The following is a 72,089-nucleotide window of genomic DNA, read 5'->3' as shown; positions in this document are numbered from 1 at the left end:
AATATAACATGGTATAATAAAATAAAACAGCAAATGCAACTAACCTGTAATCTCTAGTAAGTAATCCCATGGTAGTTGACAACTTAATAATTAAAAGGAGTATTTCAAGTCTGGCTGCCTTCTACAGAAGCTAGAGAAACGTCACACTATGAGTTAAGCAAAACCTTAGCTTATGACTCAACGCCGGCAACTATCATCGGTCAGCACGGATTAGGCCAATTTGACTCAGCAAGAACTCCAAGAGTGCTAAACTAATAGACTTTTCCTACAGAAACCAATAATGTTATAGTATAATATAATAACTTAATTAATTTTCACAACTCTTTGAAAGCTCAAATCAAACGCAAATCGTTGCTAAATTTGCATACAGCGCCAATTCTGATAGGTTTGTATATGCAATCACTTTCTGGTTTGTAGTTCTAGAATAATTATATGTGTGTCTTTTGATGTGTGTGTAAAAATTCTAGGTAATGCTGCTGAACGGTGAACAGATGTAACAATGTAGTGGCTAATGGCAATATTCATCAGGATACTGTATGTTGAAGCATATTTTTTTGCCTCACAAGCGTGCAAAGTGCTTATGAACTCACACAAGATCGCATCAGAATTTCAATTAAAACGTTATCCCAAAAAAGTTTTGAGTATACTTTGCAATAAAATTTAATTATAAAAACGCAAAATATAGAAACGTACAGCTTAGAGTAGGAATTTTAAAGATAACACTCCGCTTGCCTTGTAAAGCTCTATTTTCCACTTTCAAACACTGGCAAACACCTGCAAACACACATTTGAAAAGGTTCTTTTAGAAATGGTAAGTAGATTTACTGATAGGCTTAAAACTGAAATGGTGAAAACAATAAACCGCTTACAAGCATTAGCCATTTAGCATACTACAAAATTATTTAAATTAATATCGTGGCTAACCACTATTTTGTTATCAAAGTTGAGGCAGCGACAGAAATTGCAACTAAACTAATAGTTTATTGGTAATTTCAAATCGCAGTAATTAAATTAATTTTTTCTGGATTATTGAACTTTTATTAGCAACTGAGTTAACAAAATTTTTTTGCTTAAATTTAATTAAACATTAAATTACCAAACTTGTTTAAATATTAATAGTTTTAATGCTTAAATTACCCAATTTATATAATCAGAACTAAGCATTAATAAATAAATTGGTCTAAAAATAAAATTAGCTAGAATATTCATATAAAATTTGCATAAAACCTAATTATGCACTAGATTATCAAAAAAGTTTCCAAAAAAAGTACATTTATAATTATGGAAATAATTAATTCGTTTCTGTGAAAACATAATTATGTATCGTACTATCCAATCAGCTTAAAAAATATTTGAATTTGAAATTGAATTAAAAAATTAATTTTTTTTAAAGAAATTGTCGATTGCATGGAAAATATTGGAAAATTAGCATATCTATCCTGATGCGTCTGCTGGCACTAACAACTTCTATGATAACATTCTAGATCATATATCTGCTGAAGAGCCTGAAAGTGGAAATGACTGCTAGTCATAGCAGTCATTTTAGTATTTACTTATACTAAAATTTGCTGTTGCCCTGTTTTCCTATGTTCAACCCTCAATCAGTCTTCTTAATTTCATCAATTAATTTTATCAATTAATTATCAATTAATTTTAATTTTATTTTTGTCTGTAGGTTTTACATTTTTGCAATACTTATGAAATTTAAATTGACTCATAATGATACCCAATCCAGGATTGCTGTAGTCAAGGAACTTATTCAATACATTTTCCAGTTTTTTTGCTCCAACCTTCTGTTAACTCCACAGAATTACAGTCAATAGACTTAATTGAGTTATAAACCTTTCAAACCTTTTTACCCTAAACATGCCTTAATAAAGTCAATCTACATCCTTCAGCTGCTATACTGCTTGCAAGCATATTGATGGCCAGCAGACATTGAATGCACTAACTTCTCTTTGACATTTACTATACAAATTAATTGCTTTGAGATTCAGTCGTTGGGAAAGTAATATACCTTCTATATCTAACTTTAATCTTATTTGGCTCATTTTACAACTCACACCATGTTACAGTGACTTGACAAAACTGAACACTGTTTCATTCAAAGCATTTAAGAACTAATATAATGATATTTAATGCAGATAACATTGCTTGGCACATCTCAAAAAGGGAAGTTAACTTAGAAATCATTTCAAATACAACATTTTTGTATCATTATATACATAAATCAAACAGCTGATGGCTGTGAAAGATTGTTAGCAGTCTATCATGGCAGTGAATAAATGTTTTTCATTATAATGTTTTAGCCAAGCCGATTCAGGATCTGAGGTTGGTTGAAAACTCTAGAAAATATAATAAGTTTTTAAAAGCAAATTTATAAATCAATAGTAAAATATTAAAAACCTATAAATCAAATATAAACCTTTTGACCAACACTAAACATAGACCAATATATTAATCGCTTCCTAATTTCATAGCAATTTTTAAAGACATTCCCCGTAAATGCACTTTCAAGTTTTAAAAAACTGTGAAAACGACAATATAAGCCAGGCTTGTTAATATTTGTGCAAAGATGTCAGTTTGATTGTAAACTAACTAAATAAAGTATGTAAATATTATTGTTTTTGTAAAAAGGTTATGCATTTTAATAAGTTAAAACACTTTTTGTCTGCAGAACTTTGCTGAAAGCACACGTAGAATTTTTGAGATATTTTCATTCCTAAGCAACAAAGAATGTTTATCATTTCTAAAATACATAATTAAAAAATGTAAAGCTTGCAAAAGATGGCTGACTCTAATCCAACAAACACTTCAGCGGCTGCCGGTCAGCTCAGAAGTACACTTAATCCTACAGCACCTTCTTTTATCCCTAGAGTGACTCAACCAGAACCTGCTGTTGATAGCACAGTGTCACAATCATGTCCTCAACTGAGTGAAATCAGAACACTTGGCACCACTCTTCCTCGTATACAAGGGAGCAGGCCTGGAGACCGACAATTTTACCCAGATTTAGAAGACTGGAGAGACATTAGCTGCTTAACCCGTGTGACAAATTATACTATTGATAAAGTGGCCTCGCAGTTTATTCCAAATCGTTTCCTTGCACATATATTTGTTTTGAGAAATGCTGAAAATCATGTGCCGCTGTTCATAATACGTGTTGATTTTCACGGAAATGCTATCATGAGTAACTTGGATGGTTCAGTAAAAGTTTTAACAGCAAATAATTGCATGACTGTGAAAAATCTTAGTGTGGTTACAAAGTTTGGATGCGGTAAAATTGGAAGTGTTGCCTCGCATAAAATATATAATGAATCTGATGAAAGAATTTACAAAATCCGACATCCTGAAAATAATTCACCTAATATTTATTTTCCTTGCACATCAGCAGTCAGACAAAATTTGCGATCAAACATCATCAGTGCTCTTTTTGACTTTAAAAGAATTTTGATACAGTTTGTTGAAGCCAGAGCTGAACATGTAGACAGAGCACTGATTATTGTTGCCGCTTTGAGGTTCTACCATGAACTTTCTCTTCAATACCAACCTCCACATACCATTTCTATGACAGGACATGATGTTCATCGAGCTCTTTATGATATCATCTGCAGAGCTCCTCTGCTAAGAAAAATAGAACTACCGTCTGAAACAGACATACCATCACAGGATTTGGATGAAAACAGACACTCGCTCAAAGCGATGACAGGGGCAACCATTGAACTAGCAGCAACTATTCCAAGAATGTACAAACATTATTACTTCATTAAGGATTCGACAACCAATGAAGTTGTTCTCCTGGGAGAACGAAATAGCCTCCAAGCCAGTCCTGACTTCCGCTTCAAAAACATCTCTTCCAGTTCTACGTTGTTTTTATATGAGAAGCTGACATTCTCGCACGAATCACCTGTTTTATTCTGGAATATGAAGATAGGAACTTTAGTTGATAACACAACAATAGAAAGAGATGTTTTGTACCAAAAGAAACTGGTTGGTGATGTCGCAAAAAATGCAGATGGAGAACTTCAAACAATATTTCGACGGGGATTTGATTATACAAGCGAGGCTTTAGTAACATTTAGTAGGAAAGAGAAGAAAATTTTCATAAACTTTAATGGATATTGGGATATTTACTGGAAAGCCATTATTCTCTCTTTTGCCGCAAAAGCTGGTAATATGCAAATCAAATATGATTGGAGCTTCAAGGCAGTTTCCAATATTCAAGAAGTCCTCGCTCTTGCAAATAAAGCAACTGATTGATGTTTGGGTTATTATTATACAATTTTAATGTATGACAATTTCTAATCGTCGTATGACTTTAAATGAAATTATTCAAAATTTATGTAAGAAGTTTTGAATTACTATTAGTTTATCAAAAAGAAATAGTGATGCAAACACAAAATTTATCTCTTTATGAAACTCTGATGTTGTTATCTTGCTTGAAATCGTCACAGGGAAGAAATAATATACTCAGTAATAAAGTGCAACAAAAAGATTGCTTTTGTGGGTTTTGATCTCTGCACTCTAACAACTGCACTTTCCAAATTTATAGAGTAAACTTTGCTATAATAAAAGTTGTGTTGCGTGACGATGAGATCTTGTGTGAGGGAAAACCTAAAAAAAAGATAAGACCCTTATGAGATCAGGCCAGAGAAAAATCTCTACACTTTATCAACGGTGTAATTAATACTAGCCAAAGACCCAGCAGTGCACGAGTAATAAAATAGTTCTTAATGCATTTTAGTAACTTATTTGGAAAGCTAGTACTTTAAATCTTTACTAAAACAATGGCGGCATTTTCAGCAAACTTTATTAATGTTAAGAAGCTTGCTTTTGTGGGCCTTAATTTCACACTCTAACAACTGAAGAAATAATATACCGTAAAACCTTAAATTGAACGCCACCTCTATTTGACCAAAACTACAGGAAAAATGTTGAAAAACAGAGCTCCACCCTTTCATTGAACTCAACCCACCTCCATTTGATGGATATTTAGCATTCTCTAATTTTTACAAGCCGATAATATCAAGTGATCAGCAGAATTGATACAAAATCTTCTAAATCCTACTAATAATGACTAGGTTTCGTCAATAACAATAAATTCTTTCATTGTTTCTGTTCGTATCAAAGTTTGTTTTCCAACTTGAAAGGTTTTCAACTTTTTGTTAATGCTTTGAAAACAGCACCATTGAAGTAGTTAATAACTGTATTAGGTCAATAGTAGTTTTTAGTTTAACGCGGCTTTGATGTATGTAAAAACGGTTTACATTTACAATGGTGTATGAGCAATAGTTTTAGTCTAAAAGTTGTGCGTAGCGTCCAAGGGGCTAAAAGTTTACCATTTGTGCGAAATGCAATGAATAAAGGTTTTGCTCAGCCACAAAATAGTTTGGAGGCTAGAGGTTCAGCAGAGCAGAAAAAAATTGTGGTTAGAAAACGATGTGGAAATTATTAAACAGCCAGAAGATGTTCGTTCCATCGAAAACAACAATCATAACGCAACTGGCCCAGCAAACGATGCGAATATTTTTGTTTCAAAAACGCTAAGTTTTGTTTCTGCGTGTAACATAAGTATGGTATATTTATGTCATCTTTTCATTAATATATCTTTGTAGCACTTGATAAATTATCATAAAGGACAATTGCTTTCAATAACCACAGTTTTAGTATTTTCTGTGAAAGCTGTTTAGTAATTGGGGTTACCAATGAAATAAGTCTTCAGCAATGTCAGGCTCACTACTAGTATACTAAAAAAAATCCAGTTTTATCCATTTTTATTTAAAAACCTTTTGGCAATAAGATTGCCTTAAACATAAAAAAATTGCACATGATTGAAAAATACCGATGCTTTCTGATACACTCTATAAAAAATGCGTCTAAGTTCATCTTTGGAGTTGAAATGAGTTCAAAGAATTATAGATTAAGATAAAAGATTGCTTGGTATGAGACTAGAACTTGTGACCTTTACACCCACTAATGGAGAACTTCCCAGTGTTTCAGAATAGTTGTTAATTGAGGCAACTTTTCTGATTTCACCGCATCCAAACTTTGTAACGCTATTAAGATGTTGAGCATCCAAACAATTATTTGCAGCTAAATGGCCACTGAACCATCTAAACTATTCATAAAAACAATTCTCTTAACACAACCACATAATTTACTGCAGCACTGTTTTATATACCATGTCAAAACACAAGCTATAGACAAAGAACTGGTGAGCTATGATTAGTGTTTTAAGCATGTAGAAGTCTTTGTTCAATAAATGCTAACGACAGCTCAGCAGTGCAAAGCGAAATATTTTATATAATTCCTTAAAAGATGCAAAATTTTTCAATACTGCCAGCTTGAAGGACTTCAGTTTGCCTAACAATGTCAATTTCATTATCAGTTCTCTGTACAAAAATAGGACAACTCCAATTTGAGTGGTTTGAGACTGATGCATTGTAGACTAGCTGTACAACACATTGCAGATTCTAATAGTTCTTCCCAACATTGTTGACATGTATGACTGCATATTCAAAACAACTTCAGTACACTGCATATTTAAAACCGTTTTACAGCATGAAAAACAACTCTCAATAAACCTTTTTCTGTACGTGAATCTGTTCCGTAGACAGGTAATACTGCTAGTTTGAAAAACTTCAGTTTGCCTAGCAATGTCAATTTCATTATCAGTTCTCTGGACAAAAATAGGACAACTGCAGTTTGAAAGGTTTGATACTGATGCATTTTAGACTAGCTGTAAAACACTGCAGAGTTCCATTGTTATCCCCAAAATTATTGACATGTGTGACTGCATAAGTGTATGCGTAGTCTGATCAGTGCAACAGTTTCAGTAGACTGCATATTTGGAGTTGTTTTACAGTATGAAAGACAATTCTCAATGAACCTGTCTCTGTATGTGAATATGTTCCATTGGACTGGTTATGCAGCTAGTCAAATATAAATCCTTTGTCATTTGCTGGGTTTCAACAAATTCTTTTGACCAACTCTAAACATAGTTCAATAAATGAATTCCTTTTTAATTTCATAACAACTTTTTAAAGACATTTTCTGAAAATGCACTTTCAAGCTTAAAAAAACTTTGTGAAAACAACAATATAAGCCATGCTAGTTCATATTTGTGCAAAAACAACAGTTTGATTGTAAAATAACTAAATACCATATGTAAATATTATCATTTTTGTAAAAAGGTTATGCATTTTAATAAGTTAAAACACTTTTTGTCTGCAGAACTTTGCTGAAAACACATGTAGAATTTTTAAGATATTTTCATTCCTAAACAACAAAGAATTTTTATCATTTCTAAAATACATCATTAAAAATGTAAAGCATGCAAAAGATGTCTGACTCTGATCCAACCAACACTTCAGCGGCTGCCGGTCAGCTCAGAAGTACACTTAATCCTACAGCACCTTCTTTTATCCCTAGAGTAAATCAGCCTGAACCTGCTGCTGACAGAACAGTGTCTCAACCATGTTCTCAACTGACTGGAATCAGAACACTTGGCACCACTCTTCCTCGTATACAAGGAAGCAGGCCTGGAGACCGACAATTTTACCCAGATTTAGAAGACTGGAGAGACATTAGCTGCTTAACCCGTGTGACAAATTATACTATTGATAAAGTGGCCTCGCAGTCTATTTCAAATAGTTTTCTTGCACATATATTTGTTTTGAGAAATGCTGAAAATCATGTGCCGCTGTTCATAATACGTGTTGATTTTCACGGAAATGCTATCATGAGTAACTTGGATGGTTCAGTAAAAGTTTTAACAGCAAATAATTGCATGACTGTGAAAAATCTTAGTGTGGTTAAAAAGTTTGGATGCGGTAAAATTGGAAGTGTTGCCTCGCATAAAATGTATAATGAATCTGATGAAAAAATTTACAAAATTCGACATCCCGAAAATAATCCGCCTAATATTTATTTTCCCTGCACATCGATAGTCAGACAAAATTTGCGATCAAACATCATCAGTGCTCTTTTTGATTTTAAAAGAATTTTGATACAGTTTGTCGAAACTGGATCTGGACATGTAGACAGAGCACTGCTTATTGTTGCCGCTTTGAGGTTCTACCATGACCTTTCTCTTCAATACCAACCTCCAAATACCATTTCTATGACAGGATATAATGTTCATCGAGCTCTTTATGATATCATCTGCAAACCTCCTCTTCTAAGAAAAATAGAACTACCGTCTGAAACAGACATACCATCACAAGACTTGGACGAAGACAGACACGCGCTTAAAGCGATGACAGGGGCAACCATTGAACTAGCAGCAACCATCCCAAGAATGTATAAACATTATTACTTCATTAAGGATTCGACAACCAATGAAGTTGTTCTCTTGGGAGAACGAAGTAGTCTCCAAGCCAGTCCTGACTTCCGCTTCAAAAACATCTCTTCCAGTTCTACGTTGTTTTTATATGAGAAGCTGACATTTTCACACGAATCACCTGTTTTATTCTGGAATATGAAAATAGGAACTTTAGTTGATAAGACAACAATAGAAAGAGATGTTATGTATCAAAAGAAACTGGTTGGTGATGTCACAAAAAATGCAGATGGAGAACTTCAAACATTATTTCGACGAGGATTCGAATATACAAGCGAGGCTTTAGTAACATTTAGTAGGAAAGAAAAGAAAATTCTCATAAACTTTAATGGATATTGGGATATTTACTGGAAAGCCATTATTCTCTCTTTTGCCGCAAAAGCTGGTAATCATCATATCAAATATGATTGGAACTTCAAGGCAGTTTCCAATATTCAAGAAGTCCTCGCTCTTGCAAATAAAGCAACTGATTGATGTTTGGGTTATTATTATACAATTTCGATGTATGACAATTTCTAATCGTAGTATAACTTTAAATGTAATTATTCAAAATTGGTGTAAAAATTTATGAATTACTATTAGTTTATCAAAAAGAAATGGTGACGCAAACACAATAGATATCTACTTATAAAACTTTAATTTTATTATCTTGCACAGAATCGTCACAGTGAAGAAATAATATAATCGGTAATAAAGTGCGACACAAAGATTGCTTTTGTGAGCCTTGATTTTACACTCTAACAACTGAAGAAATAATCTGCCGTAGAACCTTAAATTGAATGCCATCTCTAGTTGACCAAAACTATAGAAAAAATGTTGAAAAACAGAGCTCCACCTTTTCATTGAACTCAACCCACCTCCATTTGATGGCCATTTGGCATTCTTTGATTTTTACCAGCCGATAATATCAAGTGATCAGCAGAATTGATACAAAATCTTCCAAATCCTACTAATAATGACTCGGTTTCATCAATAACAATAAATTCTTTCATTGTTTCTGTTCATATCAAAGTTCGTTTTCCAACTTGAAAGGTTTTCATCTTTTTGTTAACACTTTGAAAACAACACCATTGAAGTAGTTAATAACTGTATTAGGTCAATAGTAGTTTTTAAGTTAACGCGGCTTTGATGTATGTAAAAACGGTTTACATTTACAATGGTGTATGAGCAATAGTTATTGGCTAAAAGTTGCGCGTAGCGTCCAAGGGGCTAAAAGTTTACCATTTGTGCGAAATGCAATGAATAAAGGTTTTGCTCAGCCACAAAATAGTTTGGAGGCTAGAGGTTCAGAAGAGCAGAAAAAAATTGTGGTTAGAAAACGATGTGGAAATTATTAAACAGCCAGAAGATGTTCGTTCCATCGAAAACAACAATCATAACGCAACTGGCCCAGCAAACGATGCGAATATTTTTGTTTCAAAAACGCTCAGTTTTGTTTCTGCATGTAACATAAGTATGGTATATTTATGTCACCTTTTCATATCTTCGTAACATTTAATAAATTAGAAATTCCACTGTCATACAGCCCACGACCAAAGTGATATTGGAAAAAAAGAAAGGGTACTGATGGTTGAAAAATCAATATTAGCAGTCAAATGGCACTGCAGTGCAATAGGATAACTGCAATGGTAGCTGTAATGTACTGGGTGTGGGTGTTATTATATACAACAAATAGCAATAATGAAAGGAAAAGATTATGTTTTTATCTCTACCCCCGCAATAAGAGAAATGCAATATTGGCCAGTATTACAAGTAAAATGCACTGACATTATTAGAGTAACCAATATTATTAATATAGTAATAATATAAAACTAATGCACAATTTTGTTTACATTTCAAAATGTCATAGCTAACAATATCACGAAGTTGTGATATTTATATAGATTTTTATAAAATCTGTACTACGTAGTCATCGTTCTGTAGTCATCCAAACTTATAATTAATTATTGTAATAATCTCATAAAAACCGCTAGAAAAAATATCATCGTCATTTCTTTTACTTACACTGCGTTGGACATCAGTTAGAATTCCAAAGTACTTAAAAGTTTCCAAAATGTCAGTTACTTTGAAATCGGCAAAAATGAAACGATTTCAGTACTCCTACGTTAATTACAGAAACCTCCGGCAATTCGACAATGCTATAGACTGGTGAAATGTGCATGCTATTTCTTTCGTGAAATGCGCACGACTTAATCGTTCTATTCTCTGTCGCTCGGCGTTTTAATTTCCGGTCTTAACTTTAACAAAAGTGAGGATTAGAAAGTTTTAATAACGATTTCTGGCCAAATATATCTGTCTATTTATGTATAATCCGATCAGATGGGTTAGTTTTAGGAATTTGCGGTAACCTTTCAAAGGCTTGGTAACATATTTAAATAGGTTTATATGTGTTTTGTATCATTATTATACTTAAACAACTTTACAGAAAAATAGTTAAATTTGTTGATAAGATTTTGTTACAAGGGTTTGGTGACGGCCGTTAACGGATAATTTTTCGGGAGTTGTGTGCACATGTGCATTTATCATAAATCTCCCAAACCAATCGCTTCGCTCGTGTTTGGTCGTGGGATTAATATATCTTCGTAGCATTTGATAAATTATCACTAAAGACAATTAATATATCTTGGTAACATTTGATAAATTATCACTAAAGACAATTGCCTTCAATGACCATATTTTTAGTATTTTGTGTGAAAGTTGTTCAGTAGTTGGGATTCCCAATGAAATAAATCTTCAGCAGTCGGGTTCACTACTAGTATACTGAAAAGAATCCAGTTTTATTCATTCTTATTTAAAGGAATTTTGACAATAAGATTGCCTCAAACATCAAAAACAATTGCATACGATTGAAAATAATATTGCTTTTTGATACACTCTATGTACTAGAAATACCCCTGTCATACAGCCCACGACCAAAGTGATTATAGAAAAAAAGAAACTGTACTGATGGTTGTTGAAAAAGTAGTTATCAGCAGGAATTGACAGAGTATAGTGTAAATGAGAGTTGTTCGAGATGATATAAAATAAATTTGAGGGAGCACGGCTCCAAAAAGGTGCAACGAACAATTTATTTTGGAGGTAAAGTAGGGTTGAAAACAAGTATATGAGTAACTGGTTAATTGTTGATATTACAGTTGTATTTGGTAGTGTAATATAAATAGATATATAAAGGTGAAAAAGTTTTATTTTAGAAGTGTAAGTGTAAAAAAATGTTAGGAATGTTGTGAATGGAAAGTATATGGAGAATGTAAAGTTGTATATAAAGTAATAGAAATGGAATAGTGGTATATGATATAGAATAATGTTGTAAATAGATTTATATGTAGGCCCTATATATAAGTATATGTAAAGTATTTTGTATACAAACTAATAACAAAGGAAATATATTATAATAGAAATATAAAAAAGAGACATATAAAGTGTTTAGAAAAAGTTCATATAGAAAAAAATAGAAATAGTTTTGTTAGATAAGTGCAGTGTTCTGTTAAAGGTCTTGTAGTCTAGTCTCGTCTCTTTTACTTTGTAGGATTTGGTTATTGATAGCTAATCGAGTGATGCGCTCCCTAGCAAAGTTGTTAACAAGTAAGTCATTAATGTTTCGAACTGGAGAGAGGGAAGAGTATAGTTTATATTGGAAAAAGTTTGTTTCCTGTTACAATGGTAAAATATTGAGAGTTGGATTGTGTGAGTCAATGAATAGTAACTTTAAAATCTTGAAATTGGATTTTACTGAAGGTGCGCACATTTTTCAGTTTCCCTAATAATAGGGAAAAGTATAGTTCAGTAAAATATAATCTCAAGATCTTAAAGTTACTATTCTCAATGTTTTACCGTTGTAATAGGAAATGAACTTTTTCCAATATGAACTATTATATACTCTTCCGAGAGAGAGAGGGAGGGATGGAGGGAGGGAGGGAGGGAGGGAGGGAGGGAGGGAGGGAGGGAGGGAGGGAGGGAGAGAGAGAGAGAGAGAGAGAGAGAGAGAGAGAGAGAGAGAGAGACAGAGAGCAAGAAACGATATTCCAGCGATAATTTCGGCCATAGACTGGTGAAGTGTGCATCCGTCGCACAGCTTTATGGGCGTTTGATTGGCCGGTCTTAATTTTGATTCAAAAGGTTTATCAGGTTTTAATGGCAATTTTAGGCCAAATTAATCATTGTAGTTATGTATAATCCGATCAGATGGGTAAGTTTTAGGATATTGCCGACACTTTTCAAAGACTTGGTAACATATTTAAATAGGTTTATATGTGTTTTGTATCATTATTATGCTTAAACGACTCCACAGAAAAATGGTTGAATTCTTTAATGGAATTTCGGTACAAGGGTTTTGGGTATGGCCATTGATAAATACTTTTCAGGAGTTTTGTGCACATATGCATTTATCATAAAGCTCCCAAACACTCGCTTCGCTCGTGTTTGGCCGTGGGAAAATGTGTGTAAGTCCATTTTAGAAATTGAAATGAACTCCAAGCAATATCGGGCTTACTACTAGTATACTTAAAAATTCATAACTAAAAGTCTCTGATCTTGTTTAAAACCATCTCATTGACAAAACAATATGAGCAGTAAAGTGCTTGTGACTTTCACTTGGTAGACCTACACTTGACCTCCTGTAGGCCTACTAATCAGTCAACTTCCAAAAGTGTAGAATATGTTTTACTATAGAAAAAGCTGCGTTCATCTGAAGCTAAAGTTAGAGATTAAGATAAAAGATTGCTTTGTATGAGAGTAGAACTTGTGACCTTTACACCTGCTAATCGAGGGCTTTTCAGTGTTTCAGAATAGTTGTTCATTGAGGAAACTCTTCTGATTTCACCGCATCCAAACTTTGTAGCGCTATTAAAATGTTGAGCAACCAAGCAATTGTTTTCTGCTAAAATGGCCACTGAACCATCTACATTATTCATAATAGCATTTCCCTTACTATCCATGTGTATTAGTAACAAACGCTCATGATTGTCGGCATTTCTCAAAACAAATATATGTGCCAGAAATTTGTTTGGAATAGACTGCGAGGCCACTTTATCGATAGTATAATTTGTCACACGGGTTAAGCAGCTAATGTTTCTCCAGTCTTCTAAATCTGGGTAAAATTGTTGGTCTCCAGGCCTGCTTCCTTGTATACGAGGAAGAGTGGTGCCAGGTGTTTTGATTTCAGTCAGTTGAGAGCATGGTTGAGACACTGTTCTGTCAGCAGCAGGTTCAGGCTGATTTACTCTAGGAATAAAAGAAGGTGCTGTAGGATTAAGTGTACTTTGGAGCTGACCGGCAGTTGCTGAAGTGTTGGTTGGATCAGAGTAAGCCATCTTTTGCAAGCTTTACATTTTTTAATTATGTATTTTAGAAATGATAAATATTCGTTTTTGTTTAGGTGTTCCAACAAAGTTTTGCAGAAAAAAAAGCTTTCATTTATCGAAACTTATAGTCGTTTTTAAAAAATGATAGTACTTACAGCACATATTCAATTTAGTTATCTTGCAAGCAAGCTGATATATTGGGACAAATATAAACTAGCCTGGCCAATATTGTCATTTGTGCAGTTTTTCAACTTGAAAGTTCATTTACGGAGAGGATTGCAGCCTTTGTAAAAATTGATATAAAATTAAATAAAATGAGAATATTTTATCTACTGACATTCAATGAACTACAGATCCTGAATCGATTTGGCTAAAACATTATAATGAGAAAATTTACTTACTCACATGACAGACTGCTAATCTTTCACAGCCATCATTAGTTTATTTTATGCAATGCTAAAAATCTGTTGTGTTTGAAATGATCTCTGAGTTATCTTCCCTTTTTGAGATTTGCGAAGCAATGCTCTCTGCATTACATAATATATCATTACTAGCTGTACTACCCGGCACTGCCCGAGTAATAAAAAATTTTTTGCGCAAATAATTGATTTTAATTTACCATATATAACAACATTTGTCATTCTAATTTTTAAATTACATATCATGTATCATTAGAAAAGTTTTTTGTGTAGTTGAAATAATTTAAAAAAAAAATAAAAACAACCGTAAAGGTTTTCAAACTTTGTCAAACAACTGTAACTTTTAAACTTCATATCGTAAAGAAAATGTTTTGCGCAGGTCAAATAAATTTAAAAAATAAAACAACGATAAAAGGGTTTAGATATAAATGTGAAATAATTAACAAGTAATAGCTAAATTAAGTCTGTTTTGCTACAATTACAATAAAAGATGATTCTGTAATAATACAATTAATACAAACTGAGAAAACAAAATAACAATCCTAAATACGTTGAATTAATAATAACAAATCTTGCATAGAAGTGTGTGTATAAAAAAGTTACTGTTCCCCAGAATATATTTTTCAGAACTTTGAATCCGGAGACACTCCTACTCTACCGAGACTTTTTCAACGGAAGCAATGTAATTGTTCGCGCGAAAAGAATTGGCCTTGACCCCAGATATAGTTTTGAACCTTACGAAAAATACTTCTTAACAGGAGCATCGTACTTATTTAAGGTACTTTATATTGAGGCAGCTTCACTTGTTTTATGCCATGGGAAATTTTTGCGGACTAGAAACCAGTGTTTATAATCAAAATTGCAAAAACATTGCCCGGAATTTGAGGAACAAAGGCTTGTGCCACTTTTTTTGGGTTTTATTTATTGTATTAGTTCACATCTGTTTGTTATTTTTGGTTTCATATTCAGCTCTTTAAACCTGTCTCTTTACTTCTTATCAGTTTAATGATTAACGCTAAACTCTGGTCTGACAACTTGGTTGCTACAATAAATTTGTTAAAACCTTCATGGAAAGTTTTTTCTCTTTTCAGGAGAATTTTAGTGGACCAGTATTCAACCAGTATTCTGTACTTAATGACATATTTGTGGCCTCCTTCAGCTTCCTCAGCTCAACTGAAACTGGCAGCCACTAACAAACTGAAGATCAGTGAATTGCTTCATTGCAAATGAAAGCAAAGATAACTTTGCTTCAAACATTTTGAACACCAGTAAAAAAATTTAAAGAATTTTCGATGCAATTTTTAAAAGCATATCACTTTACTGTTTAAAATTTTTATCTGCAAAATGAATTTGTAAATAAATATTGGTTAATTTAAATAATAAATAAACATATACTAAAATCTGTTGTAGCGGATCCCCTGGTTCAAAGTTATGCTGTCACATACGGTTGATGAGCCATAGTGTATATTCTGTTCAAATTTATTATTTATGCTTGTCAACACCGTGAAACTACAATAAAACAATAACTTGATTGACATAAATAGTTATTGAAAGCATGTTAATTATACAGTTGGTCATATGTGAAGTCATTGGTAACATATAAAATAAAACACATAAAATAAAAGTTTATTATAAAACATTTACTCTAATAACACATCCAGGAGATAGATAAATAGTATGTAATTCTCCTTCTGTTTAATTTCTGATTATATACATGTATGTATATGACACTGGCGTAATGATGGAACTTAATACAAATGAAAGACAGCGTCAGCTTTGAAAAACAGAGCTGAATAACCTAATGTTGTTGGCTCAGAGGCTGACAAAAAAAATGACTTCATGGACACCTAATCAAATGTATAACACTATGGCAAGTCAGACAGACCACACAAGAACCACAGACCACCATAGATCAACAGATCGACTAGCATTCATTCTGGGCAGGGGCGGTGAATCATACAGGGTGTCTAGATTGTGAAGCGCACTATCGAATTAGGAAATTTAACAGAAACAAGCAAAACCTTACGTTTATTTTTGTATTGCAAATGTTAAATTTCTGAAGCCATTAAGGTGCTAAAATGAAAAACGTTTAACATGTTGAATGATTTTCTACTATGGCCTCCAGTCTAGCTCAAATGAAGGCAGTCTATTTTAAATGAAATACTCAGACTGCAGAAAAAAATGAACTTAGCTTTCTATATAGTTGTTCAGCTCCCTAGCTAGCCCTTAGGTAGACCAAAAAAGAACTTTAACCTGTAACTGAGCAAGTCATACTGCCTTCTAAACAAGTAGCCCAAAGCCCATGTGCCAGGCTGTTAGCAAGTGGCAGGCAACTCTCATCACCTCTCTTTGTTTATAAGCTGATTTTTAGTTAATCCCAAGCAATGCCGTGTAGCACAGCTAGTATCCATCGTTTTTTTGACGCCATCAAGTCGTTTGCACATGCGCTTATTCACAAAAAAGTCGCCATATTTGTAGAAATTGATCGTTTTTCTTTTATTTACTAGTACTTTTTGGTGTTGTTTTGATACTATAATAAAAAGATTTCAAACAAAAGCATTGTTTTCAAAAATTCATTGCAAAAGCTTTTTGTTTTTAACGATAAAATTGTCTATAGAGATGGTCGCTAACGATAAAATGATGTCACGACAAAACGAAAGATATGTATAATATATGTAAGTTTAGATGTTTGTTGTTGTGTCGTATGTCTAGTTATAGCAATAAAGTTATAAGAAATAAAAACCAATTCACACTAGAATTGAACTCAAGAACACCAGTTTTGCAAACAGGCGCACCAACCACTAATCCACATAGCCACCTTGCCACACTATGGAATAATTGTTTGATTACTACTAAAATACTTGAAGATCATGATTAAATGAGAGATCATGATATGCAATAATTATAAGTACAACTATTTCAAGCCATGGCAAACTGGCTGAGTGGCTCAGTTGTACTGTGCTCATCTTCACATCCCACCATTCACAGCATAGTAAATGCTGTATAATAGTGTTGATCAGAAATAAATTTCTACGCAAGAAATTTTTTTATTATCCTTGCAACACCATGCATTCAGCTGTGCAAAAAAGCTTTGTACGTCTGCAAATGATTGTATAAAGTGTGTTGTTGTGTCAGTTTTTGAATATCAAGCACAGTGAGGATGCGTATAGCAATTTTGTTTGAACTTTTAAAATTGCTAGGACTTTTGGCGTAGAACTTTACTGATGATGATGCAGTGTGATGGAAACTTGCCGTACCATCTCCTTTTTAGTTGTTATTATTATTAGAGTTGTGTGCCCTTGGTTATTTTATATAGTCACGCCCCTAGAGGAGGTTGGCCCTAGCCAACCTCATTTACATATTTTGTTATATATAAGGCCGTGTCTATCGGCCTAGAAGTTGTTCAATACATGCTTTGCATTTGAACCCACACTCTTCTATTTCTTTGCGCAATACAGAAACACACTGAGCTCTTGCGTACTCCAAGCTTAAGTCCTTCGGACTGCGCTTTGGGAGTAGGGTTAGAAATACTCTGTCGACCCGCGTCGACCTCAGGTCGACCTTGTCGTACGAGCAGTATATCTCCCAGGGAGCAATTCCTGGTGTAGGTAGTTGTGATTGGCCGGTGGTGTAAGTCGACCTAGTCGCCTCCGCGTGTTGGTCTACGAGCAATACTTACACGGCCCCTGTGGAGGGTGAATGCAGACCGGTAGAGTAAGCCGACCCAGGTCGCCTCTACGTGTAGGTCGCAGGATCTAACACACTGGTGGCAGCGGTGGGATTGACCACGAACTTCGAAGATAAGCTTTGTAACCATGCCAAGCAGCCGACGGAGTGCTACCAGAAATCTGGCTGAGGCAGAGTTGCACCAGGTCGACCAGATTGGTCAACTGACAGAGGCTATCACTAGAGCCTTACAGATACCCCGAGGGGGAGCCAACTTCAAGCCTCCGAAGTTCGATGGGAGTGAGGATGTAGAACTATTCATCTCCCAATTCGAAGAGGTCGCGGAAGCAAATGAGTGGAATGAGAAGGCCACGCTCCTCCACCTGCGGGAGACTCTGAAGGACGGAGCCAGAGGATGCAGTCGAGGGGACTCACCTGCCTCCATCTTCTCGGCTTTACGCATGAAGTACGGGCTCTCCCCGAGAGAGGCTAGGAGTAAACTCCACCTGAAAAGAGAACCCAAGACGAGTCTCCAAGAGCATGCCACAGAGATGGAGCGTCTGGTGAAAATAGCATACGCTGACCTCCCAGAATCCTACCATTCCAGTATGGCCCTGGAGGCGTTTTCCCTAACACTGGGAAATACGCCCCTCCAACGCCACCTGTTAGCGATGAAGGCACAGAGCTTGGAAGAAGCAGTGCAGGCGGGGAACGAGTTCCTGCAAATCCAGCCCACTCTTCCTCGATCTGGTGCCCGACCCCTAGTAATGACGGTGGAGGAGGAAGAAGTTGCCCCCGCTACAGTCGCCCCCGTCCACTCGGAACCCCCATCAGCCACCTTGAACGACGTCCTGATGGCTATAAAGGGGTTAGCAGATGGACTAAAGGGAGGGGAGCTGTTGGGGCAACGAGGAGTGAACAAAAGGGGACCAAATTGTTGGGGTTGCGGCCAGGCAGGGCACATCCAACGCCGGTGTCCCCAAGCCCCCCATGGACAACAGCCTCAGGTTACGAGGCCGGGAAACGGTTACCATCCACAGCAGTAGGGGGAAGTACTGACTGTGGATCAAATCTACCCTCGCAAGGACAGTGGCAACAGCCACGACGGACTAGGCGACGCAGGCTCCCCCCCTGCTCGCCACCGGTCCCCTTGCATAACCCATATCAACCCTTACCTGAGTGTGCAGGTCTCCCACTCTCAGAAGCCAAGGACGAAGCCTACGTCTGGCCTAAGCCGTCTCGGCCTCCCAAGAAGGCCCCCCAGAAGACTAGCAAAGCCAAACGGGCCCACGGAGACGAAGCATGGAAGCCGCATAATAGCAGCTACTTCTTGCCAGGTCGCATCGGAGGTCAGCCCGTCCAGTTCCTCGTGGACACCGGGTGTACCTCTAATTTGTTGGGACGACATGTCTTTGAGCGGTTACCCAAAGACGTCAAGAGCAAATTGGAGGTCCGGGAGGACTATGGGCGAATGGCAGATGGCACCCGGCTGCAGTTCCACGGACTTATCACTCTCCCGGTCAGAGTCAGGAGTGTCCAGGTTACTGTGTCTCTCGTGGTGTGTGCCCTGAAGGAGGATGCCATCCTGGGCATGCCTTTCCTGGTCGACCACCACTGCGAGATGAACTTCCAACAACCCACGTTGGTGTTAAATGGACAGAAGTTGACGTGCACGGACCGAGAGGGTCGACCTCTGACAAGCAGCGTGCAGATAATGCGAGCCACAACGCTTCCCCCTCGAACCGAGGTCCTGGTTGCCGGACGTCTCACGTCGTCCTCCTATCAACCAGTCGGGTTAATTGAGGGAACGAAGGATGGATATATGGTGGCCGCCAGCCTACACCAACCCGGTGAGAAGGGGAGAGTGGCCATCCGTTGTATGAACCCCACCGACCATCCCGTCAGCGTGACGGCAGGAACGGTCGTGGGGCAATACACTGGGGTCGGGCCGGACGAAATAGGGGCCCCCTGGACAGCGAAGGGAGAAGCCGAGGTTTCCAAAGAAACTCCCCCTTCTGTCTCCAATGTACCACCCCACATGCTGGACCTGCTCCAACAGGCGGCACCACATTGCTCGTCCCCTACCGAGCACCGAAGAATGAAAGACCTCTTGACCCGCTATGCGGATGTGTTCAGCCAAGGGAGCGAGGACATGGGACGTACCACCCTGGTACAACACGAGATCCCCCTCCTTCCAGAGGCGCAACCCATCCGTCAACACCCATACCGTGTAGGACACGAAAAGGAGGCCGAGATCGAACGACAGGTTTCGGCCCTGGAAAAGCAAGGCATGATTGAGCCCGCTCACGGGGCCTGGAGCTCTCCGGTGGTCTTGGTGAGGAAGAAGGACGGGGCGTGGCGATTGTGTGTAGACTACAGGAAACTTAATAGTGTCACTCGCCAGGACGCCTACCCCCTCCCCCGGATTGATGAGAGCTTGGACGCCTTGTCTGGCAGTAGGTTCTTCAGTACCTTGGACATGATGAGCGGGTACTGGCAGGTACCCCTCTCCGCCGAGGCCCAGGAGCGGTCGGCGTTCGCCACACGCAGTGGGTTGTGGAGGTGGAAGGTGCTCCCCTTTGGACTGACCTCCGCCCCAGCTACCTTCCAGCGGCTGATGGAACGTGTCCTCCAAGGGCTACACTGGAAAACCCTGCTGCTGTACCTCGATGACATCATCGTCATGTCAGCCGACTTCTCCAGTCATGTCACTAGGTTGGCCGAGGTGTTGGAGCGACTGAGGCAGGCCGGGCTGAAATTAAAGCCCTCCAAATGCAGCTTGTTTCAGACCCAAGTCAAATACCTGGGCCATGTAGTCAGCAGCACAGGGGTGGCTACCGACCCTGAAAAGATTCAGGCTATAAGTGGATGGGCAGCACCCCAAGATGTGACGCAGCTAAGGTCATACTTGGGTACCACTGGGTACTATCACAGATATGTGCCGGACTATGCCTCGGTCGCCAAACCTCTCACCTTGTTGACCGGCGAAGGGGTCCCCTGGAAATGGGGAGAAGAGGAGCAGGAAGCTTTTCTTAGGCTCAAATGGTCGCTGACACACGCCCCAGTACTGGCATATCCCGACCCCTCCTTGCCCTATGTACTAGATACTGATGCTAGTAATGTAGGGACTGGGGCTGTGTTATCCCAGGTCCAGCAGGGCACGGAGCGACCCATAGCCTACTATAGTAAGACCCTCTCCTCCGCCGAACGCAATTACTGCGTAACCAGAAGGGAGCTACTGGCAGTGGTGCAGGCTGTCCGGCATTTCCGGCCCTACCTATATGGCAGAGAGTTCACCATCCGAACCGACCATGCCTCCTTGGTTTGGTTACACCGGAGGAAGGAACCCTCTTGCCAGGTGGCCCGGTGGCTGGAGAGTCTGGCCGAGCACAAGTACCGAATAATCCATCGAAAAGGCGATAAACACGGGAACGCCGATGGATTGAGTCGACGACAGTGCGTCGACTGCCGGCAGTGTGCTGCTATTGAGAAGCGGGACCAAGGGCCAACGAGGTCGCAAGTATACGACTCCCTCATAAACTCGGGAACGAATCGGGCCACTGCTGTGCCAGTGGACCAAGTTCCGGTACGGCCGCCAAGAGGCGCCGGAATATCCAGTCCCAACCCCTGCCAGTTGGATGAGGAGGAATGGCCTCAACTACCTGGCAACAGACCGGTTTTAGGGCATGGCCCCCCGATTCTCACACCAACCAAACCAGTTCCGGTGCAGCAGCCGGGCGGGGCAGGAACACCTAGAGTGTTGGACTCCCCTCCCAAAAGACCTCAGGATCTTCAGTCACCAGTCGTCAAGATGACCGGCGAAACCAAAAACTTGGATGGAACTAGTGAAGGAACGGTCAAAGAGGTCCCAGAACAACTGACAGTAGTACAGACCCCGCTGGACGAAGTGCGGGCACTACAACAAAGGGCCACTACCGACCTAGGGGTCATTTATCAAGCCGTCAGAGACCGGAAAGGAGTAGAAGAAGCCGTGCTACGAGTGGGCAGCCCCGAGCTGCAACGATTGGCCCGGATGTTTCACCAACTCCAGCTCGACGAGTCGGGCGTGCTGACTCTCCATCTTACCCAGAATGGGCGAGAAAAGGTAGTGGTGGTCTGCCCGAAAACCTTGAGACAGGAGATCCTGTGGAAAGCCCACGAGCAAACACACTGCGGGGTGGAGAAGACCTTGAAACGCGTCCAGTTAGACTGGTATTGGCCAGGTATGGCCGGAGATATCCGGAGAGCAGTCCTCTCTTGCGAGGTTTGCCAGAGGGCCAAAACCGGAAAGGGGCGGACTTCCGGGAATAGACAACGGCTGTACGCCGGGAGGCCGTGGCAACGCCTAGCCGTAGATTTGGTGGGACCCCTGCCTCCGACCCCTCGTGGAAATAGTTGGGTGCTGGTGCTCACTGATCACTTCACTAGGTGGTCAGATGCGCTAGCCATCCCTGACGCTACAGCCCCTACGGTAGCCCAGATCCTGGACGAAAGAGTATTTAGTTACTTCGGGCTACCCGAGATCATCCATACCGACCAGGGGAGCCAATTTGAATCTTCATTATTCCAGGAGCTATGCGACTTGTGGGGAGTTGAGAAGTCTCGGACCACCCCGTACCACCCCGAAGGGAATGGGGTGGTCGAGAGAAACAATCGCGTATTGGGTGACTCCCTGCGAGCTCTCTTGCTGGGTAGAGGGCAGGAAGATTGGGACCAGCTATTACCACAAGTCATGAGGACGCTGCGAGGGTTACCACATTCCGCAACTAAAGAGACTCCCAATTATCTGATGTTAGGTCGGGAACTACGTCTTCCTGACCAATTGCAGTATGGGAATAGACTAGAATCATTCACAAGCATACATGAGTATGTGCAGACGGTCCACGACCGGTTGGTACAAGCCCATACCCTCCTCAGAGATAGGCAAAAAGAAATCGTGTCAACCGACACGAGAGAGCCTCCGTTATTCAATGAAGGTGACCTCGTGTGGTTGCTGAGCAAGCGGCGGAGAAGAGGGGAAAACCCGAAGCTAGCGGCCAAGTACTTGGGGCCCTATCGCGTGTTGAAGAGTCACGAAAACCACACTTATGAGATCGAGAAGTATGGACAACGATCTATCCAAGCGGAGGGAAGATTGCGACTCTGTCGCCCCAGTCCGGTACAACAAGGACGAGCCCCAGTGGAAGTCGAGCCTGCTCGCCGTCCCAACATGAGGGGCCGACCCAGAAGGCAAATCGCACGAGGAAACGACAATCCAGAAGTAGTTATTTCGGAGTTACCCCTGCCTAGCCAACTAACAGAGTTGCGAATACCTCAGTCGCCAGGAAGGTCAGAAACACTCCGGATTCCCAGGAGGGACTCCTTGGTTCCCCCAGGAGAGCACAATCCTACCTCGAGGGTTGACCCCGACCCTGGCGACGAGTTGCTACCCGAGGAAGAGAGAGCCACAGAAAATATGGGAGCCCAGGCTAGTGATACCGGGGTTAGAGAGGTACCACGGCCTCAACGAATCAGGAGGCCTCCCGCGTACTTGGCCGATTACGACACCAGCACCGTCCAATCGGGAGAAGCCCTCGGGGTTCAAGGTCAGAAGGCGGCCATTTTGGATCCCGGACAGAACGCGCTCACTACTTGTTACCGCATCGAAGCACACACACCTATACCTTTTCTCGACATGGAGATCACCCAAGAAACTGTAAAGGAGTCGGCACCGATCATCGGAGCTCTACCCATGTTGCCAGAAGTGAAGATCCTACCGTTGGAGCTCCACCCAGCGCCCGGTGAAACCCTAGACGATTCAGAAACAGATTCTTCGGATAATCGCGTTCCACCCACTCCACTACCAACCAAATGGATTGCGGCAGGGACAGCTAAAGCAATCTCGAAACTCTGTCAAGAGAAAGGTACGAATTGTCCACTGTGCCAGCAACTACTCTCTACCCCGCGACGGCGCAGGATCCACATCGCCCAGCACTTTACCCGCTTTTTCTGCAAATGTGGAAGAAATTCCACATCTCGAGATACGATTGCCAAACATCAGGCTCGGATCAAGGATGCCGAAGTAAGGAAGGCGCACGGTGGAAAGGGGATTAATATATACGAGGTCGACCGAGATAGTTATCCGACCTGGAGCAAAAGGGTGAAATTAAACAATCCTCCGGCTTTTGAGAAGCCTACACCCTACGGGCCGATTAAGAAGCCACCTACTCGAAGAGGACCCCCGGCACCTCTCCCTTCTCCCCCGAAAAAGAAGTGGTCCAGTCCACCTAAACGGGAACGACCAGTCCCAGCCCCTAGAAGGTTAACAACAATCGGCAGCATCCAGAGTCGGCTGGGGGAAGTACGACCCCGGGTCACGGTAGATGCTTTACGAGAGGAGGCCTCCAACCTCCGACGGGCGGCTCGTCGCCTGGAGGATCTAGCCAACCGCATGTCGACACCCCAGATGACCCGGTCGACATGATTTATCCGTATTTCCCTTGGTGTTTAGTGATTGCGGTTTCTCATATTATTATATTCTTTTTTTTTGTTTTTGCCTGTTTTGTAGTAGCTAGTTGGTGTGTTCATATATTTCTTGTATTTTTTTTCTTTTGTGTGTTTTTTTTTGTATATAGCCGATAGCCGTCTATAGGGGCGGCGTATGTGATGGAAACTTGCCGTACCATCTCCTTTTTAGTTGTTATTATTATTAGAGTTGTGTGCCCTTGGTTATTTTATATAGTCACGCCCCTAGAGGAGGTTGGCCCTAGCCAACCTCATTTACATATTTTGTTATATATAAGGCCGTGTCTATCGGCCTAGAAGTTGTTCAATACATGCTTTGCATTTGAACCCACACTCTTCTATTTCTTTGCGCAATACAGAAACACACTGAGCTCTTGCGTACTCCAAGCTTAAGTCCTTCGGACTGCGCTTTGGGAGTAGGGTTAGAAATACTCTGTCGACCCGCGTCGACCTCAGGTCGACCTTGTCGTACGAGCAGTATATCTCCCAGGGAGCAATTCCTGGTGTAGGTAGTTGTGATTGGCCGGTGGTGTAAGTCGACCTAGTCGCCTCCGCGTGTTGGTCTACGAGCAATACTTACACGGCCCCTGTGGAGGGTGAATGCAGACCGGTAGAGTAAGCCGACCCAGGTCGCCTCTACGTGTAGGTCGCAGGATCTAACACAGCAGTTACTGGACATTTCTTTATTACTTTATTACATTGACAATCACCAATACCAGCACCTGGAGTCTAAAAACATAAAATTACTATGCTAAATACTAAATATAAGCAGCAATATTATGTAACTAGTAATTGGTTATAATAAGTGATCAAGCCAAGACATTACACAGGCATTCTTTTAGCAAATTACATCAATTAAGTGGTTGATACGTGTGAAAGCATTCATGGCGGGCCCTGTTCAATGATCTCTAGTTTGTAAGAAAAAGGCAGAAGAAATAAAATACACATACCTTTTGCCTTCTTTCTAGCACTTTGTCAAAAATACTTAAAAAGTACAATACCATATAAAAATCTCAAATAAAGTTTGTAAGAACATATGAGTTTCTTTAATGGTTACCAAAACCGACTGACTAAGGTGAGTGCAGGTAAAATATGTATAGGGCAAACTAAAGATATTTATTTAGTTGTTACTCTTCTATTGGTTCCACCAGGCTTGGAACCATACTCCGGTCCAATGACAGTATGGGCTACCCGGGAGAAACGCAACAATAATGAGGTCAGCAACAATAAAACGAACGAAAGAAGAATTAGGACTGGCCTAGCCTGAGATACAAAGATGAAGCAAGGCGTACCATTAAATTGAAGAAACTAGACCCAAAAAGGTGGAAAGAAGCATAAAACACGCTACATGAAAGGGGGTGATAAATCCCAAATCATGTGACAGTAATTGTTGAAACAATCAAATATAAGAAACTTTAAAATATCAATTTTATTATCTCATAGGAAAATCTCATAGTTCTCTTTAACTTAGGAAAAGTTTTGTTTTGTTTATAAGTATATACATGTATAAGCGCCTGCTTTGACATCTTTATGGTATAGTTTTTTTTAGTCAACTCAGTGTGTGAATGTAAGTAACTTCCTTGTTAATATTACGCTTAGTTAAATTTTATTGTAGTTGTCTGCTTAATATTAAAAACAGCGAACTAATGACTCCATTTGAAATCTTTGATGGATCTTTTCCGATGATCGTGTCACAATATCTTATTACTAACATGTATCTGTTTGCAAGTTTCATTTCTATAAATAGAGCTGAAGGTTCTAGGCAGACCACATGCATGCATGAGACTGTCCAAGCTTTATTTTATGCTGGTAAAACTCATGCGCGCTGCTTGTACATGTTTGGTCTTAGAAAAGTGTGTTGTTTGTCACTCACTTCTTTGTCTTCTTCCATCAAATGATTCAAGTGTTCATCTTCTTTGAGTCAAATAAGCACGTGAGCAAATTGTTGGTCTGTGACAAAAAACAAGCGCATTTTTTACCTGCACAGTCGTTACCTTACGAACATTTACGTGTTCACTGAACCTCTGCAAGTACTGTTGCCATTTTTTAAACTAAAGCCTGGTTTCCATTTACGCCACAAACTGGTGGCAGAATCGCAAGGCTATCAGCAGTGAAGTAGAAATGTATGCATCCAGCACCACTGGTAGTTGCCACCGGTCAGCACCAGAGTTCTGTTCTGTTCAACTTCTCAAAGAGCAAACATTGGTGGCAAACAAAGCATTGGTGACAAAACAATTTCGAAACGCACTGTACAGCTGAAAGTCAGATTTTTAACACGACATGGCGAGTAGCCATATTCATGCGATAATCAGCAATGTAGTTTTATGTGAGCAAAAGCTGCCAGGCCTACCGCCACAGATGTTTTACTGCGCTGGGCTTGTAAAGAACATATTCATATTCATAAGTGTTTAGCTGTGCAAGATTGTTGCTGAGTCTCGCAGCTGTTATGGGAACCATAACAGCTGCGAGACCATATTTATATTTATATATTTCTATATATTTCTCTAAATAGTAAGCTTGTCTCTATGAAGCTCACTATCTAGCTCTGTAAGTTTTCATGTAACCTGCTAAGCTGAGCATTATGTAATTGATATGCATTTAAAATTGAAACATGTCAAATTCTATGGTTTTAACCTTACATTTATTAAAATGTAAATGTTATTTATTATTTATTGTTAAGTCGTTATGTTTTTATTTATTATTTATTGTTATGACGTTATGTTGTTGTTATTCATTATTTATAGTTATGTCGTTATGTTGTTGTTGTTTGTTATTCATTGTTATGTCGTTATGTAGTTGTTATTTATTATTTATTGTTATGTCGTTATGTTGTTGTTATTTATTATTCATTGTTATGTCGTTATGTTGTTATTTATTATTTATTGTTATGTCGTTATGTTGTTGTTGTTTGTTATTCATTGTTATGTCGTTATGTTGTTGTTATTCATTATTTATAGTTATGTCGTTATGTTGTTGTTGTTTGTTATTCATTGTTATGTCGTTATGTAGTTGTTATTTATTATTTATTGTTATGTCGTTATGTTGTTGTTATTTATTATTCATTGTTATGTCGTTATGCTGTTATTTATTATTTATTGTTATGTCGTTATGTTGTTGTTGTTTATTATTCATTGTTATGTCGTTATGTTGTTATTTATTATTTATTGTTATGTCGTTATGTTGTTGTTGTTTGTTATTCATTGTTATGTCGTTATGTTGTTGTTATTCATTATTTATAGTTATGTCTTTATGTTGTTGTTGTTTATTATTCATTGTTATGTCGTTATGTTGTTGTTATTTATTATTCATTGTTATGTCGTTATGTTGTTATTTATTATTTATTGTTATGTCGTTATATTGTTGTTGTTTGTTATTCATTGTTATGTCGTTATGTTGTTGTTATTCATTATTTATAGTTATGTCGTTATGTTGTTGTTGTTTGTTATTCATTGTTATGTCGTTATGTAGTTGTTATTTATTATTTATTGTTATGTCGTTATGTTGTTGTTATTTATTATTCATTGTTATGTCGTTATGTTGTTATTTATTATTTATTGTTATGTCGTTATGTTGTTGTTATTTATTATTTATTGTTATGTCGTTATGTTGTTATTTATTATTTATTGTTATGTCGACTCAGACTCATGTCACATGTACTATAGCACATCATGACATTTATTGTACCTCTGTGAACTTTATTTTTATCAAGTTCCGAAATACACCCTTCACATGTTACCTCACATGTTACCTCACATGTTACCTCACATAGTTTTAGTGGTAACTAATCAGCATCCTCTCAGATGAACTGCATATTTTGACCACCATGCTGTCAAGTGATAAACCAACAAAAGTTCATAATTAATTATGTTGTAACAATTATTTGTACTTTTTTGCTTCACATATTTTTCTCAAGCCCTTTTGTAGGCGTGAGAAAAATTGTATGGCTAAACTGACTAACATGGCTTTTGGTCGGGTGGCGGAGTCACCACTCACCACACTGGAAACACGACCAGTAGAATTTTAAAAATAAACTTTTTATTTTTAAAAAGTTTAGTTTTAAAATTTTAGTAGATTTTATCAGAAAGCATTAGAATTTTTGTATAATTTGTAATTGTTTTTTTTTGCTTGAGGTGATCTGACAGTCACGATGTTTCAAGATTAAAACTGATAAAAACTCGATCACTGTTCAAGCATTGTAAAGAGAAATAGGTGCAAATGACATCAGTAGCGCCTATTTGTTATCGTTGCAACAGGGGATATCGGTTATTGCATTCCAGTTGCAACGTTACGCATCTATCAGCCTCTCTGCAAGGATAGATGTCATAACCCCACTTTCGCATTATCTGAGCATTTAACCAAGATCAAGTTTTATCGATTTTAATCTTGAAACATCCTGGCAGTCAGATCACCTCAAACATCAAAAACAATTACAAATAACAAAAAATGCTGATGCTTTCTGTAAAAATCTACTAAAATTTTGTGAAAGTTCACCTCTGATTATGCGTGTAAGCGCATGTGCTTACACATTAATCATTAATCCTTTAATGCTATATGCTCTTTTTAGAAACATGTAGTGAGGTTTGAACCCTCACCTGCTGTATTGCAGTCCGTGGTACTAACCACTAAACAACAGTTGCACCAGTCTGTAACATGTCTTTTATGTATTATTCCCATCTGACATGATTGCTAAGTTATGACAGAGCCAAAATAGATAAAAAATTTAAATTGATATATTATTATAAAGCTGGATAATACATCAACCTATATTTTGAAAAATGCATTATTTACAAAAGCTTGTAAGAAGCAGTGAGCAATCAAAAGCATTATGTTTTGTGAGGAAGCAGTAAACAGCAGCTGCAGGAAAAGCGAAGTTGTCTTCTCCTGCATGATGAGTAAACTAAGTAGAGATACGTCATCAGTGGAATGCCAGAGGCTCGCATCTGTGTCGCAGCAAATCTGCAACCAAATGAAATACACTACATAATAATTTCAAAAAAATTTGATCAAAAGCTGCACTTTATAGCTTTTTATAACTTTAGTAACTGCACAGGAAAAAAACCTAGCATCCCTTTCTATATAAAACCAGAAATATTAAAGGCTATAATTATAATGTTAATTTATTTTGACTAAACAAATTTTCTTTAATGAAATATTCTGTGAAGTTTACTACCAGACTGAAATTACCTTAGTTTTAGTTGCAATAATTTTAATGTAACTGTTTGAATGTAGGAATTTGTTTCGATGCAATGTCTCAATGCAATAGTTTTAATGCAATGCCATAATGCAATAGTTTGGATGTAATAGTTTTAATACAAGGGTTTAATGTAATGGTTGTATGGCAATGATTGGAATGTAATAGTTTTATAGTAATGGTTGGAATGTAATGTTTTTATGAGATAGTTATAGTGCAATACTCAACACTGCATATCTATCCTACACAATAGAAAGTCTGCACTCAAAAAAGTCTAAAACTACTGTACCAAACTCAACAAAAAGCTCATACGGGTGTAACACTGAGGTTTCCATCACTTTCATATTCCGTAAGCCAAGTTCATCATAAAACACATACCTGAAGATAATACATAGTTATTTTATTCAAATATTTTCCATGTATTATGGTCAAATATTTTAACTGGCAAAAAGAATTATGATTAAAATGGTATAAAAATGTTTTTTCTGATAGCAAGCCAGATTAATAATTTTGCTGCTTATCTTTGACCTGTTACCACTAATTTTGAAATATATTTAAATCTGTTAGTATGCAGGTCAGATGAAGAGTAATCAAAGATTTCCTAGCTCTAACACGATTGGTTATACTGACATCAATTTGTAACCATTAGACTAGCATAGATCAGCAAAGTAGCCTGTATAAATTATTATGCCATGTCTGTTCGACACTCTCTCCCTCTCTCTCTCTCTCTCTTCCTCTCTCCCTCTCTCTCTCTCCCTCTCACCCTCTCACCCTTTCACTCTTTCTCCCTCCCTCCCTCTCTTTCCCTCCCTCTCTTTCCCTCACTCTCTCTCACTCTCTCTCTCTCTCTACCTCTCTCTCTCTCTCTCTCTCTCTCTTTCTCTCTCTACCTCTACCTCTCTCTACCTCTCTCTCTCCCTCTCTCTCTCTCTCTCTACCTCTACCTCTCTCTCTCTCTACCTCTCTCTCTCCCTCTCTCTCTCCCTCTCTCTCTCTCTCTCTCTCTCTCTCTCTCTCTCTCTCTTATTTCCCTCTCTCTCCCTCTCACTCCCTCTCTCTCCCTCTCACCAGATTATGTACATGTATGACCGGGAACCCATTTGTATTTAATCTACCCTGACCTACATAAGGCACCCACAAGCCCATTTATTTCACTATTGTTACCGATCAAATGTGGATTCCTCACCATGAACATCAATTGAGAAATCATAACTGATCTCCCAGCTCTGTAAACTTTCATCAAGGGGTGACAATCCCAAAACAATCATGTCATGTACCTTTATAATTGCCAGGTAGTGACCTGAAACCAGCAGAATATAAGTTGACAAGTTAGTAGAGTCTAGGGATATTGGGATTCAAAAAGTTGTGATCGCTTTTCTACGATTTGCTGTTTTGAAGCTAACTGCTGGATAACAGAAAGCTCTCTACATTTTTGTTACAATGGCATTGTAGGAAATATGGTTTTAATAGAGTTATTTTAATAAACGCAACTGAAATACTTACTAACATGGCTTTTCTCTGCAGCTCAAGCAATTAGCAAAAAACTTTTTAGAAAACATTGGATTTAATCATTCTGTAAAGCTTTTTACATTTTCAAGGTTAACTGACAGCATTTTAAAATTTAAGACGTTCTCATGTATTACAATACATTCATGATATTATGTTTTTAAGTGATGACTTCAGTGTTAAAAGGACAAAAATCCAGTTTGTAGGAAAAAAACACTTGTAGTGCAAACTCCAAGCTGTGATGGAATGGTGATTGTTTCATAAAAACCTGAGTTTGATTCGCGATGCCAATGCCAACGATTAGCCAATGAATGTAAGACCAGTGCTTCAGTTTGACGCCATTTTAATACATTGTTTCTATTTAATCACCACATTATATGAAGGATTATAGGACTTATTATTTCACAAGTACTTCAAGCACTTTTTATCACTATACTAAATGTTTTGATTACCCAATATGGCAGATAACTATAGTGTAAGGTTGAAGCAGATTCCACCAATGCTGAAAAAGCTTGCACCACATTTATATGTCCAGCACTAACTTTGGAGCAGTGGTTATAGAATTATACCAATCAGTTTGTAATTACGTTGGCGAAGGTTGCAAGCCAGAAGTTCTCCTTTCAAACGAAAAAGAACTTCAAAGTATTGCCCGTATGCTTAGTTATTTTCTGAAGTATTCTGTTTAAAATCTATCAATGCGTGCTCTTCTTTCTCAAATAAGAAATTTGAACAAATAATCTTTGGATAATCTAGCTCAAAAATTGAGCAATTTTGCTCAAATAAAATAGTGTTGTATATAATTATATAGCAGCTGTTGTCAGTCAATATTTTGCAAATACTCTGAATCTTTGCCCATTTTCATGACTAAAAAATGCTAATAAAACCTGATACATCGAACTTACACAAAAATATAATTCAAACGCAAATCTGTAATATTATCCCCTAGTTTCAATGCTATAAAAATTTGTACTATCAGTTAGCCTTTATATTTCCTAGGGTCTTGTCAAATATCTAATATCACAGTATAAATATATAACAATATATCTATATAATATATTTGTATAGCAATTTAAGTAACTGGTCAATGTCAATTTAACGGTCAATTTAATGTCAAAGGTCAATTCCTTCTGCTGTCTGTTGATAATTTCAACCATAGAGTTCTCTACATCTATGAGTTAAATGTATATACGATAATCCATTCTTTATTATTAGGATATTATTATCCAAATATTTCATGCTTTTGAATTTGCTATATTATGGATATCAGCTTTTGTTATATCATATTAAGAAATAATATAGGCCGTAAATAATGTTTTATAAAATAATCCAGTCTACAGAACTCCAACTTTTAACCTTTAGCTTGATTGACCAACACTTAACCAACTGCACTGTTTTACCACCTTTAACAATGCAAGGATAATAAGAGCAGGTTATTGTTTATTTAGATAACTACGAGTTGTATTATCTAGATAACTTGTTTATTTAGATAACTACAAGTATTATCTATATAACTTGTTTATTTAGACAACTACAAGTATTATCTAGACAAAGTTTTTATTCAGATAACTATAAGTATTATCTAGATAGCTTTTTTGTTTAGATAGCTACATGTATTTAGATGTATTTAGATTATTTACATGTATTTAGATAATTACAAGCATGTTCTAGATAACTTGTTTATTTAGATAACCGACATAGAAATAAAACTTCTTTCATTTACTTTTTGATAGGAAAGATATTGCTTGTTAGTATGTAGTAGTTCATCTTGAACGTGGAATTTTAAATGAAGTTACCATTCTTTATTTACTCATACAATAAACCAAAGAATTAAATAGTGTCTGTAATAGAAATATGCTGATGGTATGTATACCTGGTCTCATTATTGACATCAGTCTGTAAAATCCTGGTCTCTGCTCAAAAACTTTGAAGTGTCTTCTATCAATTGATGTCTGGTTAACTGTGCCAGGTCGTAGGTAAGTAAAATATGGCTTCATTGCAACATCATCAGTGTACTGCAGGTGAAATAAGAGTGTGTTATCCGTCTACCTATGTATCTTTAGAATACTGGTTACAAATGTGAGTTTGTGTAAATGACAAATATGTAACAAATGACAATGACAGTACATGTACATATACATATGCATGTACATGTACATGTACATGCATATGTACTGTATATGTATATGTATGTGTACATATACATATACAGTACACATACATATGCATGTACATGTACATGCATATGTATATGTACATGCATATGTATATGTACTGTATATGTATGTGTACATATACATATACAGTACATATACATATGCATGTACATGCATATGTATATGTACATGCATATGTATATGTACTGTGTATGCATATGTATGTGTACATATACATATACAGTACATGTACACATACATATGCATGTACATGTACATGCATATGTATATGTACTTGCATTGTATATGTATGTGTGCATGTACATGTATATGTATATGTATGTGTATTTGTATTTGTACATACATATGTATATGTACTATATATGTATATGTATATGTACTAAATATACTGCATATTTTATATTTTTAAAATTGCTTTATGAAAACTAATCATTTATCATTAATCAAAAATCATTGTGTATTTTTGCAAATGTTTCGATGTTTTACATTACAAATGTTTGTAGACAAAATATTGAGCTCTCTAGTTAATTTTATGCTTCTAAGGTTTCTATATGTCACTAGTATATAGTTTAACTTGACCTTCAACCTTTCAATTTGTGGTGCCCAGTTCCCAGTAAAAGTTGTCTGCCAAAACTTGGTAGATGGAGTTTAGCTGTCTATATACTTTATTCTGGTGAATAACTCCACTTATGAAAAGTGTTCACAGTACAACCTAAAGATATGAACTGCTTCCTTCTAATAAAACTGAGCGGTATATACAATAAGTTTTTGTGTTTTGAATGGATTCAGAGTTTCTATAACTCCGAATCATTGAAATGGTAACATCTGAATGGATTCAACACCATTTCACTTTGCAAAATTTATGTGAAGGCGTTTTAGGTGAGTGTACTATTCGGCATCATAGAAACGCTTATGGATGGATGGAAACAGGATTGAAATTAATAAAACCCGGTTAAGCTCTCCCTAGCGGAGGTAAAGAAATCAGCGCATGTCATCAAACTATCAAGTGGGTACATATATATTCTAGCTACTATAATTGCCAACACTAGGTTGCTCATATGACAATGATGATATAATTACCTTTTTATTTATTTTGCTACTTTATTCTTTAAATAACTAAACCTATCGATAGTACAGATCACCACTGCACTGGGGCCAATATTTTTCTAGGCTTTACTTTTTTAGCATAGAAAAAGTTTATTTTGTTAAAAGCGTTTGTCATTCGTGCGACATTTGAAGTAATAACTGTATAGCAAGTAGTAAATTATGTCATTGTTTTTAATATAAAAGGATAGATAATTTAAATTATAAATAGTTAAAAAAATGCAGATCAACTATCTTGGCTGAGTTAGCGCAGCGAGTGTATGAAGTGTGAATTGAAACATAACCGTGGCCCCAAAGTGAATGTACCTTAATTATTTATAGAAATGGTAAATGTAAGAATATGGTAAGGTATTATAAGGTAATGATAGATGCAAATCGTATAATTGCAAGTTTGCTTAAGAAAAAAACAAAAAAGTAATTTTATGGTTCAAAATTCTATTGACTGGGAGGCCGTAAGGCTATTTAATTTTATTGCAAAATTATAGCACCAAGGATGCCGCCAGTTTAAATCGGTAGTAAATTTGTTTTAGGAGAAAAAGGAGAGCCTTGCAGATGCATTTCAACATTTCAATTAAAGGTCTTTAACTTAAAACTAAAGTTAACACTATTTATTGCATCACCTTTATAAAGATAGGTTGTAATTTGCTTATTTTATTTACACATGATCTCTTTAAGAGATTGTAGACAGAAATTCTATCTTTGTTAATTCATCTAAAGCAAACCAGAGAATATCTAAAGTATTATATATAAGGAGTTAGTAAAGATGTGATTGGTTTATTAACAGAAATGCAGTACCGTCAAAAAAATGACACCATTTCCATTTTAAAACACATTTGCTGGTGGTGATGAATTACTGCCTTAATTTGGCCAAAAAGCCGCGCAAGCCATATATCATCAGATGCAGAATTTTCTAGCAATTAATATAGCGTAAATTTTTAATAAGCACCAATTTGCAATTAAATGTTTTCTTTCACACAAAAACTAAGTTTTAATGAATCTGACACCACTTTCCTCAGAAACAATAACAAAAAACTGGTTTTCCAATCAGAACATGCCTTAAAAACTATTTCAGAGTTTTGTACAAAGGAGGCTAGCTTCTTTCTTACATAAAGCAAGAGTAATATCTATTATAACCATATAAACATTCATACAGACCTCCAGATTTACTCTGCTGTAAGGTATATGAGGCAAATAGCCTATCTCATCTTCTCTTACATCGTCATCTTCTGGTTCAACAAAAATCTACCAATGAAAAACATTGATACAGCTTTAACTAACAATTTTAGTTTAGATAAAAACAGCAAATTGAATTTGATTGAGTTATGGCTCAAACGAGGGAAAAGAAAAATAAAATTCTTAACGCTTGCATTAGTTGAGCCAGTTCATAGGTTGCACCATGTGGAATATTTTATATTCTACATATGAAGACTTTTCACAATTGTATATGAGACAATTATCGCTTCCTGCTTTTTCATTATACATAGTCAGGCTTGATGCTATGCATTACATTAAGCACAACGTAAAGTCGAGTGTGTTTTTTCTAATAGGTTGGGTTGAGCTGGTTGTTCTGTGCTTGTGTTCTTTTCTTATCACTTATTTTGATCTTACTTCATTCTACAAGTTATTTTGTCAACATGTATTCGCGAAGGGTATTCTGTGTTCTGAGATAGTGACGAGCTAGGAGCATCAGAATAGCAGCGGTGAGTCTCATGCTTGGTTGGAAAAATTGGAATTAGTTGCGAAGCTTTAAGGAGTTATTGATTTGCCAAAGTTTTTTCCATTGTTCTTTTCTGAGTCAGTTTTTGCAGTCTATTGGCAATCGAGTGCTGAAGTAAAAGGGATTTCGAGAGCCTAATAACAGAGTTGTGCAGAGCGTTTAGCATTGATTCTTTTACATCAGACAAACAACTCAAAAGTAGAAAATGAATTACCTAAAAGGTTGTTGGTGGTAAACATGATTTTGTGCCATACACTCTAACAATGTTAGATGATAAAACTATTGTTCGTGAAGGTAAAGTTGATGTGTTCATACAGACAGGGAGTGACTCTGTGAAATTGCGTTGCTTGGTGTCAACATCATTGGTTTGTGGGTTCTCGGCTATTGAGGGTATGGATACAGTGAAAGGTTTAGAAGGTGTCTTTGTGAGTCAGTTGAGTATTTTTCATATTGGAAGTATAGATCAAGGTGTGCAAACTTCATTTGTCGTGGCTGCTGAGGCATCTTCAAGTCCAATTTTGAAGTTGTGAAATTGCTCTGTAAAATTGCTGATTTTAAAGCATGTTTTGATGGCAAACATTGAAAAGTTTCTTGGAAGTGGAAAGGAGAGGAGTCTATTCTGACAAATTAGTGTAGCAAGTATAAGATTAGCAACGAGTGTAAGTCAGATTATGAGAAGGAGATCAAGTCATGGATTGAGTGTGGCTGATTAGTTGAGTAGGACCAGTTAGTTATTATAAGGGTAAGCTCTATGTAATGACAAAAATGGGTTTCAGCTTCAATGTTGCTTCAGAAATCATGTCAAAAGTACTCAGTAAGTGTTATCAGTAGATCTCAAGGCTGCTGAGGGCACAGATCATCATGTAGATAATATTATTGTAAATGGAGATAAGGTGTTTGTTGTTAGTGTTAAAATCATCTGTTAAGTGATGGATTAGTGACAAAAAACCCAAGCAAATCAGTGGTGCGTAAATGTTTGGTTCTTATGTAAGAAAAAATTAGAATGATTCATTGGTCTGGGGTCGTGACAACAATATCAGTGATATTGACTCCGTTCTAATAAAACGTGAGTTGTTTTCTGTCTTTGGTAGTTTTCCAGGGCATTTACTCAGTGGGTGAATAGCTATGAGTAGCATGTAGCTTCATGAAAAAGCAAACTTATGATTGTGAGTGAGATGACCACAGTTCACCCTTGATTGTGTCAAAGCTATGTTTTCTCAGAAAAGGCAGCACTGGAAGTAAGAGATCCCGTTAGTGGTGGGATGTCTGTACCTGTTAAAAAAGCTGTCACATGGTGTGATGCGAGCCGCCTTGCTGTTGGCATAGGAGTAGGGGTTGATGGTCAAATTGTTGAGGATAGTTGTTGGTTAAGAAAGCATGATGAGAATCACATAAATGTCGCAGAACTGGAAGCTGTAGTTAGAGGCTTGTGTTGTGATAACAAGTGGAACTTGAAGTTAATGAGCATCATGGATGACTCAGCAACTGTATTTAGATGAGTAAACTCTGTGATTCATGACAATAAGCAACCAAAAGTGAATGGTTTAAGTGAAACGTAGACTAAGAGGAAACTTAGTATAATTTCCGAGTAAGTTGGTCTATATGAATTTTCTGTAGAGCTTGGACTAGTCCAGTTCAAGGAATCATAAATATGCCTATTTGGCTATCTTTGCCTATCGGCAATATGCTATTTGCCGATATCTTTCCCATAGCACCTGATAAAGGATATGATGCTCACACTATCAATTCAGCATTCTTCATGTTCCGTAAATGTTTGATGGGGAGTCCAAGGATTTGATAAGTTGAAAAGAGTTTTCAAAAAGTGGCTAAAACCTCCAGTTGCTGTTTTTTTGGCTGGCTGCGTCAGTTCATATTCAATAGAAGCTCTACATTAGCTGCATGATACTCTCCACCTGTGAGTGGAGAGAACATTTTATCTTTCTAGATTGAGTTGGAGTGATGCAATGCTAAAAGATGATGTGGACAAAGTAGTGAAAAAATGTCAGATGTGGATAAGGCGATTTGGCATGCATACGGTGTACAGCGGTGTATATATGAAGGCGCCGTTGAGATGGGAGAATTGTGAGCTGTCTGTAGATGAAACCTGGATAAGGGTGGCATCAGACATGGCTTATCATGGCACTATACCTGATACTCGCAGACCCAGTCGGTTCTGCAATAAAAAATGTAAAGCGAGACTACCAAAACTGCTATCAAACTATTCGAACAGGTATTTTGCAAAAGAGGATCCCAAAAGAACTCCTGACAAACAACAAACCATGCTTCAAAAATGAAACCTTTTGCAGATTCATGGCAAAGTGAAACATAGACCATATCTTTAGCTGTGCTTACCATCAGCAGGGTAATGGCAACTTCAAACATATGAAAAAATAGTGGCTCAAAATGGACGCTCTGTACAGGAAATGTTGTATTGACACAATTTTTCCACGATGAATAGCGTTATTACCCCAGTGTACAAGTAGTAGTACAATCAGTGTACAAATACGGAAGTCATTCATGGCCAGAAATAGCTAGAAACTCATTCAGACAGCAGAAAGATACTCACCTCAACCAGTTCAGTGTATAGGAGACAAGGTATTTGGGAAGATGCCTAATGCAAAGTGCACTACCATCAGTACTATCGAAAAGGTTACTGCATTAATATCTACCACTACAGATATGGTTGACTTTACCCCGAGGCATATAAGGATATGCCACACCAGATCACGGTCTAATAAAAATTATCTCCCAACTATCACCTTCTATTCAGAAAGAGACACTTTGGCAGGTTAGAAGGACCCTGTGGATATTGAACTAGATAATAGTGGCAATGTGAGCAATGCTGAACCTGATTGAACACACTTTACCAGAGCACGCAAAACCCCAGAGTGTTAAAGCAATAATTTGTATGACATATGATAGCACTGATTTTGAAACCATGGAATGATGTACATGTAGAATATTTTATATTGTACATGTGCAATATGAAAGTTTTTCAGAATGGTATATGTGGCATTTATCATTTCTTGCTTTTTCATTACACAGGGTCAGACTTGACGGTACGCATTACGTTAAGCACAACGTAAAGTCGAGTATGTTTTTTTTATTACGTTGAGTTGAGCTGGTTGTTCCGAGCTCTTGTTCTTTTCTTATCACTTATTCTGATCTTACTTCATTCTACACAACAATTCTATGGTATTGTACCGATAACAATTTTTCATATTCCATGATTTCTGGATAAAAGTACCTGACACCATGGATAAGTTTTATTCTCCTAACTACGCTATTCTCTACTGATAGATCTGTATAAGGGCAAAACAGCTGGCTGTCAAAAGATGAGGAGCTAGATAAACATACCTAATCTAACAGTTTAAGCATGGACAAGTTTTAGCAAGTCATAACTTATGTTGGAAACAAACCTTGTCAGAAGATGACAGGATGACTGCATCACAAATGACTAATTCTCCATTCTCATCATAGCTCTCCATCAGGTCATACTTCTCTACTGAAAACTGGAACACTAAAAGGAGAAACTTATTCTGAGCTTTTTTATGAAAATTATAATTAGAGATAGTTGTTTACTATTTGTAATATGAACCAGCATCAAGAAACCAATGTTGTTAAGTGGAAATTAATAAAATCTTTCACAATCAGGATGAAGTTGTCTATACAATGTCATATTAACTTTGCTGGTTTCAATCTTCATTTCTGGTATTTCTACATTTCTATTAATATTTATATTAGTACATTAAATTTGTAATATGGGTGTATACTAGTACATTAAGTTTACCATATAAGTTTATATTAGTACATTAAGTTTGTAATATAGGTTTATATTAGTACATTAAATTTGTAATATAGGTTTATATTAGTAGCATTTTAACTTACTAAAACTGTTGAATCCCAGAAACGCTATCTAAATGTTTTTGTATACAAATTTAGTTACTTGTATTAATAACAAAATATTGTTTTTTTAACGTTGAGAATATAAAAACAATAATAAAGTCTAGTCAAATCTTTTTCGTATTTCTTTAGTAGATGCCTTTATGACACCTTCCACAAAATCCAAATTTCAAATGTCCAGAAATAAACTTACAAGTTTATTGTAGAATATAAATACATAGTGCGATAGCATTATCAAATCTTTATTAAGTCAATGCGTCTGCCATTGGGTAGTCATAGCAACAGAGATAAATAACCACTTTCTATTAGCTGGTTGGTGTTCCTAGTTATTATCAAAACTTAACTGCTTTCAAATAATATAAAATATAAACAAATATACACAATGATAGTCAATGACTACAAAGCAAAAAATTTTGTTTTCATAAAAATGTGTAAACCAACTTAAGCTAAAATTAATATTAAATATTTTCTATACTTACATCGCTCTTTCGGGAGAATTTCTTTTACATGAAGGTGACCTCTGTTGACCTCCACATTCATCAGGACAGCTATGGCTAAAAACATCATGTAAATATTCACAAACTAATGAAAATTTATAGGCATAATATTATAACCATCTATGAATGTGTCTAATCACAAGGTTTTATCTATGACTAAAAAGTCTTCAAGCAAAGCGCAATTTCTTCGGAGTGAAGTTTAAATACATGTAAAAACAGATGCACTTCTGTGAAGCTATCACCTACAAGTCTCTTTCTCAAATTTAGGTTTTAGCTTAAGTTTTGTTTTTCAACAAAAGATACAAATTAAAAAACTTCTTTTAAATTGTAACATTCCGTTTCGCAAAAACCACCACTAAGCTTCAGTTGCAGTAGAGAACCAAAGTACATTGTTATATTGCCAATGCAAATCTCTCTTGCTGCCAATAAAAATAACTACTGTAATCACCCAAGTATGATGCTCCATCTTTTTCTCAAATTTCAACATCAAAAGTAAAGGGAGTACGTGTTATACTTCATTGAGCATTCTACTTGGGTAATTACAGTAAGCATTAAATCAGCTCTAAAACCTTGTTTTAATTTCTCATGTAACTACTAATAGATATGAACTGTAAAATTATGCAATAAAGAAATCAAAAGCCATGTTTATAAACATATCTTTTACCACATAACATGTTATTTATATACACATACATGTAGAATTCCTGAAAGTGCAGTTGTATTTGTTTGGTAGTATCAACTTCATAACTGATTTAGCCAATCTTTAGGTTGGTACAAAGTCATGGTAGAACAACTCCCTAATGAATCTTTAGGTTGGTACAGACTAATAAATTAGTGTTAATATTTTGAATCACTCTGTATTGCTCTGAAAACTAAAAAACAATTTACTTTGATGTTATTTTTGCATTCATTGTTACTAGTAGCAGCAATCTATTTATGTGTTTATATTTATTTAAATAAAAAATAGTTATTAGTTAGTTACATTTAGTATTACTCATTTCTTTTAAATTTAGTTTTAGGCTCTACACATAATGTATAGTTAGCAAATTTTCCTAATACAGTGCAGTCTCGGCATTATGGCATCATGTTTTACAGTTTTTTCATCTCATGATATAGAACACAATGCGTTTTTTCACCATTATTACAATTTTTCGCCAAAATGCCAAAATATTTGCCAAAATATTTACAGCAAAAAAAAAGGTTTTCCAAAATGCAAATTTGGTGGTCGGTGTACTGTCTACGCTAGAATCATGAATATGTCAATATGGTATTTGCCAAAATCTCTCATAGCACCTAAAAAATATATGATGCTCGCCCTCTCAATTCAGCATTCTTCGTGTTTCGTAAATGTTTGATAATCAATGGGTGAAATGAAAACTGGTGAAAAGAAAGCGAAAATAAATATTTTTTGTGCGTTTTAGCAATTAATATAATATTTACTATGAATTTAATTTATTATGTGTATATAACTATATAACTAAATACATAACTTTAATTTGTTAGCCGTGGGTCCTAAGATTGATAACAACGTTAAAGGAAGAAGTAATAAAACGATTTCATTGCAATAAAAATTTTATTGCAGATCATAACCATTAAATACACTAAAGTCACTGTAGGTAACTATAGTTATTAAGGTTAATAAATTATTTTGTTACTACGTGTAATTTTTAATATGTACAGTACGTATATAAGGTCTTAACGTTTTTACCGAGGGTGTTTGGATTAGATAATTACTACCGGTTTCTATGCTCCTCTATACGACCTTTTAGCCTTGCGATGCCAACACCGGAACAAATCAATGTCGCTTAAATGAGGTTCACTGTGGTAATTAGTAAATTAATGTCGCCTTACGGGTGTCCACTGTAGTAATTTTCAGAAGATGAAAACAAACTTGAAGGTGGTAAGACTTGTCATGGGCTGACAACTTTACTTTTTAACAAGTTTTTGGAAACAGCTATAAGAAAATTTTATTTGTTCCAGTAAACTAACTCTATCTATCATAAGCCATCCATCTCACTTACAGAAAAACTGAAAATTTGAGTTTTAAGTCATTTGAAGTCATTTAAAATAGCAGCAAGGCAAATGGTTGTTGGTATCTTTAATATTTCATTTTTAATAACTTTTGTTTGTTTACTGTAGGCTATAATATGTTTATACAATTACTAGCCAAATCCCCAGCTTTGCACAGATATTAAAAAACAGTTTATAAACGGTTGCAAGTAATGTAGTTACTTGCCACTTGCCATTAGTCTGACACATTGCCAAAGACAAATTTGAGTACGCTACAATCTGTATTGTTAAACTTATCAATATGAGTCGTGAGAGCAAGCTTTAGTCACGTTGCGTTGCATAATGCAAAATTCTATGCCTATTTTAACCGAAATAACCTCTCACATCGCCTCAGAATTCGATGTATCTTGCGTAGCTTAATTGGTAAGATATTTGCCTGGTGAACGAGAGGATCTGAGATCAAATTCAGCATGAAACAAACATTTCATTCCGAAATTTTCATAGTATAGCTGAACAAACTGAAATACACATACATACAAACTTTCAGATTTATATATGTATATATAGAGTGCTTAAACAGTGGTAGGATTGTACACACATTCAGGTAGGATTGTATATTCATGACATTTAGACAGAACCTTCTGAATGTCATGAATAAAATGGTCGGTCAAGAGATGTTTCTTACAATTTATGTTCTGTTTTGTTATTAGTATGTGAGAAAAGTTTGACCAAAACCTCTATTTATTCTATTAAAACTATTCAGTTATTATTCTTTACTAGTATTCTGGCAGTCCCGTGCAACATGAGAGGTTGTCAGATGTGCCAATAAAGCATAGACAAAAATTATATGCCCCAACGTTCACAGACAGATGATTGGGGTTGATTGGTACAAGCGTTAGAGTGTTGGTTAGTCATGTTGAAAGGCGCGAGTTCAAACCCTGTATGATGCGATCTTTTTCTAAACCTCCAATTATGCCTTTGAACAGACAAACAAACACAGCTTACATTAGAGTAAAGAGTTCAGAAAATGGAAGGTAGTAATGCAACTTTATTACAACAAAAAGTTAATATAAAATAGTTGATCCTACCTTCAGGGTCATCATCTTGTGCGATCGCGCATTGTATCGAAGAGTTTTCTGCGTGTTTATCTGAATCGCATGCTGTTATTGCAGGCATCGACTCCCATTTTGTTGGAGCATCACTCAGTTGTAATACTGCTTTTGGACCCTCCGATACATAAGGTTTGCTTCCTATCATTGACACTACCAAAGATTGTTATGTTTAAAAATGCTTTGTGTTCTTCAAGAGTGACCAACTTCTAAAGCATTCGAAAGCTTAAAAATCTAAATTTAGTTAAAATGAATAAATTTAAATACTTAGAATAACAAATAATTATTCTATCACATGCTTAGGTTTCCAATAATATGACTAGTTTATATTCCTATGATTGTTTAGCTATTGTAGCACTTGAGTTGTTTCACAGACATCTATATGCATTTCTAGCACTTGATTTAATGATAGTATAGTGATAAACAAACATCAAAATAAAACTAAAGCTTAGATTTTTTGTTGTTTTTGTCACTATTGATTGTTAGTGTAAAACAATTTAATTGTTGTCTTTCTCTTTTTATTTTAGCTTGGTTATGCTCGCTGGTATACTTTCATTATTCACATGTAAAAGTTGTTTAACAGCGACAAGTAGATCTGTCTAAAGTTTTTGATATAAACATAGAACTGTACTAGAGCCAGTTACAGAACAAGTAAAACAAATTGTTGTATAATAGGGTGGTGGGACCGGGGCTATAGTAACGTCTCAGGTCATGAGGGCATCTTAATACAACATGATGCAGCTGATGAAGCTTTAATTGTTTTCTGTAATGGTTTACGAAAGAGTGCGGAAACTGTTGACAAGTTAAATTTAACGATTTATGGTGGCCCTTAATTGGCGTAAAGGTGAGGCGACGTGTGGCGTAGGTAGGTTGTTTGGGTGGCAAGTTTTCGAAGTTGTGAGGTGTTGGAGAAATACGGGGGAGTCATTTAAACTTATTATCCGTGAAGGAGGTGAGAATTAAATATAAGAGGAGAAAGGAGAGGTGTAGAGTAAATTACGTTGGTAGCATAGAATAGATTGTGTTGTGACGTGGCAGAGCTCAGTTCTCCAAAGCTGGTGTTCGGTGAACACGGTGATGGTTTGTTGGAGAGATTTGTAGAGAAGATGAGTTTTTGTACTGAGTTTATAGTTAAGAAAAGTAGTTATTAAGGTGAAGGTCATGATAGACTATCTATTATGAGACGTAGAGCTAAGTTAGTGTTGCTACCGAGAGCTATTGGCCACAGTGGTAAAGAAGAGTTGAGAAGTGTGGAGTTACTCTAGATGGTGTAGATTTCATTTATGAAGGTGCCATGGAGATTTTACAAAAATGCTGTGGAAAACAGGAGAGCTTGTTTGTAATGGGGCATAAGTTCCTGACAGTCAGCCAGACAGACAACTGCAAAATGAGATAAAGATTGTTTGTAGTGATTTGAGAGTGTGAGCAGATATGCTAAGGTAGCTAATAGTGTTGATAGAGTAAAGTTTGATCTAATAGTGGCAGTTAATAGGTTGAAAAATAGAGAAGTGAGTAGAGACTTGATAAAGAATGCTGATTTGATATGGAATACGTTGAATGAGGCATTGAGGGCTTGTGAGATAGCAAATAGGTCAGTCAGGCTCTTGAGACTGGAGAGTAAAGATTTAAAAAGCGAGATTAAGAAGGAGGTAGGAAAAGTGTCAGAGTATGACAGCTGTATGCAGTACCTCAAATGTAGTGATGGAGAGTACAACCAGGGAAGAAGATATTCTCTGAGAAATAGTCCTAGAGACAGTAAGATGTATTACGGAAATAGTAGTGATGAAGGTAATGTTAGTAGGTATAGGGCAGGAAGTTTTGAGTATAGTTAGAACAGGGACAATGGGAGGTATAAAGATAGTAGCAAATTGAGGTATGGAGCAAGTAGTAGAGATGGTAGTGGAGATAGAGTTTGTTACAATTGCAAGCGTAGGGGTCATGAATGCAGAGTTTTTTCACCGGTAAATGTTTGTCTTCTGGGCAACAAAGCCATGTATCTTGGTACTGCAAAAATGAGGGTAGAAAAGCGAGGTATGGCAGTTGAAATAGCTGCAGTAGGCTAGGAGGCAGCCATGACAGCAGCTATAAGAAGTATGGCAGTCCGGGATAACAGTCAGAAAAGGTAAAGGGGCAAAGAAAGCCCTCGTAATATTAGAGGTAAGGGGAGTAGGTTCAGGGATGACAGTGTGGACAGGTATAAAAGTAAAAAGTGTCCTAGTTATGAGAAGGACAGTCTGCATGGAAGGGGAGATATAAATAGGCATGATGAGAGGTACAGTGACTGTGGAAGTGGAAAAATCCATTTTCAGGAAACATAATGATGGTAAGGACAGTAGTAACGGCTGAGGTGTTAGATTTTCTGGCTCTAGAGATGGGTATGGTGAAGACCAATAATTAGATCAAAGCATTGCGCAGCTTCTGAAAGTTAGTAGAAAAAATGTCGAATTTATGTTTGATACCAGTGCAGAAGTGTCAACTGTAACTGAAGGAACAGCCAGTAGGTTGAACTAACGGTTAAAGGAGCCATAAACAGTTTTGGTTTAAGACGAGCATGAGGTGAGGGTAGTTGGCACAATGAGATTTCAGTTGGAACGTAAATATTGGTTCATAGAAACTGAGGTGTATGCGTTTAGGAGGATCAAAGGCCAACTTCTTGGGCATAACCGAGTTGAAACAGCTGAATCTGTTAGCTTTAGTCAACGCGTTGGGCCACTTCTAACATCTAACTCTGACCCAGTAAGAGAGTTCAAGAAAGTTTTTGAAGGTCTGGGCATTATACCAAGCTTTTTCAGAAAAAAGTTAAAGGAAAGTACAGAGACAGTCAGGTTGTATTCATCTAGACCCGTAGCAGCTAAATTAAAAGGGTGGAAAAACAAAAAGGTAGATAGTATGTTAGCCAGTAAGGCAATTGAGTGGATTGAAGAACCCATTGAGTGGTGCTCAGGGCTAACTATAGCACCCAAGGCATGAAGGAAGATATAAATGTTTGAGGATTTGTCAGGGCTGGGCAGACCTGTTAAACGCAAGGTTTATCCTTTACTTAGGATTTCGGATTTGCTTAGTGAACTGTCAGAAGGAACGTTTTCAAAGTTAGATGCAAATTAAAGGTTTTTGCAAGCTCAGACTGAGAAGGGTTCAAAGTTATTGACAACACAGATTACCCTTGGGGTAGATCTAGGTCCAATCAAATACCATTTGGTATTTTGTCAGCTCCTTAATTGTTTTAGAGAGCAATGGAGAAGATTATAGGCTGTATGAAGAAAGTAGGATGTTTGATAGATGATAATCCTGGTATCCCCCATATATGAAATAATGGGAGAGATGCTGATGAGCCTTGATCGATCTTAAAGGAGATACTGAAGAAAGTCAGTTTTGTAGGCATGACATTAAAAAAAGGTGAGTTTGGTGGTAGAAGTTAGATCAGACTTTTAGGTTATTTAGCTAGTGTGACTGGCTACTAAACCAGATCTATGTAAAGTTGAGGCGGTTTTAGGCTTGAATTCACCAGTTATTAACACTGAGGCAAAAATGTTCACAGAGATGTTGAATTATTTGAGCAAGTTTAGCAGGGAATTAGTGAAGTTATGCACACCAATTTACAAGGTGTCAGGAAGTAAATCAAAGTGGTGTTGAAGACCAGATCAGGAAAAGTCTCTTAAAAAAGTGTTGATAGCTCTATCTAAAGCACCGGTGTTGTGTGCTTTTAGTCTAAACAAAAGGAACAGGGTGTCGGCAGATGCCAGCAAGGGTGCGGTTGGAGCAATATTGTTGCAATTGAATAATGATAGAATTTGAAGAAAGACATGTGATGATCAAAAAAGAGGCGTTAGCCTTTACATGGGCATGTTAGAAGTTTCACTACTATTTAGCAGGTAGGAAGTTTAAAAGTGAGACTGACCATAAGCCATTGATTTGACTTTTGGGTAAAAGGGATTTGTCGGTTTTGCCAGTCAGGGTTCAGAGGTTTAAGATGACATTGATTAGGAAGGATTATGCAATTTGTATACACCAGAAGATGAAATGTTTATGACTGGTTCATTGAGTCGAGAAAATGGCAGGCATTACAGCAATAGTGATGTGAATGGGGTTGAAGAGGTGGATATCACTGTGATTGGCTGTGTGTGCGACTACTGATGATTTCATAGACAGCCTAATAACAGAGCTAAAGTCTGAGATGTTGAAGGATAGGAAAGCTATGGAGTGTTTGGAATATGTTATAGATCGTTAACCGAGAGGTGGTAAACATTTCCGCAGTGAGCTGGTAAAGCTTTAGAGTTCGAAAAAATAGCTAATGGTAGGTGATGGGTTGGTTTTTTTCAAGAACTGGGTATACATATCTAGGTCAAGGAAAAGATTGCATTTAAAGAAGTGTCATTTTGATCATCAGGGAATTGATAAACGCCATAAAAAAGCCCAGTGCCAGTGGCCTGGTAGCCAGGAGTGAGTGTAGAGTTGGTGAGTTCATAAGGCACTGCTGTACTTGCACCATCTTTGGAGCTGTCAAGCATCAACTTATGATAGAATGCAAACTACAAGCTAGGCCTTGAGAATTCCTTAGTAGTAAAATATTTGTTCTGGATGGGACGTTGTATTTGTTCACAGTTGATTAGTAGTTCAGGTGAATTGAAGCGCTGCGCATCAACACTTTAACATCTAGGAAGGCAATAGCAGTTATAAAGAAAGTGTTTCCTTGCTTTGGCATTTTGAGCGTTCTACGTATAAATAATAGACCTTGTTTAAATAGAAAAATATTTAGAGATTTTGCAGATTTGTACAAAATCGGAGTAGTTACTAGTAGACCTCGGTACTGTCAGAGTAATGAGTTGGCAGAAAATGCAGTTAAAACAGTAAAATGTTTGGGAAAAAAGATGGTCAAAGACATGACAATGTTAGTGTATGGAACAACCCCTCTGTCAACTGGTTACTCTCTTAGCAAACTAATGTATGGCAGAGTCATTAATACAAGTTTGGGTGTAAGTAGTAAGAGTTAAGTAGATTATGAAAAGTTTTGAAAGTAGAGAAAGGAAAAAATTTGAAACTGAAATGCAATTGAGATAAGTATACAGTGTCAAAAATGCCAGAGTTAGAACCGGGACAAGTTGCTTATGTAAAGGGGCCCACTGACTTCAAAGAAGACGGTGTGTTTTCAAGAGGAGATGGTATGCCAGGCAGTTTTTAGGTAAGAGTTGGTTTGAGTGACATACGGAGAAATTGAAAACATATGTTTCCGCTGAGTAACAATACGAACGCTTGCACTGGTGGTTATGAGTGTGCCATATATAACACCTCAAATCATTTCTGCGAGTTGGATAAAAATATCGAGGCAATTGAGCCATAGTATGGTGTAGATAGCCAGTTAGTTGAAAGCGAATGAAAGGAATGAACTGGACGTTTGTATGATGTAGTAAAGGAGCCACTAAATGCCATTGACAAAGTGGCTTGTTGAGTGGTAACTTGCCTGAGAGTAGTCAGGAAACCCAAACCTCAGAAGGGTCTGATGATGAAGCGATAGTAAGGGGTACAGTTACTCAAAGTAGCCAGACTAGCAGACCTCGATTAGACAAGAATAGTTATTACTACTACTAACTGTTAGTAAAGGTGGTCAAGGAAATTTTCATGTTATAGATTGTTCCAAAGAAATTCATCCACAAGCAATACGATCTAGCAATGACAGACAGTTCTGGGAGAGAGAAGAGAGTGAGATAGTGATGGTTGAAAACTGGGAGAAAAAGGGCAGTGAGGAGAGAGTGGACATTGTGGAGATGGAGAAAGACAGCAGGAAGGAACAGGGTAGGGAAGACAGCAGTGAGGCTAAAAAACCTGTATTGTAAGGTAGTGGTGGTAAAAAACGCTCGTGAAGGTGTTGGCAGTACAGGAAAGCCCAAGGTTGGCAGTGGGTCAGTTGAGTTGGTGGACTAAACAGAGTAAGGTAACAAATGCCACCAGGGAAGTGAGCTACTGAGTGTGTTCATTTGTAATTCTAATAGTTCTCAGGTCTGAGAAAAGAGAATCAGCATTTTGTATAATCGGTTTGAAGTCATAGCAGTTACAGGTAGTCAAGGTAAGTTATGAGAAGCTGGTGACATAGTAATGACTTATTAGAGAAGTTAGTATAAAGGTGATTGCAAGACAAAAGAAGGTCTTTCTTTGCTACAGCACATGTAAGTAGATAACTTAATACAACACAAATTTTTACTCAAATAATTTTACGCTTTAAATTGCTTGCTTTTGCAATCGTCAAAGTGAAAAAACAAGAAAAAATTGTTTCGTGAGTCCTTTCATGTCAGACCAATTTGTTTATTAACCTATTGACCTTCAAAACACTATTAAAAAGATATTTGCAGCAGGTTTGGCTTCAATATGGCAGCAGGAAGGAAGAAGCTGAAACTTGCACACCTTTTAGCATATAATCGCTGTAATTATTAATCAGCAGCCTTTAAAATGAATGCAGTATTGACCTATTGACCTATTGACCTATTGACCTATTGACCTATTGACCTATGCAAGGGTGGTGGTCTAGCTGCATATAACATCTTCTAGTAAAATGTAGAATTCACAATGGAAATATGCAAAAGCTTTAAAGAAGTATACCCTAGCAATAATCTTCAAAACCAGCAAAATGTGTCGACTTTCTACATATAATTTTAAACCTTGCCAATACCTCATACAGACCAGACCATACAGCAAACTAGGGAACATCATGTCGTATGTCCAGAATGATATACAGACCAGACCATACAGCAAACTAGGGAACATCATGTCGTATGTCCAGAATGTAACTAGTCACCGACTTATCATAATTCAAATATTGTCAAAAGTATTAATCTCATGGTACCCTATCATCTAATAAAGTTTGACTTACCCAGCTTGCCTAAGCTTTCTATACCACCTATTTTTCCATCTGACGCATTAATTGAATCGTACTTGAAAATGGTGGGATGATCAGAGCTGAAGCTGGACTCTGGGCCTTTCTTTAAAAAAAACATCTCATCATTAAGCACATGGCTATTTTTGGCATACGCTTGATAATTCAAAACAATTTTTATGTTTTTCCGGTTGGTGCATATATTTTCTATGCACACGAAGCGACTTTTATCAAAAGTTATTTTTATTTAAAAGGAAGCGGCAATGAACTAACTATTTTGTGTGCGTGTGCTTTATGCAATGTACTGTTACCTAAATGCCCCATTTTGTCGAATAAGCTTTTCGAAAAACAAAAAATAAAAAATACCTTTGCCGATATTATGTATCAGATTAAGTAACCAGTTGATGTACAGTTAGAAAGATGTTCTTTCTGAAACATTGTTTATTCAAGTTTGTGTTTTACACTTTAGTTAACAAGTTAATAAGTTGAAATAAAAATCTTTTAGAGCATTTCATTGCAAAAATATAAAACTATTTCCATACAGTATAGAAATACAAAAGTACAGACGGACAAACATCGAGATATATATATATATATATATATATATATATATAGAATTCCAATAAGCGAAAGCTTTTAATCAACAGTTCTTTTTATATGTAAAAAGGGTAATCATCAGGAGTCAAACAAAAACCCTGAATTTGTTATTGCAGTCGAACCTTGGAAGCAAGGTTCTTCATACAACATCATTAATTAGAAAGCAAGGTAATACAGTAAATAACAATGCTTGTGGTGCCTTTTTGGTACAAATGTGATATGTTGGCAATGAGCTTTTCTTTGTCTTCTGTAAACACCATGCTTATCAAAATAGAGTTCAGCTATCTACTGTACTTATTACATAAAAATATGGTATGACATTGTGGAGGATGCCAGCCAACCTCTAGCTTGCCCAAAGGTCTGACAGACCAGCTAGACACAGCACTGCCTGGCCGACAAGGAGGCTGCTCAACCCGCAGGGCTTGAGGAAATCGACTCAATTCTAACAGACCGAGAAAAAAGAGACACCAGTTCGGCTGTGATGATGACTGACTAGCCACAGAACAGGGAAAGTAAGCGCTGGCAGGCGATGGCAGGCACTGGCAGGCGCTGGCAGACGCTGGCAGGACAGCACTAGAAAAACTGAAATTATAATTTAGTAACTTCGAGCTGGATTGTAATTCTCATTATGACAATCGATCTTTTCCGGCACACTCGTCACTAAAACCATGGCAGTAACAGTAAAATAATTCGTAAATAATGATGTAATCTAATTATACCTAGTTTGTTCAAAAGGTTTTACAGATCACTTTTTATTATAAGTTAATGAACATTAATAAAATTGTTTTGTGTTGCGACCACAATAGTGAACATAAAACTTATCGATTTTTTTTTAATTTAATTTGCCTTAAAGGGGTAAAATAAATTCAAAAAATAATTTTTGCCCAGAGGGGTATTGCAATGTCTTATAGTAAAATATGTATAATAATATATTTGAAGGTTTTAGAAACGCTCAGAACGAGTTAATTATCAATAGATAACATGGTCCATTTTTTTCCTGCGCCCTCAAAAGTTGTAATAAGGTATAAAGATAATAAAATGACAAAACAAATACCGTGTATAATAGAAATACATATACATATATAAAGAGAAAACATATATATATATATATAAATATATATATATTTATGTATATGTATATAAATATATATATACTATATATACTATAAATGTATATATACATATATATATACTATATATACTATAAATGTATATATACATACAGTCAAACATGGATAACTCGAACTTCAAGGGACCGAGCAAAAGTGTTCGAATTATCAGAGCGTTCAAGTTATCAGAGCACTGTCACAAGTCCATATATTTACTTATTTATTAGTAGATACATGTACATATACAAACTATAATATAAATCAAAAGCACAAATGGCTTGTTTCAAATTAAATGCTTCTAATGTAAAGTTTAAAATGTTTTCACGAAAAAGTATAGAGATTTTTCTATCACTTGAGATTGGTTTGTTGTTTGAGGTGATGTTATTGCCAGGACGTTTTTCAGATTGACATTGGCAAAACTTGATCGTTGTTGAAATGCTCATAAGAAAAGACATTTTTTTCTTTTGGGGTTTTACCCACTATCAATTTTGCCGTTTTTTCTTGAAGTTTATGCAGATTACCTTACTTTACCTGGGATTCGTTAAGAGCAACACTCCGAGGCAGTTCAATTAAAAGTTTTACGAGGTTTTACGGTACATTCTATATCACTCACGCTTTTTTAATAGATACTTATTGAATGTACACACGTATTCTGTGTTTAGGTCAAACGATGAATAGTTTTTTGTAGCTCAGACAACGTATACGTTTAATTACAAAAATTTTTAAGACGTTTTAAACATTCAACATTCCGACGTTGATTCAACACGGAATCAACGTCAGAAAACTATTCATCACGGGCTAGCCGGGTCACGCACTCAAGGATTTTCGCCACGCAAATACAAAACAACATGCGATTTTTGTTTTGTATGTGCGTGGCGAAAATCCTTGCGCGCGTGACCCGGCTAGCCCGTGCTATTCATCGTATCGCAGTATAAATCAAATTTCACCAAACTTTTAGAAAAGTCGTTGACAAAAATATTTTGCCGATGGTGGTAATAACGACGCTTATGAATTACGAAAAGATGAAGTTTACCTCTATGGCTTTGAATAAAGTAATTTTCTAAAGCGATAACAACCGTTTTGGTAGCCGTTGGAGAAAAAAACAGTTCGAATTAACAGTGTTGAGTTCGAGTTATCTATAGCAATTTATCATTACGTGGGAACGGACCAAAGGAAATGTTCGAATTAACCATGTGTTCGAGCTATCCGTGGACGAGTTATCCATGTTTGACTGTATACGCTCTTATTACCCTCATATATATATATATATATATATATATATATATATATATATATATATATATATATATATATATATATATATATATGAGGTTAATAAGAGCGTATACCGTCAAACATGGATAACTCGTCCACGGATAGCTCGAACACATGGTTAATTCACATGGTTATATTGGTTATATATATATATATATATATATATATATATATATATATATATATATGAGGTTAATAAGAGCGTATACAGTCAAACATGGATAACTCGTCCACGGATAGCTCGAACACATGGTTAATTCGAACATTTCCTTTGGTCCGTTCCCACGTAATGATAAATTGCTATAGATAACTCGAACTCAACACTGTTAATTCGAACTGTTTTTTTCTCCAACGGCTACCGAAACGGTTGTTATCGCTTTAGAAAATTACTTTATTCAAAGCCATAGAGGTAAACTTCATCTTTTCGTAATTCATAAGCGTCGTTATTACCACCATCGGCAAAATATTTTTGTCAACGACTTTTCTAAAAGTTTGGTGAAATTTGATTTATACTGCGATACGATGAATAGCACGGGCTAGCCGGGTCACGCGCGCAAGGATTTTCGCCACGCACATACAAAACAAAAATCGCATGTTGTTTTGTATGTGCGTGGCGAAAATCCTTGAGTGCGTGACCCGGCTAGCCCGTGATGAATAGTTTTTCGACGTTGATTCCGTGTTGAATCAACGTCGGAATGTTGAATGTTTAAAACGTCTTAAAAATTTTTGTAATTAAACGTATACGTTGTCTGAGCTACAAAAAACTATTCATCGTTTGACCTAAACACAGAATACGTGTGTACATTCAATAAGTATCTATTAAAAAAGCGTGAGTGATATAGAATGTACCGTAAAGCCTCGTAAAACTTCTAATTGAACTGCCTCGGAGTGTTGCTCTTAACGAATCCCAGGTAAAGTAAGGTAATCTGCATAAACTTCAAGAAAAAACGGCAAAATTGATCGTGGGTAAAACCCCAAAAGAAAAAAATGTCTTTTCTTTTGAGCATTTCAACAACGATCAAGTTTTGCCAATGTCAATCTGAAAAACGTCCTGGCAATAACATCACCTCAAACAACAAACCAATATCAAGTGATAGAAAAATCTCTATACTTTTTCGTGAAAACGTTTTAAACTTTACATTAGAAGCATTTAATTTGAAACAAGCCATTTGTGCTTTTGATTTATATTATAGTTTGTATATGTACATGTATCTACTAATAAATAAGTAAATATATGGACTTGTGACAGTGCTCTGATAACTTGAACGCTCTGATAATTCGAACACTTTTGCTCGGTCCCTTGAAGTTCGAGTTATCTATGTTTGACTGTATTTGTAAATTAAAAATTTTCACGCAATATAAAATTGAACAGTTCATTATTTTTATAACGCAATCTTTTTTATAATTTTTATTGTTCGAGAGGTTACACAATAATGAGACCATCTCGTTGAAAATCACATTGGTTTAAAATTTTGGTTAGTTTTACAATTGTTTTTTTTCTGATGCTTTTACCAAAAACATAGATACCAATTATAAAACCCATGCTATGATTTAATATCATTATGATTTTTCTTCATCTAAAAAGTTTATTGATTTGATTCAGTATTGGCATACTTACAGAGGGTCCCAGCTTTATTGATCTTTCAGGTATGTTAGCCATAAAATTATTGCCGATTGCTGTTGTTATGACCACTACATCATCTTCACAGTTATAGAATTGAGTTGTGAACAGCGCTAAAAACATATTGTTTGTGTCAGATTAAATTAAGGAAATTAAGGAAATAATTTCTAATTCGATCAAATTAAGGAAGCTGTTATGGCCTTGAGTGTTTTATCTGTTAACAAGAAAGGCATTCGGCTGTAAACTGTGCTCATGGCTAATTTTATTACCAAGATCGCATGCAAGAATGTATGACAAAGAAAACTAAATACATTTTTTTACCACAGCGATAAGAATTCAATCGTATTTTTTGTTTAATTAAATATTGTACATTTTAAAAAAACTTTTGACAATTGTGAATGTGAATGGTACAATATGTGAGACACTGAACTGAGTTGAATTTTATTGTTGACTAGTTTTGACTCACAATTATTCGCTTGTTACGTTTAATATAAATGTTTTATAGATTTATTCAAATATCACTCAAACAATCTACAGTATACAGGTTATGTAACAATAAAAGATAAAATTTACATTGATCATTTTTAATAATATCTGTATATAGACTATCAAAATGCTTTTTCTTTTCTGGTATTGCATTTTTAGTGAATGGCAAGAGCAGTAAATTATGTTTTAAAGCCAGCTGAAAATTTAACCAAATTTTTAGAAACATATATCAACGCGTTGCCTGCTTGCGGAAACAGAAAACTGAGTAGAAAATATTAATATAGTCAAATTAAAACGGGTTAAATGTACTTCTTTGAAGCCATACACATATACATCTCAACAAAAAAAAATTTTCAACTAGGTTATTTTGTGGGTATAAACTATAATAGCGTTATAACAAACACGATATAACAGTATAATAAATAATAATAAAGAAGACAACTTCCAAAGTAAACAACTTCTGCTCATATGATGTTTACTATTTATTGTACTAGCACATCTATTTATAGCATGAGGTGTATTTATAGTACATTTTCTACCCATCAATAGCAAAAACTGGAACAAGGAAGTAGGTCACTATTTGCCAGCTCTCAGCAAGTACTATTAAAATGAATTAGGCGCTCCTACCATAGAGTTATCTCCCCCTAGAGTGATAACTCTATGGCTCCTACAACATAAATAAACCGTTCAGTTGCAGTAATAATGGCTTGCATCAAAACCTTTTGTCTTTTTTCTTATCCGTCTCACCGGCTTTATAGACCATGATTGCGTGAATTTTATGATAAGTTGATGGGGAGCACACATTTTTGACGTTCATTTACAACGATTTGTTTATTTTTTCTAAACAGCAGTATATTCTGTAAAGTAAATCCAGTAACAAATGTTTTGTGTTTACATCAAAGTAAAACAACAAAATACTTTTACAATAAAAAAGCGGTACTACTTGATCGTTGTCAATCTGTATCTAGAGGGTCAAGGTTAGAATAAAAAATAACTTTCGATGATACCCCGACTCGTGATATTCAGATTGGTAGACCGACGCTGCATCAACTGATCCTCTTTGCATTTATGAATAATTGCGCAGCTACCTGTTCTCTGTTTTGTCGACACATTGGACAATTTATCGCAACACGCTAAAATGTCATGGAAGTTGCATATATAATAGATATAACGCTATACATATGTCATTTTTTTCGCAAGTGCTGCAAAGTATGTTACTATTCAAATTGAATTTGAGAAGCTGCCCCTGCTTGGCACTTTACGTTATATGGAATTTAAATTTGAAATTATTGAAATTATAAAGCAAAAACTTTGCATAAACTTTTTACGCTATTCGGAATTTACGTTATAGGAGGTATATTTTATAGGAGCGTCTACTGTATATGTTTATATATTTACACGTAATATATACAGTTTATAGTATATATACGGTATACTGTATATATTGTATAAATGTATATAGAGTTATATATATATATATATATATATATATATATATATATATATATATATATATATATATATATATATATATACTACACTGACGAGGCTTCAATAGCCGAGACAGTACTGTCTCTAGCATGTGTACATGTTTACTGTATACATGTACTACATACAGAATTGAGGCCGAAAATCACCTCGTGTGAAAAAAGCAAATTTACCCGTGACTGATTTTTCCCAGAAAGAGATTTTATCGAGCTAAGCCCAACCAGTGGAAAATTCTACACCAATTTTCAATTTCAGTAGCCAATGAAGTCACTCTTCACAGTGAATCTCTGCTGTTAGAAAATTGCTCATCACACTAATAAGAGTCATCAAATAATAAGGAGAGAAACCACACAATACTTCAAGATAGTTTCGTTCATCCTAAAGTAGTTAGCAAAAGTTCCTCTTACTCTGGCACCAGATACTGTATATCAGGAACAATACTACCTTCTAATCTTGTCTGGAGTCCCTGTTAGCAAGAAGACTATATGCCCAAACACTTATTCGTGCTTGAGGCCTATTGCTCAATTTCTGGTTTCTGGTTACTACTGACGCCGCTGCTATAATAATTAAAGGGCTTGTCTATAATTAGTCGTGTGACTTTTGTATGGGTTTTCTAGCAATACAATCATTTAAAATATTCTGAATTTATAATTTTTGAACAATTTTACGCAGTGTTTGAGGCCAACTTGAGCCTTGATAAGTTGGATTTAGGCCAATTGTTAAATAAAAGAAATACCATGTGTAATTAGAGGTTAGTCGTGTGATTCAGAGAATTCTGCTTAAAAGGAGCCATTGTGTTTGGTGTATTATTTCTGTGAATTGAAACACCCTATAGTAAAATCACTGCTAATTTACTATCAACTAGGTGTTCAAAAAGACAAGTCGACTTTTAGTTTTGATCAAACAATTTTAATTGTCATATTAATTCAATTAAAAACAGTTAGCCGCGTGACCTTTAAAAATTAGTCGTGTGACTTCTGTGACACTCCATGTAAAATATAGAGAAAAAAGGCAGAATACTTAAGTTATATTTATGATACTTATAAGATAGCTGATAACACTAGTGTTTTACACAATCAAAGGTCATCAACAATGTCATTATCAATCATGTGGCCTCTTTGTCTGCTGGCAGCTTTGAACAGATGACACTTTGTGTTCATTCCAGCGACGGTGGAGTATCTCACAGATTCATTACCGCTAGCCATAACATAATGTATTTTCTGCAAAGCTGGTAGCCCTTTGACGTTCTCCCAGCGCTTGTCAAGGAAGTCTTTGTTGCTGTTGATCTCAGCAGTATTTATTTCCAATATCTCTATGTTGGAGTGAGCTTTGGCAACTCTACAGAATGATGCCGCATCATCTACTGTCTCTCTTCTAGCTTTCACCAGTCTCCACACCTGCCTCTTCAGACTACCACCTCCACCATCGACTGCTCCTTTGCCATGAGAGGTAGCAAAAAAGTTCCACTCAAGATGGTTGAGGTCATTGGACTGCTTGATGTGATTGAGTTTAGAGAGTATGAATTTTTGCTTGAACTGTGATGCAGCACCATCAGAGAACAAATAGAGTGAAGAAACTTGTGGACTTTGCTGCTTTACTTTAGAGATCAATGTCTGGAGGAAGGTTAACACAGCGTACTTGTCATGTTGAAGGTAGTCAGAAACCACAGCATAAGATTTCACACTTCCTTTGAACCAAACACAGCAAATAAAAGATGGTGACTTGTTTGTAGGTGAAGTGAGCTGACTGTATTTCATCTTGATAGCTAGTTTGGTAGTTCTCAGAGAAATCCACTTGAATGATGCAGTCATCATCAGCCAAGCTAGATCTTTTCTGGCCAAAGTACTTGAACTGGTGATCTTTATAGAAGCAGTGGTTGAGATAGGCCTTCCATTGCTCTTGGAGTGCATTCATTGCTTCTTCTGCTGTGCCATTCTGTTTGGTCTTCAAGCTTCTCCCTTCAACTGTTGACCATCTGTACCATTGAAGTTGTGCTGTCTCTGAAAAGCTCGGGGTGTTGTAGACTTTTTCGGGTCCCTTGCAACCAACACATGAAGTGCCTTCAATCATCATACAGATGGGGTTTTCTCTGCTGCATACACATGAGTCAATCAGTTCTCTTCCAGTGCTTGGCAAGTCATTTCCTGTTCTTTTAAGAGCCTCAACCAGAAATCGGAAGTTTTCATGGATGGGACAGACACAGACAGTGTGGGAAACCTCATTGAATGGCAGCAGATGAGTGGGTCTAAGAGCTGCAAACTTACTCCGACTGATTACATCATCGGGGTTGTCAGCTCTGTAAAGTTCATACGTCTCACTGATGTTGTTGTACAGATGGCGTTTCTGGACCAGCTCACCTTTGACCTTGATAGAATCTTTTTCCTGATGTCATCATTTTCATAGAAGTCAGTGACCTTTTTGATGATATCATCTCCAAGTGCTTTCCTTCCTCGTGAGCAAGAGTCACTTGTGCTTGACACATCTGGAACGTACTGATCAATGAGACGACTGAGTACATGAGCTGATTTCCTCGGACTTTTTGGTAGAGCTGCTTCTGCTTTCCTCAATGCTTTTCCAGCAGACTGTGCAGAGCCAAAGGGAGAAGGACCTGAAATAAAAACAAATCAAAGATCAAAAATATTTTCCAAGTAATACACCAACCACCATAGAACAGTCAGCTCCAGTCCGCAAATCTCCAAACATTATTCCTGTGAGATTTATTACTAACTTGTTACCATACTCTCCTAGGTTTCTACTTTTGCTGTCCCCATCAATACATACCTTGTGTAAGTTTAACCGTCATAGCTTTACGTTTCAGGTCCCTCTGCTTTTGCTTTCGGTCTCTGTTGTTAGCTCTTTGTAGCTCTAGTTCATCCTCTGTCATATTGACTTTTCTCTTCTGTCTATAAATCTTTGATTGTTCTGCTTTCTTTCTTTTAAAATCTTCATACTTTTCAGGATCCATCTTTATACGCTCTTTGTGAGCTCTCACTTTTTCAGCATTGGTCATGGGTCGACTGCGTCTCATGATGAACAAGGTTATACTGATTTTTAGCACATGTACTGTGTCTTTATGTAGGGACGCAACGTTGTACGCAACGCATAACACCTCCTTTGATTATCAAATGGTCAGACGGACCAATTTTGAGCTGGTTAGCCAGTCTGCCAGTAGTGTATTACATTTTAGGTTCAGATCTTAAAAATCTATTAACAAACTTTTTTTATCCTTTTATATACCATTTATATTGAATGAAAATATCATAAGGAACAGCGCTGTATGCTAACAAGGGTTAATTATGTGATTAATTTGGATTATGAAGGCAGCTAAACACCAACCTGGGGGTGTCTCGCGACTAACCTGTCACATAGCTAACCATCCCACAGCCACCCTTTTGAACTTAGAAGCCAAAAAATTGTTCTGTGATGCCTTCATGGTGAATGCTAAGAGAGCTTAAAATAAAAATACTGAGACTTGAACAGTATGGATGCTAGAGTAATTTGTCAATGTTTTTGGTTAGTCGTGTGACAGTTAAAAAGCTACTAGATGTAAAAGTGTACTATAGATAGAGGATTTACATTTTTGATTGTTTTTATGTTTCCCATAATCTGAAACAGTGTAACAAACAGAATGAAATAATTTCTACTCAATTGGCATTTTTAGTTTGCTTAATATTAGCGATTAAAATATTACCATGAAAATAAAATCTCAAGAGCGCTTAGATAACTCCTAACTTCAATTGTATGGTACAACTAAGATATACACAACACAATGATGAGTTATATATTTTTTGAGACCTCAGAATATTCTGAACAGTGCACACAGTGTCTGTACCAGAAAATAACATTTTTGAAATCGGTTCATTTTTCATTGAATTTATGGACAAGCCCTAAAGCAGATGCTGTTCGTGAAATGTCAACCCTATAGTTATCCATCATTCGTGATGAACTGGGCAGTGCAAAATTACGGGTAAACTTGCTAAAAATGTTTAGGGGAACTTCGTAAAAAACAGTTGTTCAGAAAATGTAAAGCTTGATTCACTAAAAATCTATCAGTTTATTTGACATCGCAAATAAAAACTGGCAAAATCACCCATTCTTGGCTCAAAATTGTCTTTGCATGAACAGAGAAAACCGGACCGATAATCTAAATATAAAATCATTTAGAAATTTACCACAAAAACTCTGTTTGTGAATCGGCTAGCGTGAATGCAGCTTCAGACTACAGAAAAAGTATATTTAGGCTAGAATTACTTTTCAAGGGGCCGTCTGTGGTGAAGTTCAGCACAAAGCTGTCACCCTTAAGTAGAATTTTTCGCTTCCCAGTTTCAACACCTTCAAGCCAGTTATGGTTGACAGTAAACTTCTGGCCATTCTTGATCATAGGTACACAGACACCCCCTAAAAGTAGAATATTCGTTGACTAAGTTATCAGTCTAGGAAAAAGTGTATGTCACTCTAAGCCCTTATAATATATGCTTTCTCTTAAGTCTGTACATCTATGTGTTTTGCACCGAGAAATGGGCTGTATATATGTATATAGATTATATTATATATATATAAAATGATATATATATATGATATATATATATAAATGATATAAATTATATATATATAAATTATATATATATATATATATATATATATATATATACATATATATATATATATATATATATATGATAAAATGATGTGGTAGGTAGACATTGCAGATAGTCACATCTTAACTTGTTGTCTCTTGTAATAAAATAGCACCATCATTTTAATGTGAGTCACAAAGTCTTTATACTTACCCCTCATATATTTGCAACAAAATCACATAAAAGCCATTGTTTAAGCAAACTTTAATGTAGCTTAGTTTTTAAAATTTTTATCTCTTATTTGCTAAACAAAGATTACCTTTTATTAAACAATTATTTGGCAAAACTGCATTTTGCATTTATGACACCGCATAGAAATACTTTTCTTTCTGTTAATCAATATATTTTTGTGGCATCATATGTAAAACATTTTTTATAAAAAGTTGTACAGGCTGCCCAATAAAAGTATATATACAAACTGTATTTGAATTAGAATAAAGGCTGTGTGTTAGACACATCAGATTATATACACATTAGATAGATTTAACAAAAACATATAAGCTTTCACGTGATATCCTTATGTATCTCTAATGTAGAGTAACCCACCTTGCACATTTTCAACTGTTACAACTAACAACAACAGTGTGATAAGACACTCTCGTCCCATAATGACTCTCTCTCCAGCTGCCCTTTTCAGTCTTCTGAGACCTTGTTTATTTCTCACGCCTTTATGTCTCTGGGTCACGCTTCACCAAATCTGTTCAGCATATTAAAATTTGTGTTTCTTATGTGTAAGGAACCTCCCATTTCATTGTTTGAGTTCTGCAAGTATGCAACCTTGAATGGCTAATACCTGCCTTGCCAGTTTCATTTAATAATATATCGTCAAAACGACATTTGAACCAGGGCGAGATATGATAATATGTTAATGTTAATATGTTAATGGCATTTCTGTTTTATGCTAATAGTTGGGCTTGTCTAGCACATCTCGTCACACCCACCTCTGATGAATTAGTGGCACTATCTCACATTGGCTAAACTTACTAAGTTATGTGCAGTAAACTCCTTAATCCTTAGTTGTATCAGGCAAAGAAACGTGTGGCAAACACAAGGCCACTTCCTGGTTTGGCTTCTAAGAATAAGAGAGTAGTTTATTAGCAACATGAAACTATTAAAAGGTAAATTAACTAACCTAGAATCACGTTAGATCAGCACAAGAGAAGCTTGATAGGGTCACCATTTCTCATCACAGCTTTTGACACTCTACTCTTCCCAACTTCTAAATTCAAATATCAACTCTTAATGTTTTTCAATCTGCACCTTTTATGCCTTTATCTCGAGATATGGTTACATCTATAGTTTGGGGTTTTTTGCCTTCCTGACTTTGGTATAGGGTTGGATTTTCTAGTTTATATTATCTTAACTGTTTGTGTGTTGCAATCTTATTTTAACACACAAGCAATTAATTACTTCTTTTAATTAATTAATTATTATTTTAACACACACATCAATTACTCCTGTTCTTATTTTCATCGGTATAATTATTATTGCTCTTATGAGAACTATCAACAGTCTTGTCATTACCATTATTATCCTCATTGTCTCTACTACTATTGTGGTTATCATTATTATAATATGATATAATAATGATAATAGGTACAATTGCTTCATTGCGCAGCCATGTCACTCAGTTATTAGTTATTTGGCATTTTACGCTGGCTGTAAAGTTTTCATTGATGACATCATTATGTATGGAAGACATAAACTGAGGGGTAGAATATAATTGCGCTACAACACTTGCTACCAAAGTACAGCGACACCTAAACTCTTGGTGAGTACACCAGCTCTATATTATATAGCAACGTATTATATCATACTTATTGTTATAAATAGTAATATATATTATATATATTACTACACAGTAGACGCTCCTATAATGTATACTTCCTATAACATAAATTCCAGATAACGTAAAAAATTTATGGAAAGTTTTCACTTCGTACTACTTAAAAAAATTCCAGATAACGTAGTTTCAAGTCGGGCGAGTTCTCAAATTTGATTTGAATGATGACCTATCTCACTGCACTTGCGATAAAAAAAAATGACGTGCGTGTAGCATTATATCAATTATATATCAAACTTTGGCAACATTCTAGTTCATCGTGCTAGTTCGTTAGATGTGTCGACAAAACAGAGAATTGAGTAGCTGCGCAATTATTGATATATGTTACAGCGTCGGCCTACCAATCTGCATGTCATGAGTTGAAGTATTATCGAAAGTTATATTTTATTCTAAGCTTGACCCCGCTAGATGCAGATACACGACCAACAGGTAGTTCCGCTCTTTTAATAATGAAATGATTTTGCTTTATTGTAGATGAAAAAATATTTGTTAGTAGTTTTACTTTGCGAAATAGACTTTGCTGTTTAATAAAAATAAGCAAATCGTTGCAAATGAACTTTATAAAACCAGTCAAGTTGATCAGAAAAGGAGAAATGTTTTTAATACAAACCAATAATATTGCAGTTACGGTAGAGTCCACAAATTAAAAAGTTAGGTCTAGTTTGTCCTTTTGTATAGCCAGAGGGTTGTGTTTGGGACGATCTTAGAACGGATTAGGCAATTTGCATGTATATAACTGTTTGCATAACATAAATTCCCTATAACGTAAATGTTCCTAGAGTGGATTATTTTCATTGTAGGAGCGACTACTGTATATTAAATTGCATTTTGTTATATTATCTCACATTGAATCTTGTCCTAATATAATGGTTTTAGTGGGTTTTATTATGTTATAGTAAGTTATTTTATATTATATTATGTTGAATCACTCTATACAGTATATATTATTTTATCGTTCTTATATTACTTCATATATATTACCATATTATAAACTATATTGCACTATATTAAAATATATCATATAAAACTCTAGTAATTTTCCTACAGTCCACTATATATAATGAATTATATCCTATTGTACTAGAAATTCCCCTGTTATACAGCCCATGACCAAAGTGATATTGGAAAAAAGAAAGGGTACTGCTGGTTGAGAAATGCAATATTAGCACTCAAATGGCACTGCAGTGCAATATGATAACTGCAATGGTAGCTTTTATGTACTGGGTGTGGACGTTATTATGTACAACAAACAGCAATAATGAAAGGAAAAGATTATATGTTTATATCTCTCCCTCGCAATCGGAGAAATGCAATATTAGAAGTAAAATGCACTGATATTATTAGAATAACCAATATTACTAATACAGTAATACAGTAATAATAGAAAACCGATGCACAATTTTGTTTACATTTCAAAACGTCATAGCTAACAATATCAAGAAGTTGTGATATTTATATAGATTTTTATAAAATCTATTTAACAAAACTATTTAAAAAAAATAATAGCAATAACATATTGCCTAACATCGATCACCACACGATCAATCTTGTGAATTCAAATGCTTATTCTTATAATTAAATCTTATAAAATTGAATAACTATTCTTATAATTAAATCTTATAAAATCGAATAATTATTCTTATAATTAAATACTGTAATAATGTCATAAAAATAATTAGAAAAAATATCATCGTCATTTTCTTTACTTTCACTGCTTTGGACATTAGTTAAAATACCAAAGTATTCAAAAGTGTCCAAAATGTCAGTTACTTTGAAATCGGCAAAAAAGAAATGACTATATTTCAGTACTTCTGCGTTAATTACAGAAACCTTCGGCAATTCGACAATGCTATAGACTGGTGAAATGTGCATGTTCTTTTTTCGTGAAATGCGCATGACTTAATGGTTCTATTCTCGGTAGCTCAGCGTTTTGTTCGCCAGTCTTAATTTTGATAAAAATAAGGCTTGGCAAGTTTTAATAACGATTTTCGGCCAAATTAATCTGTCTATTTATGTATAATCCGATCAGATGGGTAAGGTTTAGGATATTGTTTACACTTTTCAAAGACTTGGTAACATATTTAAATAGGTTTATATATATGTGCTTTGTATTGTTATTTTACTTAAACGACTCTATTGAAAAATGGTTAAATTTGTTGATGAGATTTCGGTACAAGGGTTTGCGACGGCCGTTCATGAATAATTTTCGTGAGTTGTGTGCACATATGCATTTATCATAAATCTCCCAACCAATCGCTTCGCTCGTGTTTGGTAACCTTTGTTTTGTTACCTTCCCACTCCTCCAGAAATTTCCTTACACTTCATACCAGACACCAACATCTTGCTGATCCACAATATAGAGCAGCGTAATGAAATAGGAAATATTTTGCTTCACATGAGAATTGAACTCAGCTATTCCTCTTTGCAGCCAGGCAAGCCAGGAATAATTGTGCATATAGTAACTACACATGAGGATCTCTCATGACGCGCAGAACTGCTAGAATACTAGTAGGATTAATATACCTTGTGAGTTCATATTTTAGTAAAGCCTCAAGATCTTAGCTGTTCCCAATAGCGCACTTTTCTGCAACACACCTGAGTTGATTGCTATCGGTATCTGGGCAAGCCACATTTTATGCGCCGGTGTTATTGCGCCGGTGTTATTGCGCCCAGTGCCCCAATGACTACTAGAATTACAGTTGTTCTTACATCCCAGCATTTTTCAATCTCTTCTCCAAGAGGGAGATATTTCTCTACCTTATCTTTTTCTTTGGTTGCTATATTGTAGTCATTGGGTACTGCTATATCTATTATAGTAGCCCTCTTGTTCTCCTTGTCCACCACCGCTATATCTGGTTGATTTGCTAGGACATGCTTGTCAGTCCGGATGTATAGAAGTCTCAAAGGATCTTAGCGTGGTCATTTTCATTGACCTTACCAGGAGCTTCCCACCAGTGTTGTGGTTTATTAAGGCCATACTCATCGCATAGACTTCTATACACAACACCTGGGACATGATTATGCCGCTCAGTGTATACGTTTCCTGTTAGCTGCTTGCATCCACTGATGAGCTATATATAAGTATATATATATAATTATATATATACTTATATATTTATATATATATATATACAGTGAAACATGGATAACTCGCCCACGGATAGCTCGAACACATGGTTAATTCGAACGGTTTCTTTGGTCCGTTCCCACGTAATGATAAATTGCTATAGATAACTCGAACTCAACACTGTTAACTCGAACTGGTTTTTTCCCAACGGCTACCAAAACGGTTGTTATCGCTTTAGAAAATCACTTTATTCCAAGCCATAGAGGTAAACCTCAACTTTTCGTAATTCATAAGCGTCGTTATTACCACCATCGGTAAAATATTTTTGTCAACGACTTCTCTAAAGGTTTGGTGAAATTTGATTTATACCAAACATCCGCTTTGCGATCGCCCTTTGGAAGCAAGGTAAAGTGAGGTAATCTTTGCATAAACTTCAAGAAAAATCGGCAAAATTGATCATGGGTAAAACACTCAAAAGAAAAAGATGTCTTTTCTTTTGAGCATTTCAACAACGATCAAGTTTTGCCAATGTCAATCTAAAAAAACATCCTGGCAATAACATCACCTCAAACAACAAACCAATATCAAGTGATAGAAAAATCTCTATACTTTTTCATAAAAACGTTTTAAACTTTACATTAGAAGCATTTAATTTGAAACAAGCCATTTGTGCTTTTGCTTTATATTATAGTTTGTATATGTACTGATGTCTTTTCTTTTGAGCATTTCAACAACGATCAAGTTTTGCCAATGTCAATCTAAAATACGTTCTGGCAATAACATCACCTCAAACAACAAACCAATCTCAAGTGAAAGAAAAATCTCTATACTTATGGATAAAAACGTTTTAAACTTTACATTAGAAGCATTTAATTTGAAACAAGCCATTTGTGCTTTTGATTTATATTATAGTTTGTATATGTACATGTATATCTACTAATAAATAAGTAAATACATGGACTTGTGACAGTGCTCTGATAACTTGGACGCTCTGATAATTCGAACACTTTCGCTTGGTCCCGTGAAGTTCGAGTTATCCATGTTTGACTGTATATATATATATATATATATATATATATATATATATATATATATATATATATATATATATATATATTAGGTAAATGCCCGTCGTTTAAAAATATATGTAAAAAAATCTATATAGATATTTTTTTGTATTTTTACATATCTGTTATGACAGAAATTAGACTGTAAACTATATGCAGTTAAAGACATAAAAGTACGAGTATAACAGTGATAGGAATCGTATAAGCATAATCCTTACTATAATAAGATTATTGCTCATCCATCTGTTTGAAGCTATTTTTGGAGGCTGGAAAAAAGATTGCATCAAGCGGAATTTAAACTCAAAACTTTCAGCAAGGTAGACACACACTCTAACAATGCCAATCAACCACCCACTAAAGTTTTAGAATAATTGTACACATAGTTATTACACCTGATGGTCACTCACAGCGCACTAGACTGTCAGTATGCTAATAATCATAAAGTCTGATGCATTATAAACAGCGGTAATGAGAGATTTTCTAAAATAGATTTAGCTTTAGCCACATATTTGTGACCAACTTTTGAGACCTATCACTGGGAGTGGTCGATAAAAACAGACCTCAGTGTGAGTCGTTAACATGTCATCATTTAAATATTAGCTCAGGCTGCCTTCTTATTGCTCATCAATCAACTTCTATACCGAGCTCAAGACAGAACTCTTGACATGGTTGATATTGATTGGTTCATTAAAAGTGGTCCACTCAGTACCACCAGCATCAATAAACAATCATTTCCTAAAAGTACCAAACAACAAAATATAACTTCAAACAGTAAGTGCAAACCTCGTAGCATAAGTTGAAGAGTTAATTACATCAAATTTTAAAACTTTTATTAAAAGTATAAATACTTTTTTACCATTTGACATGCTGTTTGTTGATTCAAGTGATCTGACTGCCAGGATGTTTCCAGATTAAAATCTGCAACACTTGGTTGCAATTAAAATACTCAGAAGAAACAAACTTCTCTAAAAATGACTTGATTATTTTTGTTGTAAGTTTCAAACATATTTGTTATTTATATTATAAGTACTTGAAGGTTGTCTAGTCTCCTTTTCTTTGGTGTTAACCCGGACCGTAAGCAAACACTTATATAAAAACGCCACAAATAATAAATGATAATATTATTAAAATGTCACTGCGAGTAGCCAAAAATGAAAGTAAAAATTTATTTTAAACTCAGCACTATTTCAGTTCAGCAATTTTTCTCAAAACTAAAATAACCTTGTGTGAACTCGAAAAGTCACTCGCAAATTTCAACTTGCGCCTTCTTTATGCTACATCTCGTTTTAGCACAACCCCAGGAATTGCGCTGATTTCTTCAGCGCCTGAGGAGTTGTTCGATGTGCACGACATGTATATACACACCATGTATGTACAAATCATGTATGTACACATCATGTATGTACACACATCATGTATGTACACGCCATGTATGTACATACACATATTGTATGTAAACGTCATGTATGTACATTAAGAAATCAAAACAATACAACAGCAGTATAGTACTACGACAAGACAAATTGACAGTAGGTTATGCGCATTAAACACAAAAGATAACTGTCTAACATAAATGGACAAATAATGCAGTGTGGTAAAATATCAATCTCCTCTCACACATTTGACAAAAGTTGTTTTCTATTTCGTAACACCAACATACTACATCCACCATCGTATGTTTTAGTTTATGAACTTTCTGTTACTACAACCTTCAATTCACTATCCTGATTCCTCCACAATACTATTAGATTACCAACTTTTAAAACACTTTTGTTAGACACAAACAATAATTCCTGGTTTCTTTTTCTCACTTTTTGTTTTGAAAGGAAAACGTAATTTTGTGGATGATCCCAAATGCCAATGAAAAGTTATATATACACTATAAAGTAAATGCATTGCACTGATAAGTGATAATCATTTACCTACTGCAAACAGCTACAGACAACAGGGCCTCTAAATATCCAAAGCATCTGTGAAGGTTACCCATTAGCAGAACCCCTTTTGAAATGGTCTCTTCGTTAGCAGATAGTCCTGATAATGTCTTCCGGTAACATCAAACTCTTCTTTTAAAGCGAGGTCACCACTCTTCTCACCAGCATATTTGCTTCAAGATCTCCTACATGTATAACATCTACAAGCAAGAGCTCATGAGACTCCTTGTCCTCCTTGACCTTCACACTCCATCTTCACACTTCACCTTCCAGACACTCTTCTCTCCTTTATTTCTAAAAAAGAATACACAGAACCTAAAATAGACACCATGGTCCCATCAGACTTCCTAGCCGATGGTACAATTGCAGATCTTTGCATTATCAGGTTATTATTCAGAGTGTGGTTCGATTGTGGTCGGTTATGGCCAAGACTTCAGAGAAAAGTTATGTTGTCTGTTGGTTTTGTCTTTTGAGCCAGCATTCTGCTAGAAGTACTTTTGATGTTCTAAATCAGTTAAATCAGTGCTTCAAAACTTTTTTAGTGCATGATGCTGATGGTGGGTTAACTCGGTAGTCTATCATATTAAGTATTATATATATCATATATATAACTCGGTCTATCATATTAAGAGAAATTAAATCTAGAAGCCTAACATCATATATTTCCTTGAAAGCTTTTTTAGTTCACTAGAGGCTCTCTTAAAGTTAGCACTTTGGCCAGACGCTCGTGTTGACAATTGTTCTTGAAAAGCTCATTTATGAGCAAATGAAGTAAAGAGGTTAGCATAAAAGATTACTGTCAATGAGTCTCAAACTTGTTACATTCAGCTTCATAGACTGGCACTATAACGGCCATACCGGCGCCTTTAGGTACTTCTGAGTAATTGTACAGCTATATGTACTTATTATCTCTGCTTTATCGATGATCTCTCACAGCACGCCAAACTGACCGGGTACTAAGATAATTAATATAGATACTGTTGCACGTTGTTTTATCTTTTAAGTGCGGCAAAATAGAAATGTGATTTTTAAGGCTAACTACAAGACTCTTGTTATTAAATTTAATTTGAGAACTTGAACAGAAAATGACACTTTACGATATGTAGAATATTGTATGCAGTACAAAGCAAAAACTTTACATAAAGTTTTTGACTCAAGTGAAATTTACATAAAAGGTGGTTTTCCTCATTGTACTGATGCACTGTATACAGATGGAAATTGACCAGTGATCAATCTATCATCAATTTCTGTCTGATAGATTAGATCTATCAAACTACCACAATTATGCAAGTTTAAGCAAGGGAGTGCACAACTGCCAACAATTAAACATTTGTAAAATTATGTTTTTAAATGATTATATAAGATGAATTCTGAACCTATGACCTTTTAATGGTTGAAGGTAAAAATAATAACATATCTTTACATCGAATCAATTTTATAAGTTATGTGGTTGTTTAGAGTTTTGCCTACATAGTCCTACAAAAACATAATTTCACAGCTGTTTGGTTTACATATTCAAAGTCAAGACAAAATGATAATTAATTTAATATATAATTTATGACTATTGACTTAATTCACATGAGTAACATTGTAATTGAGAGTTTTCCAACACAGAGATCCAGTTCAGATTGCACACCGTTGTAGATAGAAGAGTCTCTGGACTGCTTAACACTTCATAGAATGTTCTAAATAGAATCTTTAGGTAATCACAAAAAGCTTAAAGATAAACCTCCTTTTCAATCTAATTTCAGTAGCATCAATTGGTATGGCTCTACCTCAACAAATAGATAGACAAGTCAATAGATAAGTAGATAGATTGATTGATTGATTGATTAATTGATTGATAGATAGATTGACTGATTGATAGATTTATTGATTGATAGATAGATGGATAGATAGACTGACAGACAAACCGACAAACAGATAAATAGATTGATAGATAGATTGATTGATTGATAGATTTATTGATAGATAGATAGATAGACACATAGATAGATAGATAGATAGATAAATAAATAAATAGACTGACAGACAAACTGACAGACAGATAAATAGATCGATAAATAGATTGATTGATGGATAGATTGATTGATTAGTTGATTGATTGATTGATTGATGGATAGATAGATAAATAGATAGATAGACTGACAGACAAACCGACAGACAGATAAATAGATTGATTGATAGATTGATTGATAGATTTATTGATAGATAGATAGATAGATAGATAGATAGATAGATAGATAGATAGATAGATAGATAGATAGATAGATAGATAGATAAATAGATAGATAGACACATAGATAGATAGATAGATAGATAAATAAATAGACTGACAGACAAACTGACAGACAGATAAATAGATCGATAAATAGATTGATTGATGGATAGATTGATTGATTAATTGATTGATTGATTGATTGATTGATAGATAGATAAATAGATAGATAGACTGACAGACAAACCGACAGACAGATAAATAGATTGATTGATAGATTGATTGATTGATTGATAGATTGATTGATTTATTGATTGATAGATAGATGGACAAACAGAGAGACAGATAAATAGATAGATAAATAGATAGATAGGTAGGTAGATAGATAGATAGATGTGTAGATGTGTAGATAGATAGATCCGCTGCTTGCAGGTGCTCGCAGGT

At 35.9% G+C, this 72,089-nt stretch overlaps 1 protein-coding gene across 1 annotated transcript; it reads right to left on the bottom strand.

Annotated features, from left to right (window-relative positions):
- Positions 1–28,874: 28,874 nt before the first annotated feature.
- On the bottom strand, positions 28,875–62,173 carry LOC137408844 (uncharacterized). Its single transcript, XM_068095425.1, has 11 exons — positions 62,066–62,173; positions 61,134–61,280; positions 54,906–55,021; positions 50,304–50,412; positions 43,421–43,594; positions 40,305–40,379; positions 39,342–39,442; positions 35,361–35,447; positions 32,798–32,939; positions 30,608–30,721; positions 28,875–29,186 (listed from the first exon to the last, which is right to left on the bottom strand). The coding sequence occupies exons 1-11, from the start codon at positions 62,124–62,126 to the stop codon at positions 29,146–29,148; spliced, it is 1,167 nt and encodes a 388-aa protein (XP_067951526.1). The 5' UTR covers positions 62,127–62,173; the 3' UTR covers positions 28,875–29,145.
- Between the last annotated feature and the right edge of the window lie 9,916 nt (positions 62,174–72,089).

This window comes from Watersipora subatra, chromosome 11 (assembly GCF_963576615.1).
Source record: "Watersipora subatra chromosome 11, tzWatSuba1.1, whole genome shotgun sequence".
NCBI lineage: Eukaryota > Metazoa > Bryozoa > Gymnolaemata > Cheilostomatida > Watersiporidae > Watersipora > Watersipora subatra.
Note: the sequence above shows the minus strand (reverse complement) of the source record. Positions and strands in the feature narration are given on the sequence as shown.

Bases quoted from the DNA above. Each gene is read 5' to 3' on its own strand.
- LOC137408844 (XM_068095425.1), bottom strand. From the start codon at position 62,126: ATGGGACGAGAGTGTCTTATCACACTGTTGTTGTTAGTTGTAACAGTT. The intron at 40,380-43,420 runs GTAGGATCAACT...TGATGTTTTTAG, and splicing joins ACAAGATGATGACCCTGAAG to CCATAGCTGTCCTGATGAAT. The intron at 39,443-40,304 runs GTAAGTATAGAA...TTCTCCTTTTAG, and splicing joins AATTCTCCCGAAAGAGCGAT to TGTTCCAGTTTTCAGTAGAG.